Source organism: Diabrotica undecimpunctata, chromosome 8 (genome assembly GCF_040954645.1).
Source record: "Diabrotica undecimpunctata isolate CICGRU chromosome 8, icDiaUnde3, whole genome shotgun sequence".
NCBI classification, from domain to species: Eukaryota; Metazoa; Arthropoda; class Insecta; order Coleoptera; family Chrysomelidae; genus Diabrotica; species Diabrotica undecimpunctata.
In genome coordinates, this window is record NC_092810.1 from 31,686,253 (window position 1) to 31,758,341 (window position 72,089).

Below are 72,089 nucleotides of genomic sequence, written 5' to 3' on the forward strand. Positions count from 1 at the left end.
TATAAAGCAGTGGATATCTTATGGGATCTGTTCACAAATGACGGAAGGCAATGGAACACCGAAGAAAAGAGAACTAGGATGCTAAGCCAATAATTAATCAAACAGATACCAATAAACTTATTTATATTTCAAATGCACTTACTATTTTTGTCAACCACTCCTAACTTATAAAACAAAAAGAACAATAGTATAGAACAACATTTAAAACTTGATTACGCGAGATCTCGCTTTCTAAGCGAGAACTAAATTCGTATAAAGTAAAATTATATACAAGCAATATAATACAGCTAAAACAAGAGAAGAAACTTTTATCTGTAAGATGGAAATTATATGCAACAAGAATATTCAAAGTATTAATGCTATACAGATGTCATTTGCTTTTACACCGATGTTAAAAACGATGTGTTTTTGACATTAATATACGCAACTTTTTTTGTCTGTTTGTATTTATCCGTTTAACACTAAATTTGACTGTAACTGCAAAATTAATAAGTATGCGTGATCAATCATTTTATGCAAGCGTATTTTAATTGTAAAGGTCCTACTTAATTATAAATTGAATTTGAATCATGTAATTAGATGATCTTTTTAATTGAAGTTATTACGACGGAAAAAAGATTTAAGATGGTTAAGCCAACTTGGATGTATCTGCAACTCAGTCACTAAGATAATAGAGCAATAGTTCCGTTGGTTTCTTCGTCAAGGTACAATCATAAACTAGTAGTTATGTATTTTAGGTACTATTTACAGTTTCTCAACGCGTCTTTTAGTAACAGGGTGTCGACTGACTTTTATACACAGTTCTTAATGTCAATGTACTCGAAAACTTTTAAAATCTATAGCAGTAACAATGTAAATATCCCGTCTCTATGTCATTTCTACTAGAAAAAATTATCTAGACGTAAAAAAGTGTTACCCTAACCTAATTGTCCAAGCACTAAAAAATCAATGTCACCTACCTGAATTAACAGTGCTTCTGGGTTTCATGGTGGAACAATACGCTTCGATGACATCCAAGATAAAACCGTCCTCCTTGTAAGTCATGGGTCTACGACTGGTGTACCTGGAGTACGGTCCGTTCGGGGAAGTACCCAAAGCAAGGTAGGGTCGCAACGGCGGAGTGGGGCGCAGGCATATGGCCGACCATCCACGACCTGCTGCGTTTACACTGGCAATACTATGACTGGAAGCTGAAAGAGTAGGTGTTATGGAGCGGACGCTGCCTTGGCGTTGGTGGTTACTCGTTAGGTTTGGGTTTCCGCCTGATATTAGTGGCGTCATCTATTGACAAAAGACATAAAAATAATTGGTTCGGAAAATACTACATTACATCAATTATGATAATTTTTGAAAGCTACTGACACTGACCTCACGTTATTCTATATTTGACGCATTCCATCAATTTATTTCCGCAAAAGACTAAAATTTGTCAATTAAAAAAAATTAATAAAATCTATAGTTATATTGAATTTTTTCATCCATTATGACTTCAAGCATCGGCATCAAGGAATATCTCCTCTGCTTGGTGCATTTTCTCCAGGTCAACACTTATATTTCTTGAGTATTTTTCGATTGTCTGTCGAAAAACTGTTTGCCTACTTAAATTAATGTAGCGATTTATCTTAGTCTTCTTCCCTGTTTCGAGCTGTTTCCAATTGTTGTTTTGTTGCCGTAACATATTTGGTAATCTCTGTCGCCAACGAAACGTAGGGAGAACAGAAAAACTAAGACATGATCCCAAATCATTCACTGTAATCCCGGAAATCATTGTATGGTTGACGACAGTGTTTGCCACGAAGATCTAACCGTGTCAAATGTGAACAGGACTGTCAAAGATTAAGACAGATAAATCATGAAAGAGTCCCTAGTCCTCCAGGTTGAAGGGTTGGGCTAAAGACTAACAATAAACTTGCCAGTTAGTTGCTAGTACATATTTTGAACACAAAAACATTGTATGGTTGACGACAGTGTTTGCCACGAAGATCTAACCGTGTCAAATGTGAAGAGGACTCTCAAAGATTAAGACAGATAAATCATGAAAGAGTCCCTAGTCCTCCAGGTTGAAGGGTTGGGCTAAAGACCAACAATAAACTTAGCAGTTAGTTGCTAGTACCTATTTTGAACACAAAAACATACACAAGGTAAGATATCAAACAAAGAATAGTCCTAAAACAAGATATACTGAGCTACATAGAAAAAATGGCCTAATTTGGTATAGATAAGAAAGAAGAGTACATCAATCGACATACTTATCAAAAATCTCGAAAAGGAGTCCATTGGTAGATAAAAAGATCATGGAGGAACGAATTGAATGAGACCATGGAAAGACGGGATCTCAAGAAAGGAGAAAAGAGACTAGGTATCTGTTGAATTCAAAGATATAATTATGAGGTTTGTCCTTTTGACATAAATCGAGAGTTTCATTACGATGCAACAAGTCGTGAATACAGTGAATTTTTGAAATGAGCAAGTTGGTCGAAAAATTTTCAAACGGTTTTTTTACAAATTTTCGGAGAGGATTATCCTAACAGCAATGTCTCGCTAAAATGGTTTCTGTGTTTGGAAATGTAACATTACACCAGTCAACTATTTTCCGCTGATATTGCGAATTTCAACGTGATCGCTCCAGTCTCAGCGACGAATCCAGGCCAAGTCCATCCAAAACAGCAGTCACACAGCAAAACATTCATGCGGTTCGTCAGTTAATTAAGGATGGCCGCCGTGTAACATACCGGAATGTAGAGGCATCTTTGGGCATTTCAAAGACCTCGATCCAAACATCCTACATGAAGAACTAGATGTTACAAAGTTGGTTTCCCGTTGGATCCCTCACTTCTTCACAGAAGAGGAAAAAGCGGTTCGCGTCAGTTGGCGTCGAGAAACATTGGAACGGTTCAACAAAGGAAGCTCAAAAAACGTTTATAGTATTGTTAGTGGCGATGAATTTTGGATTTACTCCTACGAACCGGAAAATAAACGCCAATCCGCTATGTGGGTGAACGATAAGGAAAAACCCACAAAGGTGATTCGTTCTTGAAGTGTGTCAAAGAAAATCGTCACAACTTTTGTGTCAAAATCTGGTCATGTGGCAACAATTGCTTTAGAAGTTCGAAGAACGGTTACTTCTGATTGGTATGCGAGTCTCACACTGCTTACAATGCGAGTGCATCCACCTTATAGCCAAGAATAACTGCTTCACGTTCCCAAATATCAAGAATTTAATGCCTGGGCAGCGATTCCACTCGCCAGAAGAAGCCATCTATGCTTTTAAACAGCGATTTTGCAGGTGTCAACTAAAGACTGGAATAACTGTTTTACCAATTGATTTGAACACATGCAAAAGTGTATCGATCTTGGTGGGACATATTTTGAAAAGCCATAAAGTACTTTAAGTCTATATATTTTTTGTCTTTATGGCTATATGCAAAACTAAAAAGACAGCCCTCGTACTGGAATCGCTTAAAAACTTAGAAGAGTTGGAGCAAGATTGAGATGAGGGTATGGTGTAGATGAGGATGTTGGGATGGAGGAATGGACTTGGGCCGTATCAACAATGACAATGAGAATAATATCTCTAAGCGAATTTTATTAGTTTTTTGTACAGGCGCTGTTTCTAGAGTTTCTTATTGATTTTTGTTGGAGTACTTTTAGGTTATACTGCTTTCTTCTTGTGCAGTAATCTGTCATTTTCGGAAAAATACTTTTTGTAAAAAATGGGATTCCACGATGATTTTACGCACATTAATACAACAATTTCTTTATGCTATAGCTTGGTAAAATGAATAAAACCAAACAGAGTATGTCAGTGCCAATAAATTTGAAAAAAAAAATCATGTATTGTTAAAAAGCAAGTCGGCTGATTACAATGAGAAGTGATCAATTAATCGCATGAATAAAGTTAAGATGAGGTGTCATACAGGCAAGGGCCAAAAACACACAAGCCATTTGTTAGATTATTAGATAGCTTTTAAATAAATCACAAAACCACAAAAATAGACAAACCGGCCAGAATCATGCCCTTGCCTGTATTTTTTGGTCGGGTACTGATGTAAATCCCCTTAACGACACTTGCTGGTATCTTCGCTTTCAGCCACCAATGAGCGTACAGTCCGGACTTGAACATAGGACAATCGTCACCTTCCTCGCTCTTCTCTGTATCATCTTTTTGGCATTCTTCTAGTAAACTTCCCATCGATTGAGATTTTACCGGTCCGATCACACTGGGCCTTGATGGCACTACGTACAGTTTTGATTGCATTCTGGTAGATGACGTCATGCTATCGCGTGACTTCGTTATGACGTTTTCGTTGATACAATCTTGCCCTGAAGTCCGCGGAGTAGAGCCGAAAGGAGACGTACACGGACACTCCGACTCGAAATCCCTAGCAACTAACTCACTTAACGATATGGCATCTTGCTTGTCACTGTATTTGTCAAAAAGATTAGCCATGTCTATACTACAACGAATCTGAGCAGAATCAGATCTTTCATTCACGTTAGCTGAATCCGGTGAATTAAGTGTGCAGCTTCCAGCCATTCCAGAATCTGAAGATCTCGGACTGTGGCAGTACTCCAAGCAACACCTGCACAACGACTGCCTGGAAGTGCTGGGATAGTCGTGAAACTCTTTGGGCGTTATCTGTAAACTGCTGCGTCGCTTCGGCTTATCCGAATTAATACTGTGTTTGCGGAATCCTACGTTCTCTAAATTTAAACTCATACTTTGCGGTACCACTTTAACATCTTCTTTAATAAACATACTAGGAGGTTTGAGTATCAAACTTTCTTCGCTACCTCCAAACTTTGAAGAACAATCTTCATAATTATACAAGAGTTCAGCTAGCATATTGTCAGGCAGAGGCATAGTATTAACAGGCAGTTCTAAACTGCTGGAATGAGTTGTGGTGCTGCTAGCAGAAGATTTCGGGGAAGACTGAGCTGCACAAGCCATATTGTTATCACAACTTGACCACGTTGGTATGTATATTGTAGTTAAACTAGTTTGATTGAATTTGTTTCCTACTAGCTTCGTTGGACAACTTTGGCGGGTAGTTGGTACGTAACTTTGAGGAACCGGTAGATTCGTTAGCTCTAAACTATCATTAAGCTTTGCTATGTTTTCGCAAGCCATATACGCCTTGGGCTCAGGCAGAGCTGCACTAGTTTCAGATTCTTCAGACCACTGCTTTTTCAGGTGAATGCTGGCTTTGGACACTAACAGACTAGGGACTTTTATTTTTGGGGGTTCCCCATAATCGACCATACTCTCATATTTGGTTTCTGCTCTTTCCGATCCTGTCTGCGGATTGTAGTATCTTATATACCCGAACGGATTACTCGAACTACTGGAACTAGTACCAGAAACTACTTTTCTATCACTAACCGTCGAACTATCACTATCTGAATCACTTTCGCAGTGGATAACACTGTCCCGACAGTGAATATCCTTCGTGTAAATACTGATTTCGGTTCTGTGATGTCTTATTTTAACTAAATTTATGTTTCTTTTATTCAAATACTCAGAATATAAAAGATTCTTCAGAAGTTTTCTTGTTATCAACTTCTGCTTGATAAGTCTTTGGAAATGTTTCGTGAGTGCAGCGAACGGCGCTGCCGATGGGTAGTGATCAGGGGGATACGTTGTAGGGCGGTGGCCGCTAGGCGATTTATAATTTATCACTGAGGAACGGTTGCAGTAACCCCTCCGATCTAGATGCTGAAATATTAGAGATAACTCTATTTCAATTTGTTTTTTAAAGTAAATCACATTAGAATTTTGTAATAAAGACTGCAAATGGATATAAATTCAAAAATACAGGCGTATTTCTCAGTGACGAATTTGATATCAACGATTCTTTTCTAAACTTAATTTGCTATTGAGAGAGAGAACAGAAAGACTAGAAAAACTTGAGCCTAGAGGATATGAGCGACCAAAACATATACTCTTCGTCACTATACTCAACAGACAAAAGAAAAAGAGAGAGAGGATTTGGTGACAAATTGCATGATTACAGCATTAAAAAAATTGAATGGGAAAGTATATAAATTATTTATGGAAAACTATTATTCGTCAGAAGCAGTTCACAAAATTGAGGCATCATTTACAACTTATTTTTTTAGCTTCTCTTCTTTTTCATCTGTCACTATCAACTCTTCTTCCTTTTCTTTCTCCTTTTCCAACCTAGCGGTTGAAAAATACCATAAGCGATTGAAAAATACTCTTACTGCCTGAAGCATTTTACTAGCAGTGGACAGGTATATTCACTCACACAACTCCATCAAAAGCCACGCCCCCTCTGATTTCACCTCTCCAGTATTCTTCTTTCAGTTCTCCGTTTTCTCCATCTGTCATTCTATGCGATAAATAAGTTCTTCTTCCTTTTTCTGTCATTAGTTTCGTGTAAAGTCTTCACTGGTTGAATGCCCCCTTGTGGTCGTGCGATCAACTGCATCTGGCCACCTATGCAAACTGCAGCCAGCCACCTGTGCGAACACCTGCAACCATTAATCATGTTTTTTCTCCTCTAGACTTGTATTGGCGTGTGAAACTCTTAGTCAACTTTTTCTTGTCTATAATCGTGATAAAATCACAAAGATCACAAACAAAGAAAATAAAATTAAGTCTTAATTCTAAAGATCTAAAAAGTGACCTACACCTAATTGGTAAAAAAGCACAAATAATTTAGTGACTTTTGGAGGAAAAAATATTGTTTGAAGATAATAGGTAACAAAAGAGTTATTGGCAATTGTGAAAATACACAAATGTCGGTTTGTAGAAACTATTAAAATATTGTGTCCACTTTGCAAGCGTTTTGCATGCATATAACTCTTCTCTCAGTACCAAATAAAGTGTAGAAAGTTCACTTGACAACGTGCATTGACACAGAAACAGCTATTGTAAATACATATTAAAGAAAATTTAGAAAGTAATTAATAATTTTTGTGTAATAGTGTCTCTTATCTGTGTTCAAAATGTCATTACAAAATTCCCTTTTAAAGCAGCTTCTTGCTTAAAAAAAGCAATGGCAATAAAAGAAAACACAAATTTAAAACTTACATGTGGCGGTGGTTGTGGAACGAACTGTGCTTGGGACGGAGATACTTTCTGACTAACAGTGGAAGCGGTGGACGACCTGGGCATCTGCTTCCTTAACAACTCTACCCAGTGATCCGCATCTTCTTTATTCTGGCATACCACCAGCCTCCTGTCAATCATGGGAGCGCTGATTTCGAAGGCATTTTTGTGCTGGTCATTGTCCTCAAGTCTCGTGACGGATAAACCAGAAAGGAACAATTTACCCTGAAAATATGAAGCAACAGTAATGATTTTTAATAACGGAGAACACTTTTTCTAACGGACAATCACTGCTAGCTTTTTTTAGCGACATAGTATTTTTTCAACACTTGTACCACTTTTTCAAATGCTAAGACACCTTTGCATCTCTAGTAACTTACTTCAAGCACAAAGAGAATTTTTCGACCGTTTGTAGTATTTTTTCAAACCGAGACTTTGATTAATTGTTTTTGTTTTAACTATTTTTAGTAGTTTTCAAGCGTTGGTAGTAATTTTTATCCGATAGTGATACTTTTAAAAATGCTAGAACGATTGAAAAATACCACTAGCGATTAAAAAACACTACAAGCGATTAAAAAATACCACAAGCGATTGAAAAATACCACTAGCGATTGAAAAATACCACTAGCGATTGAAAAATACCACTAGCAATTGAAAAACACCAAAAGCAAATGAAAAATACCAGTAGCGATTGAAAAACACCATAAGTTATTAAAAATGATCACAAGCGGTTGAAAAATACCACAAGTGGTTGAAAAGTACTATATGCTACTGAAAATGTTACTAGTAGTTGAACAAATGATGTTAGTTATTGAAAATCTTTACTATCGCTTAAACAGTACTACTAGTGGTTAAAAACTTATACTAAAGTGTTACGAACTGAAAATTTAATGATATAACTAATTAATTATCATTATCAACTGCTTAAACAGTTATCCTAGGATACTACTGTGTAATTTTGTCGTTTTACTCGTAAAAAAGTATATAAAGAAACCACTACTTTTAATACTTTGTAGTATATAACTAGATAAAAGAACTCACCTCATATATGAAGGCACTCAGTCTATGGCTAACACTCAAAATCAACAAAGTGGAAGGAAACAACACAAAATACCGATCGTTGTGTTGCGGCATCACCGAAACTAACCCCATATATATTATATCGCCTAAAGTTGTCAAGCTGGGACCTTCCCAGCCTCTAACTGGACCCGTTAGCACTTGCAGCTCAAGTTCTTTTTGTCGCCTGGTGGCGGCACAAGTTGCCTAAAAACAATACACCAAATAAAGTATTGGTGAAGTTAAAATAAAAAGCAAATGCTTACTGCAATATCCTTATAAACGCTGACTGATCTCTGGGTATCGCCTCTGTCCGGGTGGGATTCTTCGACGTGCCTTTCCAGCTCTTGAAGCATTCCAGAATATTTGTCCAGTCTTCTAAACGGCTTACTTAGCATAGTAGTTAGTACCAGTACTCCAGGGCTTGCTGCACCTTTTGACTCCATGTATTTAGTTAGTTCATCCCTTAAAACAACAAACATTATTTCCGACAAATTTTATTGCACTATACAATCACGTTAGTACATTATACAATTTGCAAAAAATGTGGCCAAGAAAAAAATGGTACAAACAAATAAACAACAGCAGAAATTGGTCTGAGGTGCTGTGTTCAAATTCACCTGAAGTAACCTCTTAATACACGGGGAATGTTAAACTATCTAAAAGAGGCTGATGACTAGTGTTGACATATGGAGCAAAAGCAAGAGCAGAGAAGTAAGAGTAAGAAAGTTAGAAAGCTAGAGATAGAGACAGGAAAAGGAAAGACAAAAGGCAAAGTAAGAGAACATATGTAGTAGAGAAGCTAACAAAGGTACATATTGGGCGCTGGGAAGAGATAACATAAATAATTTAATGCAGTATCTTACCTATACTTGTCCAAAATGCATACTGCCCTGGGATGTAACGAACAGTAGGCTTGGTGTATACTTTTAATTCTTGGTGCCCAATTGAGGAACAGTTTACCAACTCGCTGATCATTTCCTGGTTTACTCGATTCCAATTCTACGAGTTTCAGAAGCTGCTGGTGCGTTTCTAAGACCTCTGTGATGTTTCCCGTCAGTTGTTTGTATTCGTCAGGAGTTAAACTGTTAATAAAATTAGGACCAACAGTATCAGCTACTAGATTCGACTGATGATGGTTAAAAAAGTTTTATTTAGGGTAGTACTTACATGGTGCTTTTTTCCAGCGGCTGTAGGAAATTGGTAACGAGGCCCTCGAGCTCAGTGACGTGTGCTTTTTCCGAATCGACCAAATCGTTAAGGACGACAGATTTGTATTGATTCTGTTGAAGAACGATGGGCCTGGGAGCATCTACAAAGGTATGAAATCTAAATCAACAATAAAACTTTGGAAATATTCACTCACGACCCATAAATTATATGGAAAAATTCAGAAAAGAATAGAACATGACTTCTTTAATAGCTGATTTCGGAACTAAATGGTCATGTTGGACTGATGCGGGAAGTACTTAATATATGAAATACTTACAAGATCACAAATTTACAAATAATTTAGATACATGTAACTTTTGATACAATTTTTTTCTCATATATAGTGACTCTGTTCGGGAAAGTATTTATTCGTATTTATTTACATACTTTGATTTTAATACTTTTTATTTCATTAAAAATATGACCTTATTTAGTTATACATATTTTAATTACTTGTAATATATTATTATAATGACTTTAGTTATATATTTTAATTACTATTCTCATTGTATATCATTATTATCTTTTACATTCTCAAGCTCAAATTGGCTGATTTACTATTTGTCAAGTTCTGAGAATTCATTTGTCTGAAACCTGTTTCCCAAAATGTTTTCGGGGAACTGGGTTTTATCCCATAACACTTTAGATAAAGTTTTTAAAAATATCAGATTCCTAGAGGAAACGTACGAAAAAAATGAATCCATTTTATTGAATTCTGGTGACCTTGGGGCCACCTTACCAGTGCGGTTAAATCGATTTTTTAATTTTTCAGATGTATCTTGTCTAGGTTGCCGCCTACCTGGAAACCGTTCTTGATAAGTTCTAGCTGACAGTAGTGAATTTTTATTGCATTCCCACAATATCCAGATCATATCTACCATTTCATCAGTAGTAAAATTCGTTATTGCTAATTTAAATTGAATTAATTACTGAATTACTAAATAATAATTGTTGCTAATTTACGGTGTACCCCAATACTGAATTAATAAACAATAATGTCAAACTGTCAGTTTCTGACAAATCAATCATGGCCAACTCACAATAATTATTGGTAAACGTTAAATAGATGGAGTATATATGTATTAACCATTTGCGTTTCTCAGACGACATAATATTAATAAGCACCGATATCCATGAACTAAAATCAATGCTACAAGATTTAAATCACAAATCGAATCAAATAGGATTAAAAACGAATCTCGACAAAACAAAGATATTAAGCAACAGTCTAGAAAACATCACGATAGATAACATCAATATAGAAAAGGTAGAACAATATATATATATATATATCTAGGACATGCAATTAAAAACGAAAAGGAAAATCAAACCCTAGAAATTAAAAGAAGGACACAATTGACATGGGCTGCTTTTGGTAAGTTGAGCTTCATTTTAAAAGACAGAAAAATCCCAATACACTTAAAACGAAAAACCTATGACACTTGTATACTACCAGCTGCAACTTATGGATTGTAAACTATATCAATAACAAGAAAAATGGCAGAACAATTAAGAGTAACTCAACGGGCCATGGAGAGGGCCATGTTAAATATAAGCCTCAGAGACAAAATTCCTAACACCGAAATACGTCGAAGAACTAAAGTAACCGACATCATGGAAAAAATAGCGACATTGAGATGGCAATGGGTAGCACATGTAGCAAGACAAGACACCAACAGATGGTCCCATAAAGTGACATTCTGGAGACCTCGAGAAACAAAAAGAAGCGTGGGAAGACCCAAAAAGAGATGGATATACGATATAACAGCTGTAGCTGGAAAGCAGTGGATGAGAATTGCAAAAGATAAAAAAGCGTGGAAGCAATTGGAGGAGGCTTATGTCCAACAATGGATAAATGAAAGCTGAAGAAGAAGACGACGTTAAATTATCTACCAAATTAATACTTTGTTGGAAAAATAAAAATATCTAGAAAACTGATAACTTTAGGTATAGGTATATCATAAAATTTAAAGTACGATATTAGTACTTTCGATAGTGATATAAAATACAGGGTGTTCTATTTAAAATTATCAAGATAATAATGTACTTTCATTTTGACTTACCCTGTATTTGATTTAACGAATATTATGAAAACGAATATGTTTTATAATTTTTAACAATTATTAAAAAACTATGGTTGCAATAGATCAATGTTCCCATACTTCTTTTTAATATACAGGCAGTTAAACTTAAATAGATTTTCAGGTAATATTGGTTATAACTTTTTAAATACCCGGTATAACATAATAAAACTTTACATTGTTGTGATGTGGGAGTGAAGCAGATTTCAAATTTAAAATAAAATACAGTTGGTATAGGGTGTTCCGTTTAAAAAAACATAAGTTTGGTCTGCCACCATCTTATGGAACACCCTGTAAGATTGTAACTAATTTTAAAATTTGGAGTTTAAAGCTGCCTACAATTTTTGTCAATAACTTTTTTTTTTGTAATTTTTACTATAACAGATCTACTGAGCTCCCTCACACTAATCAAACACCCAATATATCCAATAATTCGTTTTAAAATAGTAAAGTCTTTCCCATTCATTAATTTTTAACGAAATATTGTGTAAAATTCCGTGAAACAAGTTACATCAAACGAGTGAAGACAGATATATGTATGTTTACAATGGGAAATTCTGGAATTCATTTTTCAAACATCAAATACTTTTATTTAGAAGTCAATCAATAAAACTAGCGACATTATATTTTTAGAAGTATAAACTATCCATGTTTATAGATTGTTATATTAAAACAGATCACAGAAAAAATAATAGACTGCAATTTTTATTTTTCTGTATTTATTATTATTATTTTATGTGAATGTAAGAAAATTGACATATTGATACAGACGTCCAGTATTGTAAAGTGGTGTAGGCTTTTATGGTCGGTACTTTTTGCAACACAATTATCACTTTTAGGTAAACATGCTCACTTGGATGCAACGTAACATTTAGTTAGGTTAGGGGGCAGAGAAAAACGTTACGGTGCGTTATTTGGGGGGGACGGGAGGGTCAAAAATATTTAAATTACTGTTTATTGCTGTTACAGTTACAACTGCTGTTCAAAATAGTTGAACGCCCTCTAAACAGCGTCACCAAAGAACGATATATAAAGATAATGGGGAACAATGAAATTAAAATTGTCCGTTATGCAATATTGATAGCCCAAAATGAAGATAGCCGTTAAAGATTAGTTCATATATTTAATACAAGAGAAAAAGAATATAATATGACAATTTGAACTCAGCAAACTAGAACAATAGTAATCAGTAAATAATCAATAAGATGTAAACTGGAAGTCGATGAAGTTAGCACTGAACAAGTAATGGAAATAAACTACTTAGGAATCCCAAAACGTTTAGCGATTACAGAAATACGTTTGAAACAGAAATAAGAGATCAAGTATAAAGAATCGCGAGGGTTTCGGTATTTTTTTTCTTTTTGTTCCACAAACCTCTCTTCCTATTGCATATTGTTCTATAATTTGTTCTGTCTACGTGAAATTGAGGCGACTCTTTCTTACTTCTAGTTTTTTGTGTAAAATGAACACATTGAAATAATTCGCATCCAAAAAATGCCTAAATATTTTCATACATTATTTTTTTAGCATATATAGTAGAGAATCAAATTTGTAGGCAGTAGATTTTCAAAAATGTGACTGCGATAAAGCGACGACATCGTTGCCAGTTTGTGATAATAGATATTCTAGCAATTTAGACTTTTAACATTCACATGCAGCAAAATTATCGTAGATTAATGATCGTTTTGTATTCGTTAAGGTATCTAAGTATGTTGAGAAAACTGCTGAATCTACAAGGTTAAAGTGTAGCGAAAATGTTATGAAACAAAACAGGCATGTTATCGAATACGTGTGCTCTAGTTTTCTACTGAAACCCAGTTATTTATTACAATATAATATTTTTGATACTTCTAATATTTTTGGATTACCTACTGTATTTATCTCAGTATTTTTACGTCTTTTACACTTATCACTTATCGAGACTCACAAATCAACCACAATAATGCAGCAAGAGCAGAAATCAGCAAAGTTATGTACATTTTCTAATAATCCGATAGAAGATTCTCTCCTATATTATATAATTTCTACAAAATCGGCACATTCTATTGATAATGTTTAATAAAATATAATGGCAATTTTACCTACCTTTGCACTCCTTGACGTAATTACTAGGAAACCAGCCCGTCTCGCCATTAAGGGTGCCTTCCCACCAACCATCATCCTTCTGGGTTACGGTTATAAAATCTCCCTTCTTGAAGTTTAGCTGGAAAAATCAGACGTGTAAGAATGAAGAGTAGTATAGTTCATTTCACGGATTTCGTCCGACGATTGGAATCATAATCGAGGCACAGTTTTATTACATATTAGCTATAATGGAGTTATTAACATTATGTACTGATAATACATATTTTCAACTAAATAATGAATTCTATAAACAAAATTTTGGTTTAGCAATGAGCTCTAGTTTATCTCCAGTATTAGCCGATATATTTATGGAAGATTTTGAAACAAATATTATTTCTAAACAAAATTTAAAACCCACAATATGGCCTCATGGATCAGAGCTGTTGGACGCATTCCTGAATAATATAAACGATAAAGAAGAGACAACAATTATCATGAAAAAGGAATATAATAACACACTACCTTTCCTGGATGTTTTAATCTCTAAGAACGATACTGGATATGAGACTCAGGTGTATAGAAAACCAACACACACCAACAGATATTTAAATTTCAAATCAAATCACAATATTAATATTAAAAAGGGAATCATTAATTCCTTATATGATAGAGCCAAAGTTACGTGTTCTAACGAAAATTCGTTCTTGGAGGAAAAACATTTGTTAACATCTGTTTTATTAAAAAATGATTATCCTTTATCGTTTATAAATAGGGAATTCTCAACAATCGAACGAATAGAACAGAACAACTTAAAACGAAATCCTACAGCATACACAAGGAATAATACGAGGAAAATAACAATACCATACATATAAGGGTTATCAGAAAAACTTTAAAAGATAGGAAATAAATTCAACATTTCAACAACATTCAAAACAACAAACACATTGAGATCTATTTTGTCTAAAACCAAACCTAACAATAAACAAGAAAGGACAAAGAATTGTATTTATAAAATACCTTGTGAATGCGACCAGTTTTATTTAGGTGAAACATCAAGGCCATTAAATGTTAGAATAAGTGAACATAAATCTTATATAAAAAATACAGAATTTTATAGATCTCAAATATGTAAACACGCATGGGATAATGAACATAGGGATCAATGGAATGATTCAAATATAGTCCTAAAAGAAACGGATGGTAAAAAGAGAAAAATCAAAGAAGCGGCTCTAATTATGCTAAATGAGATCAATTGTGTCGCAAATTCCTCGGCAGAATGTAGTAGGATCTGGTTACCCATATTAAAAGAGGAAGTTATTAAAAGGAAAATACCAGTATTAGTAAGTCGGTAGCATATAGAGGATACATCATTTATGTTTTTTAAATAACAAAGATATAAAATTAGAATTTGGTGTTTATTGAAAGTAAACTAAATGCACGACCAAATATTTATCATGTCGGGATAGTATTATGAGGTTTTCTCCTGGTTTTTCCCTCATAATTTACTATGGAATCACTAACAGGAGATTTTTACTGTCATCATGACATGTGTTTGTCTTTTTAAAACGAATTACATATTATGATTTTTTCTGACGGATATTCTCAAGTTAAAGTTGATTTCATGTAATCGAATTAACTATCTTACAAGTAAAGTCGTCCCAGGAAGGCAACTCAACAATATTGGCAATATCATTTTAAAGTCGTCTACTTTAAAATGTATAATGTATGTCTGAATTGTCAATATAAATGAGACAGATAAAATTAAATTATTAGAAGAATTTTTCACCAAGTAACAAAAAAACAAAAGTTATTTAATTTACTAATGTTTGTATTTTGAGAACGATTTCCGAAGTGGAAATTGAAACGTCAATAAACGTACTTAAACCTTAAAAAAAAAAATAAATAAACGTGGCGCGATTTTTACCATTTTTTATGATTCTCGTGAGATCAATAGAATTGATTACTTTCATTGAGCAGTCGTAGTAAAATTTCCATTTTTAGACATCAACCTTTAAAACTTATGAAATGAAATTTTGATTTGTGGCAACCAATATGAAGCATTTGAATTATGAATAAAAAAAAGCAGAATTTAATGTTTTACATTAAAAACGATCGCACGTCATGAAATGACTACTGAGGAAATGACTACAAGAAGATGGTTTTGGGTGTAGTTTCTAGTAAAAATTTTTTAGACCATGCACAGCTTTTTGTGAAGAATAACCTTGTTTCGTAAAATAAATAATAAAAAAGTTTCCCTTATGGTTCCAAGTTAAGAGAAGAGAGTGAGATAAAACAATACAGAGAAGCGTACAAAATCAATCAATATAAGACAAATTTAAATAATACTTTTTGCTGATCAAGCTGATAGTCTAAACGGAGGAATTCTGAAAGCTAATTATTAATTGCAGAAAATGTGTTTGACCTGAATATGATAACGATAATTTTGTCGAAACGTTATCAAACAGATATTGTCGAAAAAAGAGGAACAACTGCAAAAAATAGATTGTAAAACATACTATGAATATAAACCAAACAAAACTTTTTTTATTTTCTACGCCACAAGTCGAAAAATTTGTTTGGAATGTTAATTTTATATTTATTGCTACATATTATTAGTATCTTAAATAGTCGTCAAATTGGAGAGAATCGTTTTATTAAGACACTTATCGGTGCTAAGAATAAGTTTCATTGTAAAGACTATAAATTAAACGTGATTCACGTGTCCAATGACCTGAGGAGTTTTTTATGAGGTCAAGAATTTATCAGTGGCTGTCAGGATGTACAGCTAGAAAAATTAAAACAAGCGAATAAAATTGTCTTGTGCGTAATAGTGTCAGAAAAAAAATGGAACATTGATTCAGAAACAACTTCCTGATGCATGGGTATAATGATAAATCCGGGTCACAGTCTCGGAAAAATAAGATTTTTCTCGAGACTGTGACAAATCTAGGTATCTGAACTTTTTAGTTATTATTATAGGTATATACAGGGTGTTTGGTAACGAATGGGCCATAGCTTAACTTTAGATTACTAAGGTTAAAAGGTCGATTTAAGCTAACTTACCTTAGTATGAATGTTGACAATAACCGAAAGTTAAACTTTTATTTGATTTATTTTTGAATATTTCCTGACAGGCATGGGATAACAACACGAAATTTGGTAAGTGGGGGTTTTTGGGACGAGAAATCTAAATTCCCCGCCAAAAATTATGTATTATGTAATTTTAAATAAAATTAATAAAAAGAACGATGTTATAAATTACTCAACTTATAGAATTAAGAATATTTTAACATTTCCATGTTCAAAACAGTACTGACAGACAATATCACTTGGGTGTATAATTATACATGTTCAAAATATACAGGATGGTTAAAATGTTTTATTATTTATACAGTAAATTAATTTAAATTATTTAGAATATTACAGTAGTTATTGCTTAACTGCCCCGTGCCGACCTTGTAATTTATTGACTCTTTTTCTTTATTTATGTGGCACATTTCAAAAACAATCTTTTTTGTAACTATTTTCTTGCCTTAAAACCCTGACATTTGGGTAGTCAAACTGGTGCCCACTTTTTAAATAGTGGTCAACTGCCGCACACGTACTTTTCTTATTTTGTGTTGTGTTATTCTGTTTGAGCCATTGTGAAGTTTGACCGACATAAAAACTCAGACAACCTGGAGAAGGCAACTTGTAGATACCATTAGTTTTATAAATAATTGGAGTCTTGTCTTTTACTTTTGAAAACAGTTGTCCGTTTTCTAATACATTATATTTAACAATTTTTATATTAGTAAATTGTTTACATAATCTAGTCACAGAAGGGTTAAATGTTTTATCAATGGCAGTTTTTGATAATGATGAAGCTAACAAACAATTAGCTAAATATAGAGATGTTAAAAAAAGGAGTTTTATATACAAATATACGACAGACCGCATACCTGCTAATTCCTTATATATATATATATATATATATATATATATATATATATATATATATATATATATATATATATACGATGTTAAAATATGTTACTCTAAAAAATACCATATACCAGCCCGTTCCCATCTCAGTCGGCCCACCTATGGAATTTGCAGTTAAGTCGATTACCATAAACAAATAATAATTCTCTGCATGTTTTCATAAGTTCCCATATTAATTAATATGGCATTTTTATTAATATTTATTAAAAACATTACCCTTATGGTTTTTTATTTATTTTCAACAATAAAAAAGATTCACTGAACCCTGGCTATGCATTTACTTATTACGTTAAATGAGGAGGTAGCTATGGAAAAATGACATCAAAAAAATTATATTGTCAGTTAATTTCAAATATAATTTGTAGTTTTTGTAGTATTGTAAAGCTTTTTGCCGTTTGTGGATTGTACAATGGGTCGAGGTAAAGGTCAGAAGATACAAAACTACAGGTTCGGTCGTCACAAAACCTAGAAATGTACGAAAAAGTAAAATAACCGAAGCAGATCGAAGGGCATTAAGACGCATTATAGTGAAAAATCGACGAGCAAGTTATATGGAGTTGGAGTTAAAATTATGGAGTGACGTTATTGGAAGACACGTTTCTAGATCAACATGTCACCGAGAGGCCCATAAATTAGGATTTGGTACTTACAAAGTAAGTTTTATAGTTGAAAAAATTAGTACGAAATGTTTTTAATAAATTTCATTTTATTTTAGGCTAAGGAAAAGCCACTTTTAACATTACAACAAAAGAAAAATAGACTAAGATGGTCAAAAGGGCATAAAGATTGGACTCAGTCGTAATGGGATTCAATACAATGGAGTGATCAGTCCAGATTTGGAGTGTGTGTTGGAGACAGTGGAGTCGCGTCATGCTCAGGAAAAATGAAGCTTTCCATCCCGACTGTCTGAAGAGAAAAGTCAAATTTCCTTCATCTGCCATGATCTGGGGCAGCATGTCGTCTAGAGGTGTGGGAAAGTTACATTTTATCGATGGGATTGTAAACACGGACAAATATTTGAATATTTTAGAAAAATCTCTTTTACCGATTATGGAACACTACCATATCAGCGGAAGATTTTGTCTTCCAATAGGACGGCACAGGTTGTCATACCTCAAAAAAGAGTTTAAAATGGATTGAAGACCAAGGCATACCACTTCTGGAATGGGTCTCTAACAGTCCCGACTTGTCCCCGATAGAGACTTTGTGGCGCGAAATGAAAAAAGTTTTGAGAAAACATCCTGCCAGATTCGTCAACAAATTGAAGGAAAAGTTGCAAGAAATATGGGATTTATTTACATTAGAATTTTGTCAGAACTTGATAAAAATTATGCCTCGAAGAATTGTGGATGTCATTAAAAATAAAGGGGATGTAACTCAGTGGTAAACTTTCACACTTTTTTTTGTTAACATTCCATATTCTATGCGTTTTTTTAAATTTATTATTATTCTGTTTAATCAATAGTTTTCATTACGTTATAAAATATTTTCTATAATTAGGAAATTCAAAAATGTTGTTCAATGCATTAAAACTTCCAAAATTTACGCTGCGTTTTTATTTTTGTTCTCTAAAATTTAATTTTCTTATCAATCTAACGTTGGACTGAACTGATATGGGAAGGGGCTCATCCAATCAATAAAAAAATTAATATCTAACACTAGTTCTACTGTCACAAACACAAAATTTTCCATGACCAAAAATTATTACAGGCGATAAAAGTTATCGGCATAGAAAATAAAATTGCTCATAATTCGATACGGCAATGAAAGTGACTAACAACAATGTAATGTTAAGTGCCAAAAGTCTATTAATAAAAATGAAGCAAAACAAAGACAATAAAACAAAAACAACAGGTAATATTTATCGCAAACGTTATCCCAAAGATTACAAAGCGTGTCTTACCTCATCATTGTTGCTCCTTTTGTAAGAATAAATCGCCTGCACCACCAAAAGTTCATTGGCCATGATTTTCTCCAGATTCCATTAAAAAACAAACACACTGAAAATAAAAGAAACAAAACACTAGTTAAACTGCCGTCGAGATTTAGTACATTAGGAATTGACGAGAATAAGAACGTTATTGGTGCGAATATTAGTTAAAGATTATGGTCATGATTTGGGTGAAAAATAATTTTTGAATACTGTCACATTCTTGGCAAGCCCGTAGGTTGAATTCTAAATTTGGATTTGAGCCAAAAATATAACGCATTATGTTTGTCTTGAATCAATGTGGCACATTTCGATTTTAGGAGCTCGCGGCACTGAGAGATTCGTCCGGCGAGGATTTATATATTTTTTCTAATGAGAAAATGCTTGTTAGCGCATTAATCGACAGTTGAATATAACGACGTACACTGCTGGGTAAAAAACCTGGACACTTGACTCTGTTGTAATTACTTGCTAATATTTATTAACAAAAGATCTTATCCGTAGATAGGGCCGTAGAAATTATTTACTTCAGTTGGTGTTGTTGCTGTATCTTCGAACATTTCTTGCGTATGTTTTTTCCATCTTCTTACATGTCTTCACATTACACGAGTTTTTGATTTTTTAATTTTATCTCCCAAAAAAAATTTCCTACTTAATTAATGTTTACTTTCTGATGGCATAAAAAAATACAAATTACAATCGCAAATTCTCTCAAAAAATACAAAAAAAAAAAACGAAAAAACTCAAATTTTGAAAAAGATTAATGAAAAAGACTAAGATTGCATATTACATTAATAAGCAAAAAAATGCAAATTCATGAAATATAGAGATTGCAAAAAACATGCGAAAATAGGTTGATTTTCTAAATATTAAAGATATGATTTAAAGAAGATTTTATATACAAAGATGTGACTGCTGCAATTTTTTCAGTAAAAAAGTTGATTTATTAAATTATAATTACATTTATGTCATAGAAAATCTCATAATATCTAAAGTAATGAGATAGTTAATAAAATTCTAGTGTTTTCACATGCCGAGTGACCCCCTTTTCTTTCCTTATTAACCTTTGGGTAGTGGCGTCACTGTGTGAGAGACCGGGTAGACTGTTTTTTTTTATGTTGGTATTAAACAGGTTATTGTAAGGAATGGAACGTTTCAGTACCTTCATGTACCATTGTGGCTTGTGACTAACGGTTAGTCGTCATGTGATCATTACAGTGTAATAGTGTGGCATAGTAAACGAGCTTTCGGGTGTCTCAGACCGGCGCCACTAATCGTATCGTTACAAAAATATTCCGAGTTAAGCTCTTAGATATTTGTAAATTTCTCTAATTAAAAGATTGTTAGATTTTAGCAATGAGGGATTACGAGCACGGACAAGCTTACTTGCAGAAACTTTTATAAGAAGTAGGACTATAGAAAATGTCACACTGAGAGTGCAGTACGGGTAAGATACGGCAATGCTTTTCTTATGGAGAATAAACGCGCAGGGTTGTCGGTTTTCTCCAGCTGTTGATTGCTCATTGTCTCACAGGACCGGCTTGGATAAAATGCATCTGCCGACAGTACGAGTAAAATATTTTATATCATGTATACATATACAGTAGAATAAAAAGGCATTGATGAGTTATTGACAACGAAAACTATGAATTTTGCATATAAAACGTCAACATGAGATATACAATTAAATCATATTCATAAGAATAACATTTGAACACCTCTTTACAAGAACAACATACAATAACTGTAGTTTTAATGTTTTACATAAAATGGAAAAAACCTACATAATTTCTAGGAAAGAATTTGGAAACTTGGAAATGATATTATTTATAGATATTATATATAATATTCAAATTTCCAATTCTTTCATAGAAATTAGATTTTTTCTATTGTATTCACTTCACTTCTTTTGTAAAACTTCTGCTACAAATTACGATCATTAACATAATCACCTAAATATGGCCATAAACTTGTTTGTCAATTAGTATTTGATAAACTCCAAGCTTTCCCTATTTCACCCCCTACCCATCCTTAGGGTGAAAGTGCTTTTGGAAAACGAAACTACACTTCAAAATTTAGTCCGAGTTCCAACAGAGAGCATGGAGTCCCATAAGTTTAAATCCGGTGAATTATTTAACGGTTGCGCTAAACTCGTAGTGTTAAATGTGTTGTGTTTTTTACAAAATACGGAACAACTTAATGTAAGTGCTGCTGTAAGACGTACTTCGTTGATGGCTGGTGTTAGCGAAAGAAGCATTTACAATTTCAAAAAAGAAAAAGAACAGAGTGGAACGTTGAAATCGCCAAAAAAAAACGTAAAAAACGAGTGTGTCAATCAAATTCTAGAATATTCACATATGACGAGGGTGTAAGAAGTATTCTACGGAGAATTGTTCATTGCGAGTTTTTCATGAAAAATTTGCCGCCATTCTTAAAGCATATACATAACTTCATACAAGGTAATGAGAATATACAGCCATTGTCTCTTTCTACTTTATACAGACTTCTGAAAGATATTGGATTTGTTTATAAGAAACGTGGCCGAAGAAGCATCATGGTGGAGCAAGAGGATATTATTCATTGGCGCCATAATTATTTGAGAACTATATGACGTTTGCGAAAAGACCATTGCAATATCATATATATGATCTGGGGCAGCATGTTGTCTAAAGGTGTGGGAAAGTTACATTTTATCGATGGGATTGTAAACACAGACAAATATTTTAATATTTTATTAGAAGAATCTCTTTTACTGATTATGGAACACCACTTAACATAAGCGGTAGATTTCGTCTTCCAACAGAACGGTGCAGGTTGTCATACCTCAAAAAAGAGTTTAAAATGGATTGAAGACCATGGCATACCACTTCTGGAATGTGTTTCTAACAGTCCCGACTTGTCCATGATAGAGACTTTGTGGCGCGAAATGAAAAAAGTTTTGAGAAAACATCCTGCCAGGTCCGTCAATAAATTGAAGCAAAAATTGGAAGATATATGGAATTCATTTGCATTAGAATTTTGTCAGAACTTGTTAAAAACTATGCCTCAAAGAATTGTGGATGTCATTAAAAATAAAGGGGATGTAACTCAGTGGTAAACTTTCACATTTTTTTTTTGTTAATATTACATATTCTATAGGTTTTTTTTTTGAATTTACTATTATTCTGTTTACTACAAAACTACAATTGCCATTTGGATCGCCAACATTCGAAAGGAGACGGCGCCATGAGAAGAAGAAATTATTGTGTTTAATCAATGGTTTGCATTACATTATAAAATATTTTTCTATAATTAGGAAATTCAAAAATTTTGTTGAATGCATTAAAACTTCTAAAATTTACGCTGCGCTTTCATTTTTGTTCTCTAAAATTTACTTTTCTTATCAATCTAATGTTGGGGCAACTAATATGGGACAGTGCTTGTAGTACTCATAAAACCGACATAGCCACAGCTCTTAATTTATAAATGTGTATTGAAAAATAAAACAATAGTAATAACTCCCAATAAAAACAGAAAGATCACTGATAACAGGGCAAAGTATTGCATGTGAAGTTGAAAGAGATAAGGGAAGTTAAAAAAATAAAACAAATAAACGAAATAATACTGAATTCCTAGAGTAGCAGCAGGAGATTCAAAACTTATGAAAAGAAAATATATCTTTAAAAAAGAATATTAAGGTGTATAAAAAAATAAAACGAGTGAATGCAGGATATAAACTCAGGACAAGTAGAGAATAGACTCGAAATTATGAAAAAATCCTATAAGGAGAAGAATGTCACAGTTCAGAGCATAACAATCAATATAAGCGAAACTAACACATTAAGTGAAGCAATGGGAATTTTTTTCAAAAAACATTTACAGATACAAGTTGCAATGAAACTATACCCTGGCCGCTTAAAACATGGAATCCAAGGTCGCATGATCACTCAATGCAAGCATCGACAGGCGCTCGAAACTAGACCTTATGGGAAACTGTTTACACCGTCATAATTTGTGTCATGATACTATAACTTTAATGTTTTATGTATCATGATTTGTGTTTCACTTTTGCCGGCTAGTGAATTTTGTGAAAATGTTTAAAATTAATGTAAATCAATAACCTCTAAAAAACGGTATAAATATATTATAGCAACATTGTTAGTTCGTTTTTGTTGAGCGGTGTAAACGTGGGAAAAGTGATAACATAGGAAGAGGAATATTTAAGAGTGCGTGCCATTCACATGATCATTCCATCTTTTCAGCGGCTCAACTATAGTTGGAAATGCATGCCTGATAGAACTTCAAAATATGGCTGGCAAAAAACTGATTCTCAAAAATAAATATAAATTGAAAGTTATATGGAATGAAAGAATCTTTATAAATAGTTATAAACAAGAATAAGAAACTCAGAGGAATTGAAGAAAAATAGCAAAATAGGAGACACAAAAAGAGAAAAAGATCAAGATGGGTTTCAGGAAAATACTAATAGATGGAAAGAATTGAAACAACAGCAAATAAACATTATTATTGAAATTGTGTACGCCAAATAGAAAAAAATCAGATGTATGTTTATTAACAAAAACCTAGCTAGAGTCCTGATCACAGTTAAATTTTACTTCTTTCCCTGGAGTTAATACATGGATTTTATATTTACTCAACTGTGTTAAATTATTAAACATAAGTTATTATTAGGACATTAAATTGCATTATTTAATTTCAAATATAAATTCAGTACATACCCACCATTCAAGTATCATTTTAGTTTAAATCTTTTTGAACTACATCAAATTTAAATATTAAACAATAATATAATTACCTGTTTAATGATTTAATGTATCCTCTCTGGACCAATAATTTAACTATAAACAATGAGTAACAGTTTATCTTGATGTATACTAAAATTGTTTTGTTCAAATACCTGTTTAATTACACTGCACATATAAATGCTTAAACTTAACTCGTAAAACTCCCTTTTGAACTTGCTTTATGAAGATACAACATTGTGAATGTTTATATTATGAGCTGTATTTGATTATCAAATAAATATACATCAAAATTAATGAGATAAAGAAAGAAAAGTACTTTACTTACGGTTTCTATAAACAAATTTTATCGCTTGGCGTTAAAATATCATAATCTATTGGGAGAACTATTTATTACTTTTTATTTAGGTAAGTGATGAAATAGTAGAAATAGACTTCTTAATTAAAATAAAAAAAACTTCCTTATCCAAAATAGAACTGACAGATAACCTCAAAACAAAAGAAAACAAAACAGCCTTAATTAAACAAGAAGATGAAGCCCATGTTAGACTTTAACCCAATGTTTAAATAGCGCGTATCTTTTAAAATGAAATGTAAAAAATGGGTTTAAAAATGTTTATTACAACGTATAGTCAAAGAATATAGACGCTTAGTGTAGTGTTACTTGATTGCTTCTGAAGTAATACTATGATAAATTACCTTAATCAAATTTTGTCTTATTGCAAACTATATAGAAAAACTGAAAAAGAATAAGTGATTGTCAAAATTTGCCTAGTGAGGTTAGCTTTTCCGTTTATTTGTATTTATAACTTTATAAACATAACTTAAACAAAAAAAGTTAAAATGACGGCCCCAATGGAACGAATTCAAGTACTAGATTCTATAGAAAAAGATATAATAACGTGCCTTCACAGTGCAGGTATATAAATAATTTATTAATATCCAAAAAAATCCCTTTAACTATAATGTACATTTTAGGACAAGTATTTGTAGAGCTCGGTAAAGAGAAATCCAGTTTAAAACAAGCAGAAAACCACACACAGATGTTTCTCAAAACTTTAAGCGCCGTAGAGAACAAACTAACCGACCAAATCAATTACCTAACCCAAGTATCGACTGGACAGCCTCATGAAGGCTCCGGTTATGCCTCCCAGAAAGTTCTACAAATGGCTTGGCATAGACTGGAGCACGCCAGATCCCGAGTGAACGAATTGGAAAGATACAAAATTAAACATATGCAAGGGAGAACTGCACAAAGAAGTATTACTGCCCCAACGAATGTCACATCTTCAGCAGCTGGTATAAGTGGGCAAAATATACAACCAGGTTCTGCCACATAGTGTTTCGTTTTCTTAATTGGTGTATATATTGTGAATGAAGATGGGGAGTTAATTTTTGTACTCTCTTAGGTTAAGATTTTAGTTTTATAAAATAAAATGTGTGGATGTGGGAAGAACTTTTAGTTTGATTTTTTTTTAATAAAGAATATTAAACCTGTGTTTAAGTGATTTAAGCAATTGTGTAGTACAAATTATATCTTTGGGTAATTTGGCAATCCATTTTATAAAATACTGAAACTTGATCTCTATATTTTAACAAACCTTTAGTGGAATAGTAACAGTTATATGGAAGCTATCTGCAGAAAGTAGAGTGGTCTGACCTCACATAACACAGGTTTTCATGTAAACCAGTAAACTACCCCACAGGTAAAACAGTTACTTCCACAGCAGGTAAGTTTCTATGATGATGATTCTGATGAAAAGGAACATAACTCGATGAAAATATAATTGCATGTGTAAGAAATTAAAAAATATCTACTTTAAGGTTCAAAAATTGTTTGTCGTAATATCCTTTTTTTTTTATTGGAAAACGATTGAGATAGACACATTTATTTAGGTTAAAACATTCCTTGGGTATCATGTGTACCTGTTAGGTACTCCTAATAAAAGAATCCACAAGGAAAATAAATTCCTGCAGCTGGCTGTATACCATGTATCACAAAAAGAGGTTTAATCTTTGTATGTAGGTATATTTAAAAAAACCGTTAAAAGGGCTACATCAAAAAACACAAACGTTTTCGGAATAATAATTCCATCATCAGGTTGAAAAGCAGATTAACATGTCTGAGCCACCAAAATATTAGGGTACAACCCTTTACAAAAAATTGAAGTTGGCACAAAATGTACATGTTGTTGTTTAAAAGTGAGTGATGTTTAATACTTTATTAGATTTAACTTCAGGCAACACATAACCATGCCTCACGTGAGTTCCAGAGTCCGGAGAGTAAACCTCTTCAAACGGCTGGTAACCGTTAAAATCAGCTGGTAACTGTGTTACCAGCTGATGTCCGTTTTCACCATCACTCACTTTTAAACAACAACATGTACATTTTTTGTAAAGGGTTGTACCCTAATATTTTGTTGGCTCAGGCATGTTAACCTGATGATTGAATTATTATTCCGAAAACGTTTGTGTTTTTTATGCAGCCCTTTTAAGGGTTTTTTAAATATACCTACATACAAAGATTAAACCTCTTTTCCTAATAAAAGGTTTTGGGGGTTAACCCCCCCCCCCTCCCAGTCACACTATTCCGACACAGTTTCTCATTCCTTACAAATTTTAAAGACTCAAAATAGAGGTAGGTAGCATAAAAACAATTTCGGCGCCCCACCAAAACCCCCCACAGGAAAATTCTGGGTGCGCACACTATCGTAACACTAAGCTTATTTATTGTTATTAAGACAACAATTTTACTTATTTTTATCTTAATTATTTATTAATAATTTAATAAATTTGAAATAATTTAATCTATTCTTTAACTAAAAGTACGAATAAAATAGTGCATATATTATGTCTGTGGTTACGGGGTTAATTTTTTCTATGCACACCAGATAAAATTTCGCTGAACCGCACTGGTTCCGTTTAAAACATGGCTGATTAATCGCATACCTGTCGCACATCCTGTCGCATACTTATCTTGACAAGCAGAGTGAGCATTCTGATTGTTTATTATTCTGTGACAAGAGAGTTTCGGTTGTTGTCAGAGATATGTAATATCTCTGGTTGTTGTAAAGCATCGAGTTTTGTAAAGGCTGCCATGCAGCTGTCAGTCAAATGTCATATGTGACAGCAAAATAATTAATTTTTTTTGTTTTATGTTTTCTTTCACCCAAATATAAATAATATATTTTATCTGGTTTTACCTAATACCTATATTACTAGCATTTAGCATTTTACTAGTGTTTGTGTATTTGTTCTAAATGTGTTGTAATTGCCATACGATAAATAAATAAATATAATGTCTGGTTTTGTACATTTTGGGTTTTAATTTTTTTTGACGAAATTAAAGAAGATTAATATTATAATTAATACTTAAATCATATTTGGGCTCTCACTTGATAACTCTCTGTAATAACTGTAGACTTTGTACTTTATTTGAGTTTGAAGTTTGACGTTATGTCACTATTCACTAAGTCACAGAAGAAGAAGTAGTCCCATTCCCATAACATTGTTCATTGTTGATTTTGCTGAAGGGAAAACAAAAAATTTAACGAGTTACATCGTTTTTGAAAATAAAATATATTTTTATTCTAGTATGTCGGATAGGAATAAAAGAGCAACGCCTAAATTAGAATTATCTAATGAAAACTATGAAGACTCATATGATAATATTTTTCCGGAAAGATTTAACTTGCAGGGCCAAAGGAAAAATAGTTTTGATGCTGAACAGAATAATAATTGTGGTAGCAAGCCAAAATATATTGGCTTAATGCATCCTCCATCAAGCACAGCAAATCTAGCACAGAATAGGTTAAGCAGGCTCAGACTTAACTTACAAAAAGATTTATTAGTTAAGCAGCTAACTCCTTCACCTCCCACAAAAAAAATTTATGATCCTGGTACAAGTAAGGGTAGGTATATTTTTTCATATTAGAATTTTGTGTAGCCAATTTATCTGAATGTATACCATAATTGTTGTATAACTATCTCGCAGCTTTGTTGTGCTGGAATCTATAAAGTCTAAATATTACTAAGACATCTTTATTTTTGAAGAATAGAGATACTTACAATTTTCTAAACAATATTCATTAGTATAGAGATGTTTTACTATATCTACTATTGATTATTGCTGCATCAAATGTTAGATTTTACAGAAGTGTAAATAATGGATTGCCTTTACGTTTTTTATTTTAAGAGTCTCTGATCCTAATTAACATCATTTGTTCTATATTTTAAAGCTATTTTTGTTAGCCTTATCACTTTATTAGCAATGCCAAATGGGATTGCATGCTTAAAGTATGGGGATAGAGTATTTTTGTTGTCTTAATTGTTTTAATATTGAAAGTTTTATATCGAAAAATATATCCATGAAAGTTTTGGAGCAAGTAGAGGATAAAAAAATAAATGTAGTATTAAGATATTTTAATTTTCTTTCCAGATCAATCCAATTTTCAGAGCCATAATGCAGACCAAATGGAAATATGTAAGTATATTATATTTTTTATGAACTAGAATAAGTCTCATATCTTATTCAAAATAATTGAAGATATAATAATCAATTTATAATTTGGTTTAATATATTGTCATTGCTAAAATTGTTAAGTGGGGCTACATCCATCATTTGTATTATAGTTTTGATTCAAGATCAATATCTGCTCAACTATATCACTTCTGTGTGCTGTTCTACAAGGCTTGAACCTTGGTCCTGTACTTTGTTAGTTAGGAAAATAACATTGCGCTTATGGAGATCAGTATTGCCAACCTCTCAGCCACATGATGTTATTAGATTGTTGATATATGACTCATCCCAATCAGAGCCGTATTCAGCACTGTGTAGTTGTAGTTAATTAATTTCACTAATAAAAGGATATGTATAGTTGAATACAAACTAATAACTAAAAAAAAAACAATTGGTGCTTTAATTTTATTTCTACCAACAAAACTATATGTATGACGCTCAGATGTAGGTTAGTTGTTGAGAACAACCCCATAGAACAGGTGATGCAATTCAGATATCTTGGCATAGATATATCAAGCACACACGACCCAGTAAAGGACCTAAGGAGTCAGATCAACAAAGCATCCGCATTGTCGAGATGTCTGCGGGAGATAGTCTGGTCAAATCCCTATATGCGCACAAATAGTAAAATTAGAATCTACAAGACTTGCATACGACTGATCATGACATATGGCATAGAAGTGCGCGAAGATACCAACAAAACGAAACAGATGCTAAAGGTTGCCGAAATGAAAACCCTAAGAACAATAGTGGGCAAAACAAGAAGAGACATGGTGAGAAATACAAACATTAGAGAGCATCGCAAAATTCAAGATATTGTAAGATGGGGAAGGCAGCGTATGAGGATGTGGTACAATCATGTAAGACGAATTGATGAGAATAGACTCCCAAAAATTGCCCTAGAAAACAACCTGCCCGGTTCAATACCTCCCGGAAGACTAACCTAAAAGATGGAGAGATAGTTGGCAATCTACCTCCCAGAGGCAGCTTAAGGATTAAACAGATCGAAAGATCTCCAAGAAGTAGAAGAAGAATTGTGAAATAGTTGAACAAAAATGTTACTCTGTCTAAAGTGACCAAAATAAAGAATTTATTAGATGGCATGAAATGTTTTCATATCTAAATTTTAAATCACTAGAAAAATTAATTAAAAACAATTTAGTTGATGCAATAAACAAGGGCATACATATTGGCACAGTAAATTTTTGTGAACCATGTATACAAGGAAAATTTTCAAGGTGTTCTTTTTCAACCAGGACAAAAAGTAATAGAATTTTAGAAATAATACATTAATAAGTGGACCAATCCAAAGCAAACAATTGATGGTTGTAAGTATTTTGTCACTTTTATAGGTTTTTCAAATTTTGCTAAGCTTTTTTAATTAAAAATAAAAGTAAGATTTTCAGTAAATTTAATAATATATTTAAATTTAATATTTAAATATTTGAGGTTTGTATAATCAAAATTTAATTCAAAGGTTTCTAAATTAAGGTGTGCCAATAGGGGTGAATATGTTTCAAATGAATATAGAAAGTTGTGTAAAGAAAATGGCATTCTATAAGATTATACAGTGCTATACACACCCCAACAAAATTGTAAGGCAGAGAGGATGATTTATGGAACATACTTTGGTGGAACGAGCTAGACATGTTATGAATGCTTCAATGGTTCCTAAGTCTTTCTGGGGAGAAGCTATAAGGCCATCACATTATGTAATAAGGTCACCTTCGGAAAGCCTGGATGGATACGTTGCACCAGCTGAAATATGGAATAATAATAAACCAGATGTTAGAAATAAGTTTTTGGGCGTACTTGTAATACTCACATTCCTGATTAATTAAGGAGTAAGTTTGATGATAAGGCAGGAAAATGTATAATGTTGGGCTATGCACCCACAGGTTATAGGTTGTGGAATATTAGCTAAAGACAAAATAATTATTGCCAAGGTTGTAAGGTTTAATGAAAATAAATTTTAATTTAAAGGATTGACAACACTAGATGAAGATGGAGAGGTTAAGAGCAAACATGGTGAAAGTACTGATAACATAGACAACATGGTAAAACAGGAAATAAACCACAGAAATGAAATAGATCAAGTTAGCATTAATGAAGAAGAAGTAAGAAATGTAGAACAGAGCATAAGTCAAGTAGAAGTTAGAGGAAGTAGAAATGTAAAGCCGCCAAAATGGCTAAAAGATTATGAAACATATATGGGTCTATGTGCCATGAATTTGGTTGAAGATGTGCCACAGTCATTTGAAGAAGTAAAAGGAAGGGATGATAAAGATTACTAGGTTAAGGCAATGAAGAGGAAGATTGATTCGATAAATAAAAATGGTACCTGGGACATCATCGATAAAAAACCTGTTGGAAAGACTATTTTTCATACAAAATGAATATATACCTTTAAACCTTTTGAGGAGAGTAAATGGGATACATATAGGGCTTGATTGGTAGTTCGAGGATTTGCACAAGAGAAGGGAACGGATTATGGAGAAATTTATTCTCCAGTACCAAAAATGTAGGGTGATTTTGGCTATTGGAAACCAATTTTCATTGTATTTCAGTATGTTGAAGTGAAGTATATAAGTTAAATAAAGGGGGATGAAACAATCGTCAAAATGTTGTAACATAGAAATTAATTCTTATTTACTTGAGATAGGATTTATAAGGTCTAAAAATGATTATTGTTTATATATCACAAGAGATGATAATTTTGCAACTTATCTCTTAATTTATGTAGACGACATAATAATATGTGGTCCTGATAATGATTTTATAAACTATATTGTAAAGTAATTAATGAAAAGGTTTGAATTAAGGATAAGGGTAAACTTAAATATTTTCTTGGTTTAGAAATAAAGTATGATAGAGATAAAGGTATTTTACATATTAGTCAGACAATATGCAGTAAACAAATCTAATAGATCCAAAATTGAATTTAACAAGCAGTCATAATAATACGATTAAACTTGGGAGACAATTAATATGTTGCTTAATGTATCTCATGTTGGGTAGTCGACCTGGCATATGTTTCGCTCTTAATTATTTCTTTAGATACCAAGACAAAGCATCAGATGAAAAATGGATTCATTTAAAAAGAATATTGAGATATTTAAAGGGATCTGAAAATGTGGGTTTGGAATATTGTAGGAAAAATGAACAGCAAATAGAAAGTTTTGCAGATTCTGATTGGGGAACTGACCAAATTGATTGATAGTCAGTTACTGGGTATGTAATAAAATTATTCGGAAATGTAATAAAATGGGTAACTAGAAAACAAAACTGTATAATTTTGTCAACAAAGGAAGCTGAACTAGTAGCTTTATGTGCTTGTTTTACAGAAAATTTATTTACCTATAAGAATTTAATTGATAACAAGAAAGTGAATCAATCATATGGGTTTAAAGTATTAATTTGTTATTGAGTATGTAGAAAAGCGAATTTTAGATTTAAGGTATGTATATCTATTCTAAAGAACAACAAGCTGATGGAGGCTTACCTATAATGAGTTTTTCCATATTCAAGAATTTTCTATGCTTGAAAGTTTTTTAACGAGGGAAAGTGTTTTGAGTCGTTAAAAACCTCCTTGTTGCTTCCTGTCCTTTTCCATTTACAAGAAAAAGAAGAAGAAACAGACTGATGATAGTTGTTGTTCTGTTCTGTTGTTCTGTAGTCCTAAATAATCCAGTAAAATAAACTGACAATAAGAGGGGTGTTGGGTTGATTGAATATTCAAATTGATAATAAAAGAAAATAAAAGGTTATGTGTCCAGTTTACGGATGAAAATGTAATAATGCATCAATAAGTGGATATAGGTTAAATTATGCACATATATCTGAGAAAATAAAACTCGGAGCATTTGCAATGGTTAGATCACTCTACAGTACAAAGTTTTCATCCTACCATTTTACTATTATTCTTTTAGATAAGATTATAATTATTGTTACATGTCATCTGTACTCTAACTACTTATTTTGTTCTAGTGTTTGGAAGCTGCAACAGTTCTCCAACAAGTTCTATGTCACCACCAGGAAAGAAATATGTTTCGCCTTTACTTAGAGACGATATAAGTTACAAACGCCGTTCAAATGATGCCTCTGATGAAGTGCCAAATAAAAAGATCCTTATCGATCCAATGATTGTACCAAAAGTAAGGAAACCTTCTAGCTCTACTTCTTCTGTTTCCAGTGGTTCACTGAATGAAACAACTCAAATAAAGCGTATAAAGTTAAATAGACGTCCTTTTCCGTTAGATGAATCTAATAAAAAAAGTAGCGGTGTTCCTAAAAAAACTCATATTTCAAAAACACAGAACAAAGCCGACAGGTTTAAACTGAACCGTATCCGTCGGACTACTGATAATCAGATTGAAACAAATAAAACCAGGATAGATCAGGAGGAAATGACAACAGATCAGATAGTAAATGATCTGAAAACTAGAGATCTGTCACCAACAAAGACTTCATTTGATATTTCTAAAAATCATATTACTGTTAAAGAATCTAATCCCATCATCAAGAGTCAATCAATTAAAGATTCATGCAACTCAACTCACCATACACTTTATGTTAAATCTCCTTCTGAGTTAAACAGTTTACATAACCTGACCAAATCTGATAGTATCCCAAGTATAGGTTCATTTCAGTCACACCAACCGTGCGAAGCCCTAAACAGTTCTAAAGATGATTCAATTGATTCAAATAGTACTAAGGATTTAAATTCATCGTCAGAGTATAGCGGAATTTCCCGTCAAAATACCAATAGGTTAAAAAGATCTGGCGAAGCATTGTCTAATTGTGTATACACTTTGACTCAAAATAGACTGAATAAAGTCCAAAAAGTTGTATTAGATACCACAAATTGCAATAACGATATGAGTAACCCACAAAACAACTGTCAAAGAAAGACATTTAAGTTAAATAGATTAGGAAAAAAAGGTGCAAAAACTCCACCAGATACTTCCGTACTTAATGCCGATTTCGAAGATCCGAATAGGGAAAAACAGAAGAGAAAAGAATCGAATAAGGATGAAACTAAGTTAACAGGAAGTAGATCAACATTTTTTGACCAATTAAGTCAGGATGAAACTACGCTAAAAGAAAGTAGGTCAACATTTTTTGACCAATTAAATAAGGACATAAATACTTTAACAGAAAGTAAATCAACGTGTGTTGATCAATTAAATAAGAACGAAACTAAGCCAAAAGAAAGTAGATTAATATTTTCTGATCCGATAAGTAAGGATGAAGCTAAATCCACTTATCCACAATTAAATAAGGACATCAATTTAACAGAAAGTAGATCAACATGTGTTGATCAATTAAATAAGAACGAAACTAAGCCAACAGAAAGTAGATCAATATTTTCTGACCCGATAAGTAAGGACGAAGTTAAATTCACAGAAAGTAGTCCTTCTAACAAATCTGAGAAAGTATCAGTACAAAGTCGACTAACACGCATCAAACAATCTCCAACGTCTGCTTCAAGTGGAGTTGATTATAAAAATTCTCCTCTAAGTGGAATATATGAAACGGAAAAATCCATTAGATATCCTTCAAACACAAGGAACAGATTGAGTAAACAACAGGAACCCAATTGTGAAAGTGACCACAAAAAGGAGAGCGTTAAAGTAATTCCGCCAAGCATAAATAACATTAAAATTAATATAGATACCGTGAAAAATAGCAGAACTGTTTTAAATTCTAGTAATGTATCGGAAAAGTTTACTTCCCCACGCAGACCAGCTCAAAGCGTATTTAAAAGGATTGGGAAATTTAGTAGAAACTTCTTAGAAAAAAGTGCCCCAAGTGTGCAGATGAGGCTGACTAGAACTGTTTTACGTAATAGAGACGCAGAAAAAGATCAAGCTTCTTATAAGAATAATGCTTTTACTGAAGAGTCGGTGAAGAATTTAAATATGTCATTAATGAATAGCGTTAACGCTGAGAAAACTCAATTTATTACTTCTTGGATTAAGAAACATCATAACGTTCCAGATGAAATAGATTCTGGTCTCGGTCAACTCGACGATGAAACTGATGATATGGAGTGGAGCAATGTAAGTAGGTGTTAGATCTTTACGCTTTTGCATACAGTTCATTATCAGCTTTTTCAATATAAATGCGCAGAAACATCTTGATCAAAAATAAAACAATTCATTTTTGACCAACTAAAAAAAAACATTTAGTATTTAATTTTGAATTAGGGGCCGTTTAAGTATTACGTAAGCTGATTTATTACAATTATGAGGCCCTTCCCGTATCAGTTGGCCCAACGTTAGATTGATAAGAAAATTAAATTTTAGAGAACGAATATAAAAGTGCAGCGTAAATTTTAGAAGTTTTAATGCATTGAACAACAATTTTGAATTTCCTAATTAGAGAAAATATTTGATAACGTAATGAAAACTATTGATTAAACAGAATGATAATAAATTTTAAAAAACGCATAGAATATTTAATACAAAAAAAATGTGAATGTTTACCACTGAGTTCATCATCATCATCTTAGTGCTACAGCCCTTAGAGGACCTCGACCTTCTCAAGCTTTCTACGCCATTCTGTTCTATCCCTTGCTTGCATTTTCCAGTTGCCGACTCCGATCTTATCGACATTTTGTGTTACCCCGTCCATCCACCTCAGCTTTGGTCTACCCCGTCTTCTCATTCCCACGGGTTGCGCTGTTAGAATCTTTTTTATCATGTTCGATTCAGGGGCCCGGGCTACATATCCTGCCTACTGCAGGCGGTTTCGCTTAATTATAGTGGTAATATCTTTACCACCAAACGTATGCTTGTAGATATTCTGCAGTTCAAAGTTATATCTACGCCTCCATATTCCGTTCTCACAGACCGCTCCGAATATCTTGCGTAGCACCTTTCTTTCAGAAATCGATAGAGCGGATTCATCTATTTTAGTTAGCGTCCATGCCTCTGATCCATATGTGAGAACGGGGAACGTTCATTGTTCAATACAGCCTTATACGAGTTTTTTGAGACAGACGTTTGTTAGCTAAGTACTTTGATAGACCATGATAACACCTGTTTGCAATTGTTATTCGCCTTTTTATTTCCTAAGATGTGTTATTATTGGAGTTAACCGATGTCCTTAGAAGTATGAACTCTTTGATTGCTTCGAAGTTTTGGTCATTGATGATTAAATCTGCGTCAACATTTCCAGCTCTTGTGTTTCTGTTAGTCGCCATGAATTTGGTTTTATTTTGATTTATATGTAACCCCATTCGTTCTGCTGCTGCTACTAGCTCGGTTAGGATTTCCGCAGTTCTCGCTCTGGTTCTTGTTATAATGCCCACGTCGTCTGCATGTGCTAGAATTTGGACTGATCTATTAAATATTGTTCCCCTGCTATTTAAATTAGCGTCTCGTACAACTTTTTCTAAGGCGACATTAAAAAGCTGACACGCCAGCGCATCTCCCTGCCTTAACCCCCTATGTATTTCAAATGGGGTTGACGAGTCGTTTTGAATTTCTACTGCTGATAGCATCTTCCCATTGTCACTTTTATCAAACATATGAGTTTTTTTTTGGAATTCTTAACTCATTCATAGCGTTGTAAAGACTTGGTCTTAAGACACTGTCATATGCCGCTTTAAAATTGACAAAAATATGATACATATCTATGTTAAACTCTTGCGCTTTTTCGAGGATTTGTCGTAGTGTAAAGATCTGGGTAATGGTTGAACGTCCACGCCTGAATCCTTCCTGATATTCTCCTAGAATCGTTTTGGTATAAGGCATCAATCTCTCGTGCAAAATGTTTGACAATATCTTGTATGCTGTTTACCAATGAGTTACATCCCCTTTATTTTTAATGACATCCAATTCTTCGAGACATAGTTTTTACCAAGTTCTGACAAAATTCTAATGTACACGAATCCCATATTTCTTGCAATTTTGCCTTCAATTCGTTGACATACCTGGCAGGATGTTTTCTCAAAGCTTTTTCATTTCGCACCACAAAGTCTCTATCGAGGACAAGTCGGGACTGTTAGAAACCCATTCCAGAAGTGGTATGCCATGATATTGCTATTCAATCCATTTTATACTCTTTTTGAGGTATGACAACCTGCGCCGTTCTGTTGGAAGACAAAATCTTCCGCTGATGTTAAATGGTGTTCCATAATCGGTAAAAGAGATTCTTCTAATAAAATATTCAAATATTTGTCTGTGTTTACAATCCCATCGATAAAATATAACTTTCCCACACCTTTAGACGACATGCTGCCCCAGATCTTAACAGATGCAGGAAATTTGACTTTTCTCTTCAGATAGTCGGGATGGAAAGCTTCATTTTTCCTGCGAATGATGCGACTCCTACTGTCTCCAACACACACTTCAAATCTGGACTCATCATTCCATTGTATTGAATCCCATTGCGTCTGAGTCCAATCTTTATGCTCTTTTGACCATCTTAGTCTATTTTTCTTTTGTTGTAATGTTAAAAGTGGCTTTTCCTTAGCCTAAAATAAAATGAAATTCATTGAAAACAATTCGTACTAATTTTTTCAACTATAAAACTTACTTTGTAAGTACCAAAGCGTAATTTGTGGGCCTCTCGGTGACATGTTGATCTAGAAACGTGTCTTCCAATAACGTCACTCTATAACACTTCAACTCCAACTCCATATAACTTGCTCGTCGATTTTTCACTATAACGCGTCTTAATCCCCTTCGACCTGCTACGGTTATTTTACTTTTTCGTACATTTCTAGGTTTTGTGACGACCGAAATTGTAGTTTTGTATCTTCTGACTATATTTCTTACACTATAGCGTGACAATTGCAACATATTCGCGATTTCTGAATTGGATTTTCTCCAGAATTAAAAAATCTAATAATGATTGCACAAATTTTCTCATCGACAACTTTACCTCGACCCATTGTACAATCCATAAAGGCAAAAAGCTTTACAATACTACAAAATACATTTGACATTAACTGACAATATTATTGTTTTGATGTCATTTTTCCATAGCTACCTCTGGATTTAACGTAATTATGAAAAAATCAACATATGTTGACATAACTGAATGCATAGCCAAGGTTTAGTGAATTTTTTTTATTGTTGAAAATAAATAAAAAATCCATAAGGGTAATGTTTTTAATAAATATTCATAAAAATGCCATATTAAATAATATGGGAACATGCATAGTATAATTTGTTCATGGTAATTGACTTAAACTGTAAATTCCATAAGTGGGCCAACTGATATGGGAAGGGGCTCGTATGTACCTCTTATCTCCCTTGTCAGCAAAAGTAATCAAAGCTCTTACTCCCCCTCCATGTTACTTAAACATTATTATATGAATTTTTCTTTGAATGTATTCCGTTTTTTTATTAATTCATGAGCAGCAGTTATAATTATAGAAATAAAAAAATAGATTTACGATAGAGGACTTTAACGCACATAATATTCAATTAAACAACTTTATTGACAATTTATTTAACACAGAGTAAGGTACAAGTATTATAATCTTAAGTAATATTAGGAACAAAACAAACATCTGTTAAAATTTTGGTATACATATTAATTGAAATTAACAGTCTTCAGTCAATGACACCAGAATCCCGAGCTATTCAACATCGTGATGTTGTAAATTTTGAATAATGCATATCAGTTCATTAGCACGACGAGCAGCGGTTCTTACTGGCCTAACTTTCATATCAGTGTGCGTGTTAACTTTTTTTTATGGATCTTCTCGATGATTTTAGTGACTTAAAGCATGATAAATACAACACGTTTTGCATGTTCGACATAAAAGCTTCAATTTTACCTTCGAACAAAAATAATCGTAGTTCATTTGCAGGAAATCTTTGAGTGAATCAGTTAAGCGTAGAGCTTAATTGACTGGAAAATTGAGAAATTGCCCTCCGTCATTCAAAACTAAGTCATTAACTGTTTGTTTTACTTTTAGTGGAGTAGGACGAAACCTGTTGTCTAGTAATCTAAATAGACCATTTCTTGGATGACAGCATTTTGTTTCTACATCTCTGATGCTTTCACTCACATGCTCTGAATACCATTTAATGTCTGGAATCAGGAAGATCTTGTTCGCTTGGCTCAACATATTTTGCAATAACGTTCTAGTCATCAATTTCCATTGAACTCCATACTTCAGCTAACACATTTCCTGCAAACTCGAAATTATATCTTTCTAAACGTTCATTAACTGTAACGCCACTTTCAAATACATATACATGCATACATTTGCGAGCAAAAAGATTCGACTCAAAGGTAAAATAAGTTATACCTATTTTTTGACTACTCTGTTTGGCCAGTGTATATCCACATATATGTAAAATTAAAAGTAAAATATCGCAAATAGAAGTAATTTTTATTGCAATGACGCCAATATATATAAAGTTAGTAAGTAAAGAGCATAATAAAGATAACTTAATATTGTATGTGGGAAAATATGTTATGAATAAAAGTCATTACTTAATGAATATAAAAGTAAATTAACATCAAAAAATCAAAATTAATACTGAGTATTTTCTCTTCTTCATCTCTTATGTTTTTATTAAGTTTTTGACTGATTCCTGAGGATTCGCTTCCTGAGGATGAGGATTCTTTATCACTTAATCAGATTTAATGAAGTTTTTAGTTCCACCACTCTCAATTTGCATAAAATAATTGTTTTTTGGAAGTTCTATAATAGACATATTTTTTTTGCATTAGTTGTTTTAAATCAAAGTAAAACACAATATAAAATTACTAATTATAAACTACAATTCATCGAGTGAGTCGATTTTTTTGCTCGCAAGTATATATATATATATATATATATATATATATATATATATATATATATATATATATATATATATATATATATATATATACAGTATGTTAATTTTTGGATTAGATATTGCAAATACATAAAGCGATAAAATTGCCTCGTACGAGGTAATTGTAATTCTCCGATCCCCTCCGCTCCGACACCTAGACTCCTAGACAGAAAACGAGAAAACCATTTAATAACACAGAACAACGCAAGTGGTATTCAACTCCACCTGTCGATTTTTGTTTTGCTTACGTACACCCGGTTCATTTCTTGTGACATAAACTCGATAAAAATACACTGACTATTATAAGGCGGTGCATTTGTATCGGTTTTTAATAATGTGAACTATTTTTTATGGTTGAATTAAAAGTAAAAGCGCATTTCTTTAAAAATATAAAACAAAAAATATTGAAAAAACTCTTATTGAAAATACAAAATAATTCCCAATAGAATAAGTAATAATTCTTTATGCCCTACAGAAAAGATTCAGATGTAAGAGTTTCTGCTGTAATAGAATTAGAGACTTCTTTTATTCTGTTTCTTTGTTCATCCAAATTTTGGGCTCTTAACCTCAGGATGATCGTAGATGGTGCTTTTTAAATGCACCCCAAAAAAAAAGTTCATGGGTGTAAGATCTGGAGATCGCGCAGGCCACTTAATATCACCTGCTCCACTGATAACTCAATTCAGTTGAGTGTACTAGTGTAATATCTAATTTAAAACTTAATGTACTGTCTATACATGTATATATATATATATATATATATATATATATATATATATATATATATATATAATATATATATATATATATATATATTATATATATATATATATATATATATATATATATATATATATATATATATATGTTGTTACGCGTGTTTTTATATTTTCCAAGTTTTGAAAATAATTTTGTATTTTATTAGTAAGGAAGTTAATGTTGTACTAAATAGTTGTACTATTCCTGATAGTAGTTTCGGTTTATTTTTTTTTGTAGAACTTTGAAAGAACATAGTGTTTTGTAACTCAAAAAAAAATATTTTTGTTATAAAAAATAAAAAAAACGTTATGTCAAATTTTTATTGTTATTTATAAGAATATAAAATATTATAAACGTTCATATAATAAAATGCATTACTTGTACCTGGAAATAGAGCAATACAGCTTAAAACTATTAATTTGGTTCCATAACGTCGACCTCAACATCTGCGTCTGGCAGGGGGTACTCGTAATGAGTGTTATCACCATAACTCAAATTTTTGTGAAAATCAAGTCAATATGACGGAAGGAAAGGTATCAGTGATATAATATCTTCATACTATTTTCGATAATAGGTTTTTGGGTACTACGTAAAGCTGGTAAAGAATCAGGCAATTTTAATGTACCTCTTTTTTTCGTTTATGATCAACGACTCGAAAATCTTCCTCAAAGTTTTGCTTGTAATATAATGTACCAACATCGCCTTGCCTGACTTGAAAATGAACTGCTGACGAAATTAGAAACGCTTCTTTGTTTGTAGTAGGTTTCTGTTTAACAAATGGTGCAGACGTGTTATCGTAGAGAATCTCAAAATTTTCGACATATCTGAAACCTCCATTGTACCTGATATTTATTTGAGCACTGTCTAATGAACTGCTGCAAGTCCCAAGGTGTCATAATTTCCAAACAACCCAGATGTTTACGTTTTCGTTCAGTTAAAGCATGGCAGGTGTCTACTTCCATGTCAGTATGACTTTTCAATAAGAACTTTAGATTTATTACTCTGGCGATGGGAAATTTCCATAGTATTGAGTATAAAGCCATGGTAAGCGCCATGTTTTTGTTCTGGCCTTAACAGTTATCAGACCATATAATAGTTTTTTCAGTATTGCCAATATTATTGCAAATCCACTTAACAAGCGCAGACGCCAACTCGTTCCCCCCACAGCCACTCTTACTTTCGTCCCACATCATACAGGAGACGATACCATCAGAAGCATCGCGGATAGTGAAGTTAAGGGTCCATAGTTTTATCTTGTAAAATGATAAATCACATGACAGTAAGGGTTTTGGAAGACACTTCTGTAAATCACAAATTATTTAGTTTGTTTATAGCCACTTCAGCGTCTAAGTCTTTTTCTTTTTGGTTCTTTCTCTGCTGTAATGATTCTCGTAGGTTGGAATATACGCAATGTGCTTCCTGACACTTTCCTTAACCATTTCAGGTGTTTTAGTTAGTGGTACATGTTTTTCTCTTCTATCGGGTTGAATGAGACCCCCTGCCAAGCGTTTTTTTAATGCGTTGAGAACAACGGTATTTGAAATACAAAGAGTATTCAAGAACATTTTCTTACAAACATTGATCTTGTTGTTTCTAATATTAAAACTATAAATCAGAGTACAGTATAATAACCTGCCACATCCGGATCAATGTGGCGACCGACCGATCCGGATATGAAAAAATCCGGATATTAAGATTATTTAAAAATACGTAGCTGTAAACGGCCTGAAATTTTTACAATATTTAGTTTATAGCGTTTTAGGCATCTAATATCAGGACTAAAATACAATAGATACATACATTACATAGATAATAAAGGTAAAATAAAAACCTAAACATTATAGGGTTTTCAAGCTGTATTTCTGGTCTTTTTCTTTTTCTGTTCTTCTCAAAACTGTATTTCATCCCCTTCATTGTCTTAGTTTATATCATCATTGTGGCACATCATGTTCAATATATCGCCGTCTGTTAACAGAACGAATTCTGTTCGTCTGCACTCAACCACTTGTTAACATCGTCTTCCTTCATTTTTTCACATCCCGGCAGGTTCTTTACCAGTTCAGCGATCTCTTCTTCGTTGAAAGTTTCATTGGTACCTTCCTCTGGTCTTTCTCCCGTCCACTGTTTTGTGGTCTAACAGCTTCCTCCATGACCTTACCATTGTTGTTGGTTTTATGTCATCCCATGCTTGTGTCACCCACATCACCACATCCAACATGTCCACTTTTTTTAGAGTCTCTGTAACGTTTTCTCGTTCATCTATTCTAGCAATCAATGCCGTCAGTAACTTTCGTAGATAGATACGTTTTATAGATTATATAACACCTTGGTCCATAGGCTGACAGAGGGATGTCACATTTGGAAACAAAAAATACACTTTATTTCGCCATCTTTTAGTTCTTCTGGGTCGGGATGAGTGGGTGCGTTGTTCAACAGCAGGACTGCCTTTCTCGGTAGATTATTTTTTGCTAAATGTTTTTCAACCTTTGGTACAAATTGATTGTGAAACCACTCTTTGCTTTGGATAGAAGACTGTTCATCCAAGCACTCTTTTGTTGAAGGTACCAAACTGGCAGGGAAGAAAAGTCTCTAAAGCTTTTGAAAGCCCTAGGTTTTTTTTTGACTTTCCGATAAATCCTAGAGGGAGTTTGTGAGATCCTGTAGCGTAGCTGCAGACCAAAATTGTCACTCTTTCCTTTTTCTTCTTGAGTCCTGGTGCACTGTCTTTTTGTTTTGAGGCCAGAGTGTAGATCGGCAGCATTTTATAATTGAGACCTGTTTCGTCACAATTTTAAAGCTGGTCTCCGGTAATTCCTTCTTCTTATAGTAAGCTGTGCAAGGTCTTTTTGAAGACTTCGACAACTTCTGGGTCAGCAGCCAGTCTCTCACCACATATCTGTAGCTTCTGCACACCGTAACGATTTTTCCAACTCTCCAACCATCCTTCACTTGCCTTGAAATCATTATCACCTCCAATTTATTTCTTGAAGTGTAGGGCTTTTTCTTTTAGTATAGGCCCTGAGATTGGTAATCCCTACTCCCTCCTTTGGGTGAACCAAAGATACAAACACTCATTGATATGGTTATTACGGGCGTTTTCATCATTTTCAGTTTCTTTATCCCAGTTGTTGAAGCCTGCGATGAGCACCATTTTTCAATTTTGTTTTTAGATTTTTTCCAGTCACTCACAGTGCTAGTCCCTACACCCATCTCAACAGCAATCTTCTTAGCCGTTTCACCAGTATCTAACCTCTTCAACGCACGAAACTTTTCTTCTATTGTTACAACATTTTTCTTCCTCTTCTCGGCCATATTACCACAAAAACGATGGACAAACAACGATGCCTTACCTTCTACATAGTTACGTTTACGTTGGTTTTTTAGCCAATTTTCACAATTTACACGTATCCGTTCTATTTAATTGATATTGGTTTTTATTTATCAGTTTGGATATCATCGGATCAGTTTACACTCTGATCAAAAGATATCGAATTTTTACCGTCGAGTTGATATAAATTTTATTTAAAAATTTATAATCCATTCTTGGTAAATCGATTTTTTCCATTTTTCCCCCTCTACGAGGGCGGTTATAGGGCTAAGCCTTGGGGTAAAAGAGGTAAACTTTTTTGCCTCTTTTTGGCCTCAAAATTGACATTCTCAGCAAAATTCAGCTGGTTCGTATTATTTTTAGATGTCAAAACTCTGACGACTGGACTATTGCTCTGGGTTCTGTTTTGTTGTCATATTTTTTTAATGATTTTTTGTTTTACTATTACCGGGCAATGTTCTTTGTTAGTTGAAAATAAGAAAAGATCAACTTGAAATTGTTTCAATCATTTGAGTTGAAGTTACTGTTTTTTGCTATAATCACTGTTTAAGCTTTACGCTTTACGCTTATTTCATTTAGTTATAGTTTTTATTCGTTAATTAGGTAATTTCACTGTCAAGAATGACTTAACTTTATAGGCCGAAGCTGAAACTGATGTGCTAGACAATCAAGCGTTGGATATAGATATGGACTTACCGATGGGGACAGATGCAAAGTCCATCAAATCTTCAATTATATCTGAGGATAACAAAGAGGAACACACCAAAGAAAAAGGGCGGTATTTGTGCATAGTGGTAGATACTAATGTTTTTATTTCAGATTTGATGAAAATTAGGGATATTATCGAATTAAAAGTTTCAGGTAAGAATAGAATATGATACTACGAGATTGATTGATAATTATCTGGTTTAACAAGAAAACGCAAGCTTTTTTTCGAGAAAAACCGGTTTAAGTTTTATTAGTACAGTCTTGTTCTCAATCAACATACTTATTGTAATGATATTTCAAGTTGGAAATGCCTTCATGTAAAGCACAGTATCAAAATTGTAGAAAGTGATTCATATTTTCAATGTAGACTTTTGCAGGTTTTTAGGGGAAAGCAAATCGACGAGTCAAAGTTTCGCGGTTTTGGGTGGGTGCGGTTTTTATAAAAAAAATAATCAGGATTTTAGAACGCATTGATTGTCATAAAAATTATTTTCTTATTTTATAGATGCCTTAGATGAACAAAACTAGTCCTTCTTAAATATATTTTTTGGCGAAAGCCCTTTATCCGTTTAAATTAATAAACTTATGACTGATTCAAGGATTAAATTTAATTCATATTGCCAAATGAGATTTAATGACTTGGCATTAAAAAAAGGGTCGTCTATACTTCATCTAATTTACATACCGTTGCACGTCATCGGCGTCATAGCCCGTGACGTCACATGATACCAACACGAAATATTTAGGCGGTAGGTGTGTTCTTTTTTAGAATCACTTTGCCGAGTACACTGGCATTACAGCCACTAGACATATTTTATTATATACTCCTAGAACTAATATTTAAAGATTTCTATTAATGTTAACTTAAAGAAATAGACAACAATATGTTTCATTTAATTTGTATAAATGCATTATAAACCGTTTTTATGAAGAACATTTGTTCGGAACACACTGTAACTGTAATCGAACGAAGGTGAAATTTTGGCATAAATTGGTAACACTTATTTGACAGTTGCGGTGTTGACACTTTTTGTACTTTATTATTTTAAATTTTAAAGTGAATACCTCTTGTTTTATATTTTTACCTATTTAATAAAATCTGTTCTTTTTAGAACAAAATTAGTGTGTTTTTATTTCAAAAATGTCACGTAAGAATTTAAATAGTCGTTGTAAAGAGTATAATAATAATTATGTGACCTATTTGATTTAAAATGGATTCAGGTTTTTTTTGATACTTTGGCAACTATGTCAACTTCGATCTCTGACGTAGATAATGACGTGCAACGGTTTGTAAATTAGATAGTAGTAGTAACTTTTAGCACATGTAAAACTGAAACTTAAGTACTTAAACAATTCTTGGTACGAAACAGTACTAGTAATAAATGGATCATCTTAACTGAATATTTATTTCCTTCTTCTTCTTCTAATGGCGCTACAACTCTTTGTGAGTCTTGGCCTGCTTAACAATGTCCTTCCATTCTGCCCTGTCGGATACTTTCCTTCGCACTGCCTGATGTTCATGGTTTTAAGATCCCTCTCTACGTCGTCTATCCATCCAATGATTATGCACAATCTACATTATCAGGTCTTTGTTATTTTCAACTAGTTTTTCTACTTTAGCTAATACGGGACCGTTTTTGCCAAACGTAAATACGGGGCTATCGTAAATTTTACTACTCCATAGAAAAAAGCCTATATTTTTTTATTTTGAATTTTTTATTCATTATATAGAAAAAATTAAGATTCTCAGTCTAAAAACAAAAGCATACAATTTTGAAACAAACATATTTGGGTATTTTTAGGAACATAGGGTATAGACGTCTCCTCGGTGTTCTCCGCAAATTGGCTTCTTGCACTCCTTGCAATAGTTGGTGGTCATACGTCTTTTTTTGCTTGGACAGTAGAAACAAGTCCCCCTCTTCTTTTCCTGGGTCATTTTTGCATCATCTTCTTTAGTTATGTTGAGGATTTCAGCTATGTCTTGGCGAATATTTCGACGTAAACTGGCGGTGTTGTATCTGTTTAGCATCCATGATTTTGCAAGACAAAGGCTTAACTCAATCATATATATTGATGACTGAAGATAGGTTTTTCGCTTTTCTTTGACAATTCAAAGTATAAATTACGTAAGAGTTTATGGTGGCCATATTTATCATTCCATAGAATACGCATAATTGCCATCTCCGTGTTTTTCTGCTGGAATTCATATTAGAACACATGTTCGAGGGTGTCTACACCTGCTTTGGTTTCATTATAGTTATGAATTATGGATGGCTTGCCAGTTTATGGGACGGATTATGGGTCTGGATCACTCTCTTCTCCGTTCATAATACGTGCCACTTCCTCCTTCAGACAAAAACTTTGGATTTGACATCTTAATAAGGAAAGATCAATGTATTATATAGTATATTATTGTAATTTTTTGTTACTAAAACAGTCAAAATCCGCATCCACGACTACAAGCGTTTATAGCCGATGCTGACCGAAGTTTTGAATACGCTTACCATGTTTTTGAATATTTCGACATCTAGGACGAAAACTTTAAACTATTTTGGACAAGCTTAAAATTCAACAATGTTTAGAATACAATATTCAGTATGTTTGGACGTATTGAAACTTTTTTTATATTAATTATATATAATCGTAGATAAACGTTGTCGTTTTAAAGTAAGTTGATTTCAGAACTAAGCAGTCCTAGTTCTGAAACATACGAGCAGTCTGGAAAATGAATCTTCACTGATTAAAACATGACACATTTTTACATGCTATAAACGCTTGTAGTCGTGCCTCCGCACTGGCTGTTCCGAGACACAAGTGTCCTCAATTGGGGAAATCGTTAAAATAAACGAGAGTAGGCCGAAAAGTCCGATGTTTTAGAAACGTCGTAAAATTTACGAATGATCCTTATTCTAGGGTTAATCTCTATGAACACTAGATTTTGGTTCTCATGTTCCAGCTATAATGTTTTTGTTTTTATCGACAGGTCTGTTTGTTTTTTGTGAGATGTGTTATGTTTGTCGACTTTTTCATGTACCTTTTTATCACAAGTATGATTATTGATTGTATTCCTTCAACTTTAGGACCAGTCAAACCTCTTGTTTATATTCCGTGGATGGTTATAACAGAGCTCGATGAAATGAAAGACCGACCAGGCGATAATTCGTTGAAAAATCGAGCTCTTAATGCCAGTAAGTGCATTAACGAATTATTAAACGTAAAGGAACCCAGAGTTAAAGGTAAGAACTAATTATACACGTTAATAATCAAATATGTAATTATTTTTGAAGAATGAAATGAATTAAAAATTTATTTTTATCAATTTTTATTTCATTTCACACTTCACATAAAAATTGTTGTTCTTTGCCGTAAAAGTAGAAGTAGGGTCGTTTAAGACATCACCATCTTTGCGCTAAAGACGAAACAACACGCGTATAGGTTTTTAATACAAAAATAATGTTATATCATTTAATATTTACGATATTTAATACACTCGCGATCATAAAATCCGGGTCACCTTGAAAATTTCAAGTTTCTGGAATATTTTTGCCCCTGGTGCAGTAATAAACTTTTTTTTAGGCTAACGTATTTTTTTATTTGTCATCAATGTTTGTTTTGAAAGAAAAAAAACCGGTTTTTTATTGTTTTTATTGAAAAAGCAGAAAACAAACCAAATTGTTGATAAAAAAGGAATACGAAAAAAATGGAAAATACAGAACGTGGTAAAATGTCAGTGAAATTTCAATGACTAATATCGTGTATTGCCTCCACTTGCTCTAATGACCTCTTGCAGACGACGGGGCATACTCTCAATTTTTCTCCGGATCACATGTTGTGGTATGTTATTCCACTCTCTCACTAACAGATCCTTGAGCTCCTGTCCGTTGTTAGGGGTTGAATACTTTTTTTCAAATCATCCCAGATATGTTCGATGGAATTCAGGTCCCGAGACCTAGCTGGCCAGGGTAACCTCGTAATTCCAACCTCGTCCAAGTATTGCATACTAATCGTGGCAACGTGCGTTCGCGCGTTGTTCTGCATAAAAACGACGTTTTCTCCAATCATTGCCATGGTATGCATAACATGTTCTTCCAGAATCTCCGTAATGTCCCTTCGTGCAGTTAAGGACCCATTTTCGATGAAGGGTAATTCTGTGTGGAAGTAGGAAGATATACCTCCCCAAGCCATGACCGAGCCTCCACCAAATGGCATTCTTGGAGCAATGCAAGCTTGTGAAAATCATTCACCGGTTCTCCTCTTACACGTCCATCGGATCCAATTAGGCAGAAACGGGATTCATCTGAGAATAACTTTTTGCTCTAATCGTTAATTCCCCAATGCGCGTATTGTCGAGCAAAAGCTAGTCGTGCAACTCAATGCGCCAGGCGAAGTGGCGGTCCTGTAGCCATTACCCGAGAAGATAGTCCAAAATAACGAAATCTCCTGACCGTTGCAACGCTAACATTGCGATTTCGTACTTCCTGTAGACGATTTCGATGCATAATCGCAGTTGAGGTCCGGTTTCGTAAAGCCTGAAACACAAGAAAACGGTAATCTCGTACCGTGGTGATTCTTCTTCGTCCAGAGCCAGGTCGTCTGGATAGCAAATCCTTCTCCTGAAAGTGTTGAAGCACTCGTTGAACCGTAGAAAGGCTTACGCCAACAGTTCTTGCGACTTGCCGTTGAGTGTGACCGTCTTTCACAAGCGCAACAATTTGTGCCGTTTTAACAACAGTCAAGGGTATTTTGGCAAAAAATAAACAATAATAAACACTAATAATGGCACTAATAAACACTAATGGTGGCAATAATAAACGTTTGTTCGTTGCGTTTGAACAGAAAGTCGAAGCACAAATGAGACATTTAAAACAAGCGGCAGTTACAGGTACCGTCCATTTTGGGAAGTGTGCGCTTTCTCGCGAAATCGGCACTATTGAAATTATTTGTTGCAAAGGAAACCGCAAAGCCGACAACAATTCCCAGAAACATGCATTAGTTTGTATTTGTCTTATTATTATTTTACGATAAAGCTCGTTAAAAATGCAATATCGGTGATTTTCAAGGTGACCCGGATTTTATGATCGCGAGTGTATATTCTAAATTCTTTAACTTACATCTCTTTTCATCATTTAAATGCAAAAAAGACCCGCCACTATTTCGTTTTTGTTCAAAATAATCTATTAAAGAAAGACTGATGAGCTGTTTTGGCATTTTTCAAAAACAATCAGAATACACGACAATTAGTTTTTAAAGCTATTAAACTATATTTAATATGTATTTATAAATACATTTGTTTAAACAAATCAAAACAAACAATTCTTACTATAAGATTGTAAATTGTCGACAACGTCGTAAACATTTTTGCCAATCCCCCAAATACCATTGACGTTCCAGTTATACCCATATCAGTGGCGTACGATTGTCTAATCTGTTTAATTAAAATTATTTTTTTTTGTGGAATATTAATCTTAAACAATTGTTTCATAATTCACGATGAAATTTTTCTTATTATAATACCATTTTGACGCCTTGTAAGATCGAGCAGTTCCGTATTGGTGTCGTATAGTTATGTTATGGAAATTTTAACTATAAGTGACGTCATTTTGAATAAATGTGTTGAGGAGCAGGGCGGTGTGAAATCTCACCGTAATTTTTAAGTCTCACAAATCACGTAAATGATCATACTTGGTAATTTTAATATAAATTTTAAAATTGAATCTGACCCTTCTTTTGATTTCAAAATCTATTAACATCTTTTGGTCTAAAAGTAACTGTAAACGATTATACTAGAATCACATCCGAGTCCAGTAGTTGCATCGACAGCATTATGACAAATTATTCTGAAAATATCTACAGAATGGACGTATTTGAACCTTTTCTGGTTTACAGAATCTTAAACGTGTTCTAGCTAGTACAAAGATGGACTTTTTCTATGATATTAATAATGATCCTGATTTTTTGACCATCGTTCTTACCGAAACTTACCGAAACAACAATATTAAAGCATTTTCCACTAAATAAATACGACAAACTGCTAAAAAACACCCATGCAAGGGTTTAATAATAAATTAAGGTCTTACAGATCTAATCTTTCTCTTATTAAACACATTGCAGATGCTAATAAGGATCCCGATTTATTAAAAGTATACAAACAACAAAAAATTGAATTTAATCGGCAACTACAAAATGCTAAAAAGTCAGCTTAATTTCAGTAATAAACCTAGAGACTGCTAGAAAATGATAAATTTCTAAAGAAATTATACAAGATCCAGTTCAGTACAACCTGATCTACCTCCAGATGAAATAAATTAATTTTTTACTACAGTTGCAGAGATTATAATTACATCTCTTCCCACTATCAATGTCGATGACCTCTTCAATTATAGAAATTATCCTTCTCCGAGCAAGTCCTTTTTTTTGTTCCGTTTGGAAGAAGAGGTCTCTCGAATAATAAAGTCTCTTAGTAATTCTAATTGTAGAGACGTTCACGAAATTAATAGCAAAATTTTAAACGAAACTTACCAAATAGTTTTACAACCTTTCACTCATCTTATTAATTTAATTCTATCAACTGAAGTATTTCCGGGAGTACTAAAATACTCAAAAGTAGTACCTATCTACAAAAAAGATGAATTCTTAAAACCTGACAATTACAGATTCATAAGCATTGTTTCTACTTTTGGGAAAGTGACTGAAAAGGTTATCAAACAACAATTATATTCCTATTTTGAGTCAAATAATTACTTTAGCAACCCACAATATGGATTCAGAAGTGGTCGTTCTGCTACGAACGCGGTATTTAATGTTGTGAGCGAGGTGATTGAGGGACTTGAACGCGGCAATCGCGTAGCAATTTCTATCGGAGCTTTTGACTGCGTTTCACACGACATTTTGTTCCACAAATTAAATTACTATGGAATCAGAGGTATCCCTCTTAAGCTTATAACTTCTTATGTATGTGGCAGACACCAGGCGGTAGTGTCTAAAGGGCATCTCTCCGATTTTCTATCCGTAAAGCATGGAGTCCCACAAGGTTCGGTCTTAGTACCTCTTTTGTTTATTATTTATGTCAACAATGTTCCTAAATTCATATCTCCGTACAAATCCGTACAATTCGCAGATGATACGACATACGTTATATCAGGAAAAAATAAAAATGATTTAAAAATGTCTTATGAGGAAGTTTCTACTAAATCTAGCACATTGTTTGATGCAAACAAACTAAAACTTAACTCCGATAAAACGCAAAATTTGGTTATATCTGCAAGTAATTTACATAATGATCCAGATAACAAAGAGACTGTTAAACTATTGGGAATAACCATAGATAATCCACTGAACTGCTCTGCTCATATCTCACAACTAAAGAAAAAGCTATTAAGTTCATTATTTGTTATTCGCCAATTAGCAAGGGTTGTCAACTTTGAAACATTAAAAATGACATATTTTTCGTGTTTGTGCTATATTTAACTTACGTTTTCTTTTTTATATACTATGTATTTTTTGTGTTGACTTGTTACAAATAATATTTGTATTTGTTAAGTAGTTAAATAAATAAACTCTCTCTCAACTCTTCCTCATTCACTACCTCCAACATAAAAGTATTTTATATCTGTATTCTAGTCTTTCGTGTGTTTTACAGGTCAAACAGTTAGTGAAATGAGTGAGCAAAAACATGTAGGACTGAGCCAAGACGATAAAATTATTGGTGCATGTTTGCAGGCAGTGGAAAAATATGAAATGGTGGTAAGTATCCTGAATTGTATGTCAAAATGTAGATCGCGTAAATCTAGAAACCTCAAGTGTAAATTTAAACAAAAACTAGAGGTAGCAATAATGAATTATTTAAGGGTACCCAGCAGGGCATTTTTTATCTTCTATCTATCTATCTATAGCCCAAAATCTATTCATGTGTTGAATATAGGCCTCTCCCATTTGTCTCCATTTGTCTCTGTCTTCGGTTTGTCTTTTCCACATTGGACCTGCGCTTTGCTCAATGTCATCTTTCCATCTCATTTGCGGTCGACCTCTTGACCTTTTTGCAGTATATGGTCTCCAGCGGCCAATTTCTTTATTCCATATTCCATCCTGATATCTTTCGTTATGCCCAGCCCATTTCCATTTTAATTTCAATGCATGTTCGACAGCGTCTGTTGTTTCGGTTTTGCATCTTATTCACTCGTTCCTCTTTTTATCTCTCAACGATATTCCCAACATTTGTCTTTCCATAGCTCTTTGAGTTTTCTTTATTCTAAGTTGCTCTTGGTACACGTCCACGTCTGGACACCATATGTCAGAACAGGTAGGACGCATGCATTAAATACCTTCGTTCCTAATTTTAAAGGTATTTTTTGGTTTTTGATAGTATATGAGAGTTTTCCGAATGCAGCCCACCCCATTCTTATTCTTCTGGTTATTTCTTTAGTCTGGTTACTTTTGTCTGCTCTGATAGCTTGTCCTAAGTAAATATATTCTTGGACGTGTTCTATGTTTGTTCCACCTATGGTAATGACTGATCTGTCTTCTGTATTAGTCATTATTTTAGTTTTCTTTAGATTCATTTTTAGTCCTTTCTCAAGAGATGTTTTTTCTAGGTCTGAAATCATTATTCGTAGTTGTTCCATAGTTGTTGCTATCAGGTGTACATCATCGGCGAATCTTAGATGATTTAAATATTTCCCCTTTATACAAATCCCTTTATTGTCCCAGTCTATAGATATAAAAATGTCTTCCAACGCCAGAGTAAATAGTTTGGGTGAGATTGTATCCCCTTGTCTGACACCTCTACAAATTCTAATTAATGGAGTTTGCAAATCCATTTGCAAACTCCATTTTTTATCTTAACTGTTCTATATTGCTTGTTAATCCTTTGTAATTTGAGTTCTGATACAACGATATAGGTCTTCACAATAAATATGTCACCAATAGGTTATATATGCCTTGAAGTATATATCTGAAACACCAAGTATATACTTGACACACTTCAGAGAAATTTGTTTCTACTAGAGATTGCCTCAATAGGGAAGACGACGATCAAGTAACTGTTAAAGGATGCTTTCTTTTGCTCCAAGATTTACTGGAATGAACACGTAATGTTACAGCTCTGGATGGAAGACTGGCACATGTTCATAGTGTAGTGGTCTCTGAGAGATTGACAATTTTTTTTTGCCTACTTGTCTACGTAGTGGTTGGTTTGGAATTAGACAAACTTTCAAATTTATTATTTTTTGCTTACATGATGATAATCCCATTGCAGCTTCCATAGTTTTGGCAGCTAAACGGTCGATTTTATTTTAGTCACTCCACCGTAAAGAATTCCTTAGCAGTGCGGCTTAATGGATACGTTCAGAAAAAGTGTTTACTGTAGTAAATCCATGAACTTGCACTGAGCTAAGAGATCTTTTTATTTTTAAAAACTTGGTTTTAAATTCGTGTCTTTACAGCGCAGTGTAAATACAAGTAAGCACAGAAATTTTCCCACAAAGGCATTTTATCTTATTTTCATCTTCTTCTAATCTTTCTATTTCTTCACATTTTTTTGAGAGCCACAATTCCTTCGCTTCTTTGATTCTTTGTTTGATTGTTTTATTTACGCCTTTTTATTGTTCGTTTTTATTCTTGTATTTCCTCCTTTCCGATATCAATGATTTTATTTCTTGTGTCATCCATTGTTTGCTTGTAGGCGATGTATCGCATCCAGTTATTATTGTATGATATTCCTCAGGATCGTTTCTAACTCTCTCAATTTTGCTGTAGCGTTAAGTTGTCCCTGTCGTTCTACTTGCTGGACTTCCTTGTATATTTGTTCTTTGATCTGTTGGCAGAGATCATGCTCTTTTAGTCTTCTTAGATTAATTCTAGGTGTTTTGGTGGCTCTTTTTATTTTCTTTAGTTGAGTTTCATTCTGCTATAACAAAGTTGTGGTCACTTTGGTGACCTCTTTTCCTGGGTAAGCTTTACTCTATACTATGGCGTTACGGAATCTTTGGTTTATAATGATTTTATCAATCTGTTTTCTTACTATGTTCTCACCGTTATTTCTAGGGCTTTTTAGGTATATATTCTTAGGATTGGCAGTTTGTATCATGTGTTCTTGATAATAAGTTCGATGTCCTTGCAAAACTGACCTAGCCTCTCTCCTCTCTCATTACGTGTTCCTAGTTTATATTCTCCTACTACTTCTCCATCTATTCCTTTCCCTACTTTCTCTTTTTTGGTGTCTTTCAGTGTTTTGTGTAATTAATTGTAAACGCTGTCTTTGTCCTATAAAGCCTTACGGTGAAAGTCTCGTTTAAGCTTAAGTTTAATTTTACCATTCTTTTTTTGTTGCAGATGTTACTATCAAACGACATCAATCTGAGAAATAAAGCAATGATTAACGGCATACCAGCCGTTCAATCCAACGGAATTATCATGAAAATCATGTCAAAGATTGCAAAAGATACCAAGTATCCGCAGATAATGCAAAAGTTGGGTATCTTGTGCTCCACAATCATCTGCGAATGTGTCAAGGAAGCTTACGGTGACGTCTGGCTGCAGATGTCTATGCTAGCCCATCCTCCTTGGTCTTTTATTGAGTGCCTGAAGCGATTCAAAAAGTACTGGACGGCAGTATTTAAAGGAAAGCTCATGAAACAGTTCATAACGACAGTAGATAGGCTGCTTATGTTGTTCAATTCTAATAAAGGTATGTATATAGATAATATATCAACAAGTCGATAGACTACAGACGCCATTTTGTTTATCGTAAACTTCTTTTAATTTGTTTAATTTTAAATGGTTAAAAAGAAATAAGAATAAGACTTACTCACAATCAATTTAATCTACCGCCAACGACCGGTTTCGCATACTATAATTTGCTATGCATCTTCAGGTCAACGGTACATGGTAAACTAAATGCTAAAAATATAATAATTCGTATTAGAGTACTGTGTGGTACAGAATATACAGCAATTATGAAAATATTATATGTGTGTAATTATTAAATATGACTTTAAAATTGAATAAATAATCAAAATAAAACTTCAGTGAAAACAATCTAGTAAAATTGAAATTAAGTAAATAAATAACTAATAAATATTACTTACATGCCCGTACAAGGATTATTATTTAATGTTGGAGAGAACATAGTTAAAAACTGTTATGGTAAACTGGTAACAGGTGATCATCGGATGACCGAACATTAAACAATAGTAAAATTAAACTATTTTATCAGACCTATAAAAATTACATTACCTATATCTGTATATTAAAGAAACAAGTATTTATAATGTATTATTCTATAATTTGTATATCGACTTATTGACACGTATATCGGCAGTCTAGTAGCAACATGTGCCTGAGAGTTTTGGCAACACTGATTTGCATAAGCCAAACGTTTCGTTCTCAACGTGAAATAAAGTATAGTGTATTTTCGGTGTATATATCTATTCTCTTTCTCAAGATACTTGCCAATCTTTGGTATGTGTTGTTCAGTAGCATGATTCTTCTATAGTTACTGGTATCCCTTGTGTCTCTTTTATATATTGTTATTATGTGACCCTTTCTCCACTCTATAGGAATATTTTCCGAATGCCATATATTTTTTATTAATTTATAAATCCGGAATTACACTGGAGGAGACAAAACTGATCATCGATACGGAGTAGCTCTCATCATAAGCAACACTATTAGAAAATCAGTGCTACTTGTAATTCAAATCTCAGAAAGAATAATAATGCTAAAAATTCAAGCACATTTAAGTCTATGCTCCCACAGCTGATAAGACCGAAGATGAGATCGAAAATTTTTATTCAGAATTGCACAATACAATCAAGTTAACAAAATCTAGAGATATTACTTACATTCTAGGAGACTTTAATGCAAAAATTGGAGTAGGTACAGTTGAAAATATAGTTGAACAGTTTCAGCTTCCTAAGAGAAGACTATATACATGGACGTCTTCTTCACATACAGAAAACCACATTGTCAGAAAACAACAACCAAAAATTCATGTAAGAATGCTAAAAAACAGAAGAAATAAAAAACGAATTAAAAAATAATGTGAATGTTAATATGCAAAAAACACTAACTGACAGCAAACAAATTATGGACGTAAATAAAAAGTGGTATAATATAAAAAAACACTTTACTGAAACCAGTTCAAGAAAGTTTGATACAACATAGGTCAGAGGCTAAAAAACAGTGGATGACAGAAGAAATACTATTACAGATGGAAGAAAGAAGGAAATATAAAGGAAAAGATCTACAGAAGTATAAAGAAATACAACGAATAATTAAGGAAAAAAATCAAAACAGCTTAGGAAATCTATTTGATGAAACAATGTAAAGAGATAGAAGAACTAGAAACAAAATATGATATGCACAAAATATGAGAAATATGCACAAAAACATAAGAGAAGTGACTGGAATGGATCGAAATAGACAGCAAGGACACATAAAGGACAAAAAAGGAGTACTACTAATAGATTTACCAGAGAAATTAAAACGATGGGAGGAGTACGTTAGAGAACTTTTCCAAGATGAAAGAGGTGAAATGTAGAAAATATAAGAATTAAATCCTTTAAAGTAAGACATGAAAAACTAATATCAATACTTATGAACAAGCGCATTGACAGTAAAATTATAAATATAGTGCAAACATTATATTGGAACCAAAATGCCATAGTTTAAATTGATGGGCAACACTCAGAAGAAATGAAAATCTGTAGAGGAGTTATACAGGGATGTGCTTTATCGCCACTTTTGTTTAACTTATATTCTGAAGAAATTTTCCAAAATACGCTCAATAATATCAAAGCGGCAGTTACCGTTAACGGAAAATTAATTAACAACTTACGATATGCAGACGACACTGTGATCATAGCAACGAGTATAGAAGATCTACAACATCTTATTGAAAGCTTAAGTATGAATAGTGCTGAGATGGGAATTACTATAAACGCTAAAAAAACGAAGTATATGCCAATTAAAAAAGGACCACGAAATATACATCACCTATTGACAATCAATGGTAACGTGATAGAATAAGTAGAAAAATATCAGTACTTGAGAACTTTGATCAATGAAAACAATGATCACACTGCAGAAATAAACAGGCGAGTAGAGATTGCCAGATCAGCATTTATACGAATGACGTGCAAAAATCTAAATTTGGAGATCAGACTACGTACTATTCGCTGTTATATATTTTCAATATTATTATATGGAGCTGAGACTTGGACATTAAAAAAATGCAATTTAAAAAGAATCGAGGCTTTCGAACTCTGGTTATATCGCAGAGTATTAAAAATATTATGGACTGATAGAATTACAAATAAAGAAGTACTGAGAGGGTTGGTAAAGAAACAGAACTAATCACCACTATACAAACCAGAAAACTGGAATACCTAGGCCACGTGATGAGGGGACCAAAATATGAAATTTTGAGACTCATGATACAGAGAAAGATTCAAGGAAGAAGATCTGTTGGCCGAAGGCAGAACTCATGGTTCATGGTGCACGGTGATTGGTATCAATGCAGATCGATTGATTTGTTTAGAGCAGCAAGTTCAAAAATAAAAATAGCCGTTATGATTGCTAACCTCCGTTGGGAGACGGCACTCATAAGAAGAATATGAATCCGGTACATTAGTTCTTCTCCTCTATTTTTCATTAACTCATTGTTGATTTCATTCGGTCCTGCTGATTTTCCTGATTCCATCCGTTTTAATGTTTTAAAAAGTTCCTGGAATGTAGGAGCATTTTCTTCTTCGTATCTTTCATCCCTTATCTCTCCTGGCTCAATATTCCCCCTTTGTTTGATTTTGTACACGTTAGAGAAATGCTTTCTACAGTTAATATTTATAGGTTATAGGTCTTACTTTTATTTTATTGTTTTTAGTGCTGTTTGCAGTCTTTTATAATTTTAAACTTTTTTGAACAACGGCAACGCCGCATAAAATTTTGTTAAGGCTCCTTACCTTATCTGCTTTCAAAAGAATATCGAAATTTCTGATAATTGTTTTTAATACAATAAATGTTTCTAAAACTTACTTTTATGACACTTTTTGCCACTTTTTTACTGCATTAATAAATATTCTTATATTATTTTTAGCTTGTAGTTTAAAATTTATTTTTCACCATTTGTTCAAAAAATCGGTGTAGCCACAGTTGAAAATTTATCACATATTTACTTGGAACAACGCGCTGTTGCCGAATCCCCTAGTTCAGATATATTTACACAAAATTTTAATATTATTTTTCAGATTTCTGTGATGATTCGGATACTTACCAGAATTTCGTAAAGTTAAGTCTTGATCTGTGCATATTCCTGAAGGATCTGGACGATTTCCGATTGTCGGTCAGTAATATTATAAATGAAATAACGAAAATAAAATAGAAGCTCAGATCAAGAGTTCGGTTATTATGGATAAACAACGGTAATAATTAATTATAGTTTTCAAATCCTCTATGTTATTTTTGTACAATATTTTAATTTAGTTAAGTAAAAATTTTGTCCAGTTTGATTGTTTTATTTATATCAACTCTACCTAAATAATGTAAGATTGGCACTACTTAATTAAACACCGAAATATGGCAACACTGCGCGGAAGCCCGATCATAGAGCCCTTGAGCAGGCAGAAATCTGAAATCAGCATTCTAAGACCTGTTGTAGATGTTCGGTTTTTTCACCGGACAACGTCTTTATGTTACAACTTCTTTATATGTATAATAACCGGAATGACGGACATTTCTAATACCTGTCTAGGTTTTCTCCCACAGTACCGGACTATTTTTGGATAAAACGAAGAACTCCAGGTCAATGATTTCTAGAAAATGGGGGATTTGTCCGGTAGCATCTACAGATATCAATACACTAACTTAGCGCGCAGCAATTTCTAAAGGCCACAATGCAGAGTTGTACACACGAACTGGCAGTGACCAACTGCCAGTTCGCCCCATTCATGTGACATTTGGGTGGGTGTTGGCATGATGATTCTTGATCGCGGGAATTGGATTGGTGAACGGAACCGGCGATGTTTTATTTCGATTGGGGAAAGGTCTTCATGTTGAAGGTAACCGGGTGTCGTCATATCACTTATTGAAATAATTAGAACTTTTTTCTTAGATTCCAATGGAGTTTTTAAAATTAATTTTGCGACCTGTATGGAGATGATGTTAGTCTAGGACTGAAACGGAATCGGAATTCGAGCGAAAATGAAATGTGCCTAAATTCTGTTTTGGGTGCTTCGATCGGTTTGGCCTATGTACGATCGTGGACAGTCTGTACAAGGAACTTTGTAAATTTCGTTTTGTTCGTTATATTAACGGATCGGACAAGTGATGAACGTAAATGAAAGTAAGTTTCTTTGATGAAGGGCAAATGTTGGCTTTATTCCCGTTGGTTTGAGGATTTTATCGATTTTGTTGGTGAGATTAAACGAGAGATCGATGTCTGTGGATGCTTCTATTGATATTATTTTTACTTTAACCATTTTGGACGAGTGCTTCTTTTAAAGCAGAAAGTTCAGCGGATTTCCTTGAGTCGACGAAATATTAATGACTGAATTAATTTGTGAAGGTCGGTAATGGGAGTTGGCAGGCAAGTAGCGGTTGGTATGGGTGGTTGTAACCTTATAAACGTCACATGTTTATTAAGTTATATTTAAATAATTAAACTGTGTGTCATCCAGGTATTCCTCGCATTTATTGTAGATACGACCATGTATTACCTTCAGAAAAATTTTCAATAAGTGGTTTAACAAACTGATGGTTCTATAATCAGCACAGGTTTTGCTGTTGTCTTCTTAGGTAGAGCTGTAAACAGTGAATTAGACCATCCCTTAGGTAGTTGTACGCTGGTATAAATGGTATTGAAAAACGAAGTTATAGCCTCTAAAACATTGCTATCATTTATAAGCTTGTATATTTCAGTTGGAATTTCATCAGGACCAGTCGCTCTGCCATCTTTTGATGATTGTATGGCTTTTATAACAGCAGAGCGTGTTATTAGGGGTCCGTCGTAGTTAGTAATATCGGGAGGTGAACTACTCCTATCGTCTTCGAATAGGTTCGTGACGTAATTTCCCATTTTTTAAGTTTGTCCTCTACTTCAAATATTACTTTACCATGTTCATCCTGTAGCAATGCAGTTTCTTTCTTATTGAAGATACCAGCCGCTTCTTTCACTTTTTTATACATGTTAAACGTGTCGTATCTGTTTTCAAGTTCTTCAATGTCATGACACTGTTTGGCTAGATGTTGACTCTGCTTCTCGTATTTTACGTCGAATTTCTTTTTGTATGCTGTTATAAAGTTTTTTGTTGTTTTTCGCTAGTCGCCGTTGTTCCATCAAATCCAATATGTCATCTGTCATCTAAGCGTGCTTTTTTAGCTTTGACCTGCCTTGTAAATTTCTCACACAGATTTCTTTTACTGTTGTTAGAATTGATTTTGGAAGATGAAATTAGTCTTGGACATTCAATAATGATTGAAAAATAAGTGAATTTGTTGGATGTTGTATCTGTTTCCAGAATATTCAGGGTTTCGTCTATAGGAATATTTGTAAGAAGTGAAATGATATCGAAACTATAGGATATTGTTTAAAAAGTTGAATAAAATGGAAATAATTCTTAACGAAGGATGAATCATTTACGACGACAGATTGTAAGGTTTTGGTCAAGTATTTTGCCATTGGTTGCGTAGGGCAGTTGTATAAACTGACAATGGGACGTAGAGGAATGTCGGTTTTGTGATTTTTAGATATACCATATATTCGGGATGTTCTGCACTTTTCGCGATACATTAAATGTTTATGTCAACAGAGAGGGAGGTTTGATTAATGAGGACCTTTGTTGTCTTCTCCAAGTAACTCGTTGGTAGGTATTGCTTTGTAGCCCTGAGTATTGATGAGGCTTGAGAGTTTATGGATATAAGATGACATGTTTAGGATGGCTGTAGCGTTTCTCTCAGCAGGAAGAATCACTAGATGGCTAATGTTTGTAGTAGGAGTCTTTAAGTTTCGAAGAAATCTGGCGATGTCTTGTCTTATTTAAGTATCATTATTATCAGTATCATTCAGTATCAGTATCATCATTAGGAGGTAAATCGGTGATGATTTCTTCAGTTTGACAGATAATTGCCTTAATTAGAATGTGACTTGGGGTAACATAGTAATAATTAAAACCTTTTGTTAAGGCTAACATCAAAATAGAAAATGAGATATCACAAGCAATAGAAATACGTAGAGGAGTACGACAGGGATGCAATGTTGTCACCGCTGCTATTTAATGTTTATAGTGAAAGCATCTGCCAGGAAACCCTTTTACAAGCAAACGAAGGAATCGTAATCAATGGAGAGGTTGTAAATAATATTCGATACGCAGACGACACTGTACTAGTTGTAAGAACAGTAGAAGAATTACAACGATTACTTACAAATGTAAATATTGCCTGCAACAATTATGGCATAAGTATCAATATCAAAAAAACTAAGTATATGGTCTTCAGTAAGAACATGACACAACCAGCACATATTAGTATAAACGGCATTCAAATTGAAAAAGTATCAAGTTACAAATACTTGAGTACTTCAATAAACGAAACTGGAGACCAAAAAAAATGAAATAAAAAGACGTATCGAAATTGCCAGAGCCACTTTCATAAAGATGAGGAAATTCTTTTGCAAAAGAGATATAAGCATCCCTCTCCGATTAAGAATGCTAAGGGGCTAGATTTTGCACCAACCCACCCAATGGAAACTATGCCAGTGGAGTAGCTCTAAATATAAAATCAAATATACCTGTCCAAAATATAAACTAATAACTAGATAATATTGAAGCAGTCGCCGTAACAGTACTGGTCCCACTAAAGTTCAATATTTGTAGCATTTATGTTTCATCAGGCGAAACTCTAACTAAACCCGAATTACTTAATCTTCTCCAACAAATTCTCTCACCTCGAATAATCATGGGAGATTTTAATGGCCATAACATTACATGGGGATCAAATAAAACAACATTGAGTGGAAATAAGTTAGAAAACGTTTTTAACACTATGAACCTATGGCTATTCAACGACGGTTCTCCGACAAGATTCAATATGGGTACGGGAACATTTTCCGCCATTGATCTCTATATGCGAACCCTCATTACTCACCCAACTCGATTGGACAGTACTAAAAGATTTATATAGCAATGACCACTTCCCAATCTTAATAAAACATACCGTTAATTTAAATACAAATACAATACCAACTCAAAAATGGAAACTAACAAAAGTAAATTGGATTGAATTTGAAAAAATTGTATCAAATGAACAGAATTGAGACAGAATGAATCAAATTAAAATTTTAGAATCCATTGACGACATACGCATGACCTTCAATCAGCTTGTACTGGATGCTGCTAATATAGCTATAGGAAAATCTCAACTTAAAAAAAAACACAAACTAGTTCCCTGGTGGAATACACAATGTGAGGCCGTTATTAAAATAAGTGAAACAATTTGAAACCGATACAAAAAGTACAAAAATATTGATCTATTAACAGAGCACAAAAAACGTAGAGCTGAAGCAAGGAGCATTATAAAAAAAAGCAAACAATGATCCTGGCAGAAATATATACATTAGCAGTAGCACAAATATATCATCGGTTTGGAAAACAGTTAAAAAAATAACAGGACAGCATACTTAACAACAAATTGTAAGTCTAAAAAAAGAAAAGATGTTAATAACTGACCTCCGGTACATAGTAAATGGACTAGTTGATACCCATCAAAAATTCTCATCCAGCTAAAATTACAGTAACAAGTTCCTAACAAACAACAGGAGGAGGCAGTACCTATTAAATTTCCGACGAATTCAAAACTATCAATACCTCTCTTAAGCCGCGTTTACACGATGACAATTGGCGAGACAATTGTCAGAAGACAACTGACTGGCATGAAATTATTGTCTTCGTCTAAACACTTCAGGCCAATTGCCTTGCCAACTGCCCTCACAATTGACCCAAAATTCAGTTGTCTCCGGAAGTAGACTGAGGACAATGAGCTGCGCCCAGTGAGCTCCCCTGCCCCCTACCACTCGAAATCTCAATTGTCGCGACAATTGGCGCCGTGTGAACGGTGTAGGCCAGTAGTGCTGTCTTGTTTTTTGCCAGTTCCCTCACCGGACACAACAGGTGACGAGCAGTCGGCCATGTTTTAGCTGTCTACTGCCATGACAATAGTTGGCCCCGTATAAACATCTTCTCGTTCAACTGGACTGGCCTCCGACAATCCGCAACCACGTGATGACAATTGTCCAATGACAATTGTCTCGCCAATTGCCATTGTGTAAACGCGGCTTTAGTTATGGGTAGTTTCAAGAAGCACCTAATAGCATAAAACACACTTCATCAGGTCCAGACGATAAACCGATAGAATTTATTAAAAAACTTCCCATAGAAGCAAAAGAGTTTCTACTCCAAAGTTTTAATAATATTTGGTCACAAAAATCATTTCCAAAAATTTGGAAAAATGCTATTGTTATCCTTACTATTAAACCAAATAAGGAAATTACAACCAGAATCATATCATCCTGTATCATTAACAAGTTCATCATGTAAACTTATGGAAAAAATAGTCAACAAAAGATTAATGTGGAATCTAGAACACAATTATCAACTTACCATCGAATAAGCTGGCTTTAGACCAAGCAGGCTACAAATGAAGACATTATAGATATGGAAAACACTGGAAAAACGAAACTTTTAAAAATAAAAAATGTATGACCATTTACTTTGACATAACTATGATACAGTCTGGAAACACCGTATATTGAACATTCTAAAAAAGTTGGGATATCGAGGAAATATTTTGGCCTACATAAACAATTTTTTAACGCAAAGAACATTTTCCAGGTGATACTTGAGCCCGTTATTGTTTAACTTGATAATGGACAAACTAATAGAAGAAGTAAAAAAGTCAGAAACATGTTACAAATTTGGCAACAGAGCAATAAAAATTCTATGGTACGTATATGACGCAGTAATAATATCAAATAATGAAGATGACCTACAATGATTGGTCCACGCTTTGGAAGCTAACGCAGAAAACTACTTAACCTGAAAATATCAGTACTAAAAACAAAGTCCTTGTTATTGGTAGGGTGTCAGTGAGATGCAAAATTGTAATAAACGAAGAAATAATAGAACAAATATCTAAGAAAAGTAATAATAAAACTTTTAAAGACAGAATTCCTAATACACAAATCAGAGACAATGGGAAGAGAGAGACTTGCCCGAATAGTAAGAGATGGAAAACCAGAAGGAAAAAGACTACAAGGCAGACCCCCTCAACGATGTAGAGATAGCTGACAGTCTACATCGTAAATACTGCTAAATCAGATCGGAAACAACAGGCCTTAAGGCCTAACATACGAAGAAAAAGAACAAGAAGAAAGAACATTTCAAGTTCGAGCGAATAGTGCTATATCATATATTAGAGAACAACAAAACATAATCCCACAAGGATCGATTATCAGTCCTCTATTTTTAATAGCAATAAACGATATAATAAAAATCACTGCTAAACATTTTCAGGCAAGACTATATATGCAGATGACTTGATTCTTTACATCAAAGGCAAGAACGTTAATCGGATGGCGTCAATGTTATAAAAAATTGGTTACAGAAAAATGTAGCAAATTGGTCCCTAAGTACCAGTTTTAGTTTTTGTTCTAATAAAACAAAATGAATATTTTCAAAAAAACATCGAGGATAAACCTAACCTTAACACTTGGAAACCAAAATCGTTCCTATACAAACGAAATAAAATTTCGTTTAAACATTTTTGGGCAAATTCCAATTTTAGAAAATAGTTTCTTTTAATGTTAATATATTACACTAGGTCTAACTTATTCCAAATACGTGTTTTTTTTCTATCCCCTACTCACAGTTTGGCAAAAAAAATGGAAAAATCGAATTAAAAATTTTCAGTTTTTTCCATTTTCCGGCCAAACGGTGCATTTTCTCATAAGGGTATGTATATCTTTTTTGAATCAGTACGTCAGGCTTAATCGAAATAAATTAAATTTGGAACGAAATACAAAGTTTTTATTTTCACGAAATTTGCAAGACATGTAGACCTCCAATTGGAATTTTTTCTCACGAACCGTAAGACGTAGAAGAAATCTGAGCACTTGAGAAGAACAAGTAGCAAATTTTATGTAGGAAAAGTGCACCGGTTTGACTCTAGGACCGAAATTGACGCCAATATGCCTGATTATTGAATTTTGAAAAAAATCCAAGGGTACCCCCTTTAAACATTTTTGGGCAAATTCCAATTTTAGAAAATTGTTTCTTTTAATGTTAATATATACACTAGGTCTAACTTATTCCATATACGTGTTTTTTTTCTATCCCCTACTCACAGTTTGGCAAAAAAAATGGAAAAATCGAATTAAAAATTTTCAGTTTTTTCCATTTTCCGGCCAAACGGTGCATTTTCTCATAAGGGTATGTATATCTTTTTTGAATCAGTACGTCAGGCTTAATCGAAATAAATTAAATTTGGAACGAAATACAAAGTTTTTATTTTCACGAAATTTGCAAGACATGTAGACCTCCAATTGGAATTTTTTCTCACGAACCGTAAGACGTAGAAGAAATCTGAGCACTTGAGAAGAACAAGTAGCAAATTTTATGTAGGAAAAGTGCACCGGTTTGACTCTAGGACCGAAATTGACGCCAATATGCCCGATTATTGAATTTTGAAAAAAATCCAAGGGTACCCCCTTTAAACATTTTTGGGCAAATTCCAATTTTAGAAAATAGTTTCTTTTAATGTTAATATATACACTATGTCTAACTTATTCCAAATACGTGTTTTTTTTCTATCCCCTACTCACAGTTTGGCAAAAAAAATGGAAAAATCGAATTAAAAATTTTCAGTTTTTTCCATTTTCCGGCCAAACGGTGCATTTTCTCATAAGGGTATGTATATCTTTTTTGTATCAGTACGTCAGGCTTAATCGAAATACATTAAATTTGGAACGAAATAAAAAGTTTTTATTTTCACGAAATTTGCAAGACATGTAGACCTCCAATTGGAATTTTTTCTCACGAACCGTAAGACGTAGAAGAAATCTGAGCACTTGAGAAGAACAAGTAGCAAATTTTATGTAGGAAAAGTGCACCGGTTTGACTCTAGGACCGAAATTGTCGCCAATATATCCGATTAAAGGATGTTTAAATGATGAACAAATAATACAAAAAATTATAGCTTTTTCCATTTTCCGGCCAAACGGTGCATTTTCTCATAGGGGTATGTATATCTTTTTTGAATCAGTACGTCAGGCCTAATCTAAATAAATTAAATTTGGAACGAAATACAAAGTTTTTATTTTCACGAAATTTGCAAGACATGTAGACCTCCAATTGGATTTTTTTCTCACGAACCGTAAGACGTAGAAGAAATCTGAGCACTTGAGAAGAACAAGTAGCAAATTTTATGTAGGAAAAGTGCACCGGTTTGACTCTAGGACCGAAATTGACGCCAATATGCCCGATTATTGAATTTTGAAAAAAATCCAAGGGTACCCCCTTTAAACATTTTTGGGCAAATTCCAATTTTAGAAAATTGTTTCTTTTAATTTTAATATATACACTAGGTCTAACTTATTCCAAATACGTGTTTTTTTTCTATCCCCTACTCACAGTTTGGCAAAAAAAATGGAAAAATCGAATTAAAAATTTTCAGTTTTTTCCATTTTCCGGCCAAACGGTGCATTTTCTCATAAGGGTATGTATATCTTTTTTGAATCAGTACGTCAGGCTTAATCGAAATAAATTAAATTTGGAACGAAATACAAAGTTTTTATTTTCACGAAATTTGCAAGACATGTAGACCTCCAATTGGAATTTTTTCTCACGAACCGTAAGACGTAGAAGAAATCTGAGCACTTGAGAAGAACAAGTAGCAAATTTTATGTAGGAAAAGTGCACCGGTTTGACTCTAGGACCGAAATTGACGCCAATATGCCCGATTATTGAATTTTGAAAAAAATCCAAGGGTACCCCCTTTAAACATTTTTGGGCAACTTCCAATTTTAGAAAATTGTTTCTTTTAATGTTAATATATACACTAGGTCTAACTTCTTCCAAATACGTGTTTTTTTTCTATCCCCTACTCACAGTTTGGCAAAAAAAATGGAAAAATCGAATTAAAAATTTTCAGTTTTTTCCATTTTCCGGCCAAACGGTGCATTTTCTCATAAGGGTATGTATATCTTTTTTGAATCAGTACGTCAGGCTTAATCGAAATAAATTAAATTTGGAACGAAATACAAAGTTTTTATTTTCACGAAATTTGCAAGACATGTAGACCTCCAATTGGAATTTTTTCTCACGAACCGTAAGACGTAGAAGAAATCTGAGCACTTGAGAAGAACAAGTAGCAAATTTTATGTAGGAAAAGTGCACCGGTTTGACTCTAGGACCGAAATTGTCGCCAATATAGCCGATTAAAGGATGTTTAAATGATGAACAAATAATACAAAAAATTATAGTTTTTTCCATTTTCCGGCCAAACGGTGCATTTTCTCATAGGGGTATGTAAATCTTTTTTAAATCAGTACGTCAGGCTTAATCGAAATAAATTAAATTTGGAACGAAATACAAAGTTTTTATTTTCACGAAATTTGCAAGACATGTAGACCTCCAATTGGAATTTTTTCTCACGAACCGTAAGACGTAGAAAAGATCTGAGCACTTGAGAAGAACAAGTAGCAAATTTTATGTAGGAAAAGTGCACCGGTTTGACTATAGGACCGAAATTGTCGCCAATATAGCCGATTAAAGGATGTTTAAATGATGAACAAATAATACAAAAAATTATAGTTTTTTCCATTTTCCGGCCAAACGGTGCATTTTCTCATAGGGGTATGTATATCTTTTTTGAATCAGTACGTCAGGCTTAATCTAAATAAATTAAATTTGGAACGAAATACAAAGTTTTTATTTTCACGAAATTTGCAAGACATGTAGACCTCCAATTGGAATTTTTTCTCACGAACCGTAAGACGTAGAAGAAATCTGAGCACTTGAGAAGAACAAGTAGCAAATTTTATGTAGGAAAAGTGCACCGGTTTGACTCTAGGACCGAAATTGACGCCAATATGCCCGATTATTGAATTTTGAAAAAAATCCAAGGGTACCCCCTTTAAACATTTTTGGGCAAATTCCAATTTTAGAAAATTGTTTTTTTAATGTTAATATATACACTAGGTCTAACTTATTCCAAATACGTGTTTTTTTTCTATCCCCTACTCACAGTTTGGCAAAAAAAATGGAAAAATCGAATTAAAAATTTTCAGTTTTTTCCATTTTCCGGCCAAACGGTGCATTTTCTCATAAGGGTATGTATATCTTTTTTGAATCAGTACGTCAGGCTTAATCGAAATAAATTAAATTTGGAACGAAATACAAAGTTTTTATTTTCACAAAATTTGCAAGACATGTAGACCTCCAATTGGAATTTTTTCTCACGAACCGTAAGACGTAGAAGAAATCTGAGCACTTGAGAAGAACAAGTAGCAAATTTTATGTAGGAAAAGTGCACCGGTTTGACTCTAGGACCGAAATTGTCGCCAATATAGCCGATTAAAGGATGTTTAAATGATGAACAAATAATACAAAAAATTATAGTTTTTTCCATTTTCCGGCCAAACGGTGCATTTTCTCATAGGGGTATGTAAATCTTTTTTAAATCAGTACGTCAGGCTTAATCGAAATAAATTAAATTTGGAACGAAATACAAAGTTTTTATTTTCACGAAATTTGCAAGACATGTAGACCTCCAATTGGAATTTTTTCTCACGAACCGTTAGACGTAGAAGAAATCTGAGCACTTGATTTTCTTTTAATGTTAATATATACACTAGGTCTAACTTATTCCATATACGTGTTTTTTTTCTATCCCCTACTCACAGTTTGGCAAAAAAAATGGAAAAATCGAATTAAAAATTTTCAGTTTTTTCCATTTTCCGGCCAAACGGTGCATTTCTCATAAGGGTATGTATACAAGGGTACCCCCTTTAAACATTTTTGGGCAAATTCCAATTTTAGAAAATTGTTTTTTTAATGTTAATATATACACTAGGTCTAACTTATTCCAAATACGTGTTTTTTTTCTATCCCCTACTCACAGTTTGGCAAAAAAAATGGAAAAATCGAATTAAAAATTTTCAGTTTTTTCCATTTTCCGGCCAAACGGTGCATTTTCTCATAAGGGTATGTATATCTTTTTTGAATCAGTACGTCAGGCTTAATCGAAATAAATTAAATTTGGAACGAAATACAAAGTTTTTATTTTCACGAAATTTGCAAGACATGTAGACCTCCAATTGGAATTTTTTCTCACGAACCGTAAGACGTAGAAGAAATCTGAGCACTTGAGAAGAACAAGTAGCAAATTTTATGTAGGAAAAGTGCACCGGTTTGACTCTAGGACCGAAATTGTCGCCAATATAGCCGATTAAAGGATGTTTAAATGATGAACAAATAATACAAAAAATTATAGTTTTTTCCATTTTCCGGCCAAACGGTGCATTTTCTCATAGGGGTATGTAAATCTTTTTTAAATCAGTACGTCAGGCTTAATCGAAATAAATTAAATTTGGAACGAAATACAAAGTTTTTATTTTCACGAAATTTGCAAGACATGTAGACCTCCAATTGGAATTTTTTCTCACGAACCGTTAGACGTAGAAGAAATCTGAGCACTTGAGAAGAACAAGTAGCAAATTTTATGTAGGAAAAGTGCACCGGTTTGACTCTAGGACCGAAATTGACGCCAATATGCCCGATTATTGAATTTTGAAAAAAATCCAAGGGTACCCCCTTTAAACATTTTTGGACAAATTCCAATTTTAGAAAATTGTTTCTTTTAATGTTAATATATACACTAGGTCTAACTTATTCCATATACGTGTTTTTTTTCTATCCCCTACTCACAGTTTGGCAAAAAAAATGGAAAAATCGAATTAAAAATTTTCAGTTTTTTCCATTTTCCGGCCAAACGGTGCATTTCTCATAAGGGTATGTATACAAGGGTACCCCCTTTAAACATTTTTGGGCAAATTCCAATTTTAGAAAATTGTTTTTTTAATGTTAATATATACACTAGGTCTAACTTATTCCAAATACGTGTTTTTTTTCTATCCCCTACTCACAGTTTGGCAAAAAAAATGGAAAAATCGAATTAAAAATTTTCAGTTTTTTCCATTTTCCGGCCAAACGGTGCATTTTCTCATAAGGGTATGTATATCTTTTTTGAATCAGTACGTCAGGCTTAATCGAAATAAATTAAATTTGGAACGAAATACAAAGTTTTTATTTTCACGAAATTTGCAAGACATGTAGACCTCCAATTGGAATTTTTTCTCACGAACCGTAAGACGTAGAAGAAATCTGAGCACTTGAGAAGAACAAGTAGCAAATTTTATGTAGGAAAAGTGCACCGGTTTGACTCTAGGACCGAAATTGTCGCCAATATAGCCGATTAAAGGATGTTTAAATGATGAACAAATAATACAAAAAATTATAGTTTTTTCCATTTTCCGGCCAAACGGTGCATTTTCTCATAGGGGTATGTAAATCTTTTTTAAATCAGTACGTCAGGCTTAATCGAAATAAATTAAATTTGGAACGAAATACAAAGTTTTTATTTTCACGAAATTTGCAAGACATGTAGACCTCCAATTGGAATTTTTTCTCACGAACCGTTAGACGTAGAAGAAATCTGAGCACTTGAGAAGAACAAGTAGCAAATTTTATGTAGGAAAAGTGCACCGGTTTGACTCTAGGACCGAAATTGACGCCAATATGCCCGATTATTGAATTTTGAAAAAAATCCAAGGGTACTCCCTTTAAACATTTTTGGACAAATTCCAATTTTAGAAAATTGTTTCTTTTAATGTTAATATATACACTAGGTCTAACTTATTCCATATACGTGTTTTTTTTCTATCCCCTACTCACAGTTTGGCAAAAAAAATGGAAAAATCGAATTAAAAATTTTCAGTTTTTTCCATTTTCCGGCCAAACGGTGCATTTCTCATAAGGGTATGTATATCTTTTTTGAATCACTACGTCAGGCTTAATCGAAATAAATTAAATTTGGAACGAAATACAAAGTTTTTATTTTCACGAAATTTGCAAGACATGTAGACCTCCAATTGGAATTTTTTCTCACGAACCGTAAGACATAGAAGAAATCTGAGCACTTGAGAAGAACAAGTAGCAAATTTTATGTAGGAAAAGTGCACCGGTTTGACTCTAAGACCGAAATTGACGCCAATATGCCCGATTATTGAATTTTGAAAAAAATCCAAGGGTACCCCCTTTAAACATTTTTGGGCAAATTCCAATTTTAGAAAATTGTTTCTTTTAATGTTAATATATACACTAGGTCTAACTTATTCCAAATACGTGTTTTTTTTCTATCCCCTACTCACAGTTTGGCAAAAAAAATGGAAAAATCGAATTAAAAATTTTCAGTTTTTTCCATTTTCATCAAGTAGCAAATTTTATGTAGGAAAAGTGCACCGGTTTGACTCTAGGACCGAAATTGACGCCAATATGCCCGATTATTGAATTTTGAAAAAAATCCAAGGGTACCCCCTTTAAACATTTTTGGGCAAATTCCAATTTTAGAAAATTGTTTTTTTAATGTTAATATATACACTAGGTCTAACTTATTCCAAATACGTGTTTTTTTTCTATCCCCTACTCACAGTTTGGCAAAAAAAATGGAAAAATCGAATTAAAAATTTCCAGTTTTTTCCATTTTCCGGCCAAAC

General features: G+C 33.4%; 3 protein-coding genes across 3 annotated transcripts; 2 read left to right on the forward strand and 1 right to left on the reverse strand.

Annotated features, from left to right (window-relative positions):
- Positions 1-1,143: 1,143 nt before the first annotated feature.
- Positions 1,144-24,756, reverse strand: LOC140447399 (uncharacterized). The gene is made up of 10 exons (XM_072540026.1): positions 24,476-24,756; positions 19,379-19,475; positions 13,510-13,627; positions 9,302-9,443; positions 8,998-9,216; positions 8,398-8,596; positions 8,117-8,338; positions 7,054-7,300; positions 4,024-5,709; positions 1,144-1,281 (listed from the first exon to the last, which is right to left on the reverse strand). Exons 2-10 carry the CDS (start codon positions 19,439-19,441, stop codon positions 1,238-1,240), a joined length of 2,940 nt encoding a protein of 979 aa, XP_072396127.1. The 5' UTR covers positions 19,442-19,475; positions 24,476-24,756; the 3' UTR covers positions 1,144-1,237.
- A 137-nt stretch (positions 24,757-24,893) lies between these two features.
- LOC140447398 (mediator of RNA polymerase II transcription subunit 11-like) lies at positions 24,894-25,644 on the forward strand. The gene is made up of 2 exons (XM_072540025.1): positions 24,894-25,066; positions 25,126-25,644. Exons 1-2 carry the CDS (start codon positions 24,991-24,993, stop codon positions 25,485-25,487), a joined length of 438 nt encoding a protein of 145 aa, XP_072396126.1. The 5' UTR covers positions 24,894-24,990; the 3' UTR covers positions 25,488-25,644.
- Positions 25,645-27,617: 1,973 nt separating this feature from the next.
- LOC140447397 (uncharacterized) lies at positions 27,618-58,761 on the forward strand. Its single transcript, XM_072540024.1, has 8 exons — positions 27,618-28,058; positions 28,586-28,630; positions 32,654-34,728; positions 44,203-44,425; positions 47,353-47,508; positions 51,912-52,015; positions 54,602-54,956; positions 58,516-58,761. The coding sequence occupies exons 1-8, from the start codon at positions 27,743-27,745 to the stop codon at positions 58,647-58,649; spliced, it is 3,408 nt and encodes a 1,135-aa protein (XP_072396125.1). The 5' UTR covers positions 27,618-27,742; the 3' UTR covers positions 58,650-58,761.
- Positions 58,762-72,089: the final 13,328 nt, after the last annotated feature.

What these genes read in the sequence shown, in the direction of transcription:
- LOC140447397 (XM_072540024.1), top strand. Translation starts at nt 27,743, where the DNA reads ATGTCGGATAGGAATAAAAGAGCAACGCCTAAATTAGAATTATCTAAT. An exon ending in ATGATATGGAGTGGAGCAAT is followed by an intron (nt 34,729 to 44,202) that starts GTAAGTAGGTGT and finishes TTAACTTTATAG; the next exon opens with GCCGAAGCTGAAACTGATGT. An exon ending in GTTGTTCAATTCTAATAAAG is followed by an intron (nt 54,957 to 58,515) that starts GTATGTATATAG and finishes ATTATTTTTCAG; the next exon opens with ATTTCTGTGATGATTCGGAT.
- LOC140447399 (XM_072540026.1), bottom strand. Translation starts at nt 19,441, where the DNA reads ATGGCCAATGAACTTTTGGTGGTGCAGGCGATTTATTCTTACAAAAGG. An exon ending in AAAGGAGCAACAATGATGAG is followed by an intron (nt 13,628 to 19,378) that starts GTAAGACACGCT and finishes TGATTTTTCCAG; the next exon opens with CTAAACTTCAAGAAGGGAGA. An exon ending in GCGTTTATAAGGATATTGCA is followed by an intron (nt 8,339 to 8,397) that starts GTAAGCATTTGC and finishes TATTGTTTTTAG; the next exon opens with GCAACTTGTGCCGCCACCAG.
- LOC140447398 (XM_072540025.1), top strand. Translation starts at nt 24,991, where the DNA reads ATGACGGCCCCAATGGAACGAATTCAAGTACTAGATTCTATAGAAAAA. An exon ending in AACGTGCCTTCACAGTGCAG is followed by an intron (nt 25,067 to 25,125) that starts GTATATAAATAA and finishes TGTACATTTTAG; the next exon opens with GACAAGTATTTGTAGAGCTC.